The sequence below is a fragment of the Beta vulgaris genome, chromosome 7, assembly GCF_026745355.1.
Source record: "Beta vulgaris subsp. vulgaris cultivar EL10 chromosome 7, EL10.2, whole genome shotgun sequence".
NCBI classification, from domain to species: domain Eukaryota; kingdom Viridiplantae; phylum Streptophyta; class Magnoliopsida; order Caryophyllales; family Amaranthaceae; genus Beta; species Beta vulgaris.
In genome coordinates, this window is record NC_079208.1 from 1656739 (window position 1) to 1728827 (window position 72089).

The following is a 72089-nucleotide window of genomic DNA, read 5'->3' on the forward strand; positions in this document are numbered from 1 at the left end:
ACCAAAAACTGCTCTTGAAGAAATAGTAGTCGCATGAGCATGGAGTTGAGAAGGTCACTAACTTTTGACTTGTAACTAAACACATAAGGAATTTCTTGTCAAAGAAGTGTAAGATGGAGTGCAAGCTTGTTGGCTCTTTGTAGTACTTAATCTCATGCATGAAAAAACAATAGAGCTACATTGGTAGTTGGGTTAATATAATGTTTTCCTTTGCTCGTGACAGGAAATTGCGTGCTGCTTGCGAGCGATGGCGACTAATTTTTTTTGAGAATGATGGCGAGTGGCGACTAATTATGTTGTAGTTTTTGTTAGTTCACACACTCTACAAAGAGATTGAACATTGGTAAAAAAAAAATTTCGCAAAAAAGTGGTTTTTTTAATCACACGCTTTTATAAGGGTCACGAGTCCACCTACAACTTCATAATTAGTATGATGATGTTCACTTTGGGACTAACTCGCACATATTTCTTTTTCTTTCCCAAAAGACTTCATATGAATATAGTTGGTGAACTGTTATAAACTTGATCATGTTGGAAGTTCAAAAGAACGGTTTAGCGAGGATGTTGTGATCTATCCAAATTGCAAGATTAAAGGTGGCTCACATGTGAGGGGGAGTGTTAAGAGTATAACCCACATGTGACTTGAGAATAATTGTCCCACATTAAAGAAATAGAGAGAGAATGACTAACCTATAGATTGGTGGATTACTCCATTATCACCAATTGGTTTTAGGATGGAACCCCGTCAAACTTATATGTACTCAAACTCTCCTCCGGCGTGGGCTTGTGTTAAGAGCAACGAAGTTTAACATGGTATCAGAGCCAGACCCATTATAGTTGGGACGTTGATTTACTCTAGGTTAATTGAAAGTGGAACCTCATTTGTCTTGCGAAATTGACTCTCTCTCCTTGTGATGGATGTACAAAAGAAATCATATGAGTGTACAAATAGATTTTGGATATGCAAAATATAGTATCGAGGAAGCTTACAAAGTAAAAAAATGAGTTTTCTTTCATAATAAAAAAGGACGCTTTTTTACCCGAAGCTTAACGAGGGTTAAGCTTTTTTGTCTTTTACTGAATCTCAAAGCTTTATTCACTAGCCAACCGCTTGCCTAATTCATTTAATTGTACACTAGTTATTAGGCCCGAGCTATGCTCTGGGTAAGAAAAAATTTCATTTATTAATATAATACTTTATGATAATAACAATAAATACAACTTAGTCTAGTGTTTAAGACTTTAGTATATGTACTTGAGGTCTCAGGATCAAACCCCAACACTATGCAATTTCTAAATTTTTTTTATTGTACATGGATTAAAATGAACTAAAACTCTCTAAGGAGAGCGCCACATGGCACAGTTTCTTGTGAATGCACGCCTTTTAATATATTTGTATACATACTTTTTTGGGTGTAGAATTGTACTATTAATTACATGTATCACTTATCTAGAAAAAATAGTAACCAATGATGTCTTGGCCTATTGGTTAACATTGAGGTGTTGTGAACGATAGGTCACAGGTTTGAATCCCCCCTCCCCTTCTTTGTACTTTGTACTTTATACCGCGTTCGTGGCTTATATGGATAAAAATCTAGAAAAAATAGAAACAAAAAACTATTGTGTATAAAAGCGTATCTATTGCAACTAGAATGGATTTCTTTGAATTCGTTGAACTGTATGACATGCAATAACGGTCTGTGCAGGCAAGTAGGGAAGTATAATGTCAGCTCAGCATGGTGGCTTACTTGCTTTAGTTAATGTATCAGCAGCCAACTTATAGCTAACAGCATTTATTTCCATTTTGGTTGCCTCCCTGGAGGAGAAGAACGTTGATAGGAGAGTGGTTTGCCATATTTTAAGTGGGGTCAAAGAAATACTCTCCTTCATTTTGAAAATCTTTTTACGGATTTTTCACCATGTAACTTTGAATACGAAATTTATGAGGTACTCATGTGTTTTCAAAAATTCGTCAGGTATCCCTTAAGTTTGCATATAATGTACCATATATCCTCAAGAATTGATTGGTGTTGATTATGTTAATTTAAATGACATGAAATCATTTGAACCCCAACCTAATTCGCATATTAACTCACATTATGCCAAAAATATCCTTTTGTAGTGATATAAATCCCTCTTTTCATGCGGTTAAAGTAGTTTTAATAATGACCTAAGTACCTATTAGAAAAAATTGTCTACTTTTAAAAGACTTTATTGGACATAATATGAAGTATTAGAGGAATTAGGATAAAGATCAACTGATTTTGGATCATTTAAGTTAATATAATCAACACCAATAAGTTATTGAGGGTGTTATGTATATTATATGCAAACTTAAAGGGTACTCGATGAATTTTTGAAACCGTAGGGGTATCTCATGAATTTTGTAAAACCTCAGGGGTACTTGGTGAAAAATCTGATCTTTTTACTTTATGTTTGATTGTGTTTTTGAGTGCGTCTTGAATGTAACATATTATATCATAACTTATTGTGTAACATATATAATGACACAAACTCTAATAAGAATGATACGAAGTTATGAACTACAAATAATGACATGAATCTCATGTCATTATATCTTTTGTTTTAATATTATATGGGTTCTTTATACAAAAGAAGTGTTGAGTTTTATAAAGACCTTCTATACTTTATTCCTTGTCTGATAAAGTTTTGTTTCCCCTTTTTACACAATTTTACATTACTTGTTAGACCAACATAATTCTACACTTTTTCACGACCACATTCTCTGTTATTTGAATAAGCAAAAAGGATCCACTTTGTATGCTTTCTCTTCCCTACCATGAAACTGTTGCTATAATAAGTTTTTTAAAAGTATATATATATATCGACTTTTTTCTTTCATTTGATAATTTTTGAATTATTTTGATTACTCCTATTACTTATAATGATATGACAAGCTTAAATTATGTTTCACTCTTTATGCTCTTTAAAAGTTATTGCTAGATTTGGTAAATTCTATTAGGTGGAGTGATTTCCATGGATCATAATATATACTAATCTCCGTTTTTTGATAAGTGACACATTTCTTCCTTTTATGTGAGAGTTTTTTAGGAGAAGTGTGTCACTTGTTAAAAAACGAAGGACGTAGGTTACAACTATAGTTTATCCTAAAGATAATAGAAAACCTAACTAGAGTAAAATCGTAATACAAATGATATCCAAATACAAAATCAATGATTTTATGAACTCATTACCCAATATCGAAAAACATATGATAACTCATTTCGTTCTCAATTTTTGTTTGAACATGATGATCAAACCGGAAAAAACTGTGTCTACCCACCGGGTTGACTACCCACCATTAATAAAGACTTGTTGAAGATTGTTGTAATGGAATCCAACTCAACACAATTAATATTTTTTTAATCCTCTATTAGTAGTGGGTTGTCTACCCTGTGGATATGTCTAGCAATGTCCGATCAAACCCTAACCACAATGTAAAATTAATGAGAATTTAATATAAAGTCCTACATACGTTGGTTTATAAGAAATGGTTGGAAGTTAAGAGACGTATAAAACTAAATTAAAGTTTGGCAAAACTCATTATATAATGCCTGATACATTATATTCATGGGTGGGTCTTGCAATGAAGTAGTGCATTTTGAGCCTTGCACTTAGATGTATCATGTATATGGTACTAATTTCTTTCAACTTATGTATATGGGACTAATTTCTTTCAACTTGACTTGGATTGCGCTTGAGCTAATCGCCACTTCAAGGCTTCAAGCTCAAGTGAAACTTAAGTTTCGGAGCTTATAGAACAAGCCAAACTAGCACGTAAAAAACACATATATGGACCTGGTTCACCTTAAATTTAGTGGACCTAATGTTATTATATGCAATTTATAAAAAAGAGATCACTATGTTTAAAAAAAATAAATAAATAGGAGTAGCTATAGATTGTAAGGATGAGTATATGTATTTTTATATAGGTTTTAGGTACATTTTGGTTGCATTTTAAGAGCATCTAGGTGCATTGTAGTCCATAATTGCATCTAGTACTTAATTTGCGAAATATTACTCCTTTTGTGTGTTTTTGGTATTCTTTGATGAATTTCAGGTATTGAGAACATAATTGGAGTATTGTTGGATAAACTTGACTATTAGGAGCAATTGGAAGCAAGTTACATTGATAAGGATCACATGAACATGTTTGAGTGCAATTTGGAGCAAAAATGGAGTAGGAATTCAAATTGTGAAAATCGAGTCATGTTCACTCTTTTATCCGTAACTTTTGACTCGTCAGTGATAATTGGATGATTTCAGCGATATTGGAAAGTAGGCTTGAAGAGATGTGTATTAATTGACGATTTGCTTGCTCATACCCTCTCTATGTAATATATACTTTCCCTGTATATAAAGAGTTGCACCATTTCTATTTTGTGCATTATTCACATTTTACATTTAGATTGTCTTTGGTGATTCATATTTTAGGAAAAACATATTCATGTTGAATCTTGTTAATTTATCTCGATGTATATTTTCTAACAATAAACTTTTTACAATTTTTACTTATTGATGTTTAAAGATATTAATGGTTGAACTCATACATCGACATGTATGAAAGTTAGATATGATTGAACTGTTTCCAAATAGAGGAAGTACTGCTGAATATGCCTCCCCTTAGTCTACATCAAGTTGATTAGCTCTTCCACTTGAACATAACCTGTATGTCTTAATAGTACTTTACACACGAAAGAGAGTATCTAATATATATAATGAGTATGGACCTCTAACTTATGCATGTTTGCCTTTCAATGGGCCTCACAACACAAGTCACAACATCTAAAAGTAGAAAAAAATAATGGTTAAATTTGCCAAATACAAAAAAAAAAGAAAAAGAAGTAGCATGCAAAAATGAACACTCCACAAAAGATTGTGATCAATCAAAGATGAATTATTTGATACTATCATCAATCATTGGAAGTACCAACACCACACCCCCAAGACAACATCACAAGATGTCTGAATAATTACAAGACCAGTGTGTAGAGATATACACATCTATTCACATGTATGCGTGAGTAATCCAATTCAAGGTAAAACGAACACTTGAAATCGAACACTACTACTTCCAAGTTCCAACAATCATATTCGGGTTCCTGATGCGCTCGAATAAGGACCATTATTTTTTAGCTTGCCTTCTGAGCCACCCAAGACATTGAGATCTTCGAAAAGTCGGTAAGATGGAATAAACGGCTTCTGCCCTGAAGAAGGGACACCAGTAGAGCCATTATTCAACTGCGTAGAGTTACCATTCATGGCTATACCGTTTCCAACCTTTGCAGGAAATGAGTTGACATGGTGAAGTGATCGCCCCCCTTGCATGGGTAAAGAGGCTGAATTATTAATTGCTTGTGAAGTTGAGAAATTGTTATTGTTTGTAGATGGTGGATTTTGGAAGGAATTTGATTGCTGCAGTGAACGGATACCTTGGATTTGAGAAGAGTTGCCAGTAGCTTGAGGAGTGGAATACATTGGCTGATTTCCATATTGTGAATAAACATTCGGTGATGACCAGGCTCCTTGCGGTGACACTGAAGATGTGTTCAGAGTTCCTTGAGAAGACGGATATAGGTATGGATTATAGCCAGACATTTGGTTGTTGCTGTAGCCAGAGGTCGCCTCCCATGGAGGTGGTGGATAAGCAGAAGAATATTGAGCATAACCCTGAGGAGATTGTGTTGGCATCTGAGGTTGCATCGGCTGGTATTGTGTTTGTAGCTGAGGCATGGACTGTGTCATTTGCTGGGACTGTGATTGTGGTTGAGCCCATGGCACAACATAACTGTTAAAAGATGCCTATCAAAACAACAAGACGTGTGTGGTCAATGTGAAATCATAAACTTTTCAAAAATAAATGGCACCTTATAAGATGGTATTAAATATAAATTAGCACTTCTTAGAACAGTTTAATCAAGTGCGGTATGACATTTTCTATGGACAACTATACCGAAGTGTAAAGTACCTCAAATGCATTATGTGCGGGAGCTGAAATTGGAGTTTCTGGGGTTTCAGCTGTAGTTGGACTTGTTGTCAGAACAATGCTCAAAAGGTCAATAAGGTCCTGCTCTTTTGTATTACTAGTCGATGTTGGTGCAGGTGAAGGAGCATCAAATAGTACTAATGCATTATTGCTCCCGCTGGAAGAGGCAGCATCATCAGTAGAACCTGTCCCGGCACTATGTGAGTTTGCACCTTGTGTCTTCGAGTGCCTGCAATATGACCATGTTATACAAACTGATCTTAATATTAAAAGTAAGAGACTGGATAATGGATATATATAAGATTCTAAGCACAAAACATGTGCTCACATCAGATAAAATCATTGTTCCACAGAGAAAGAAAGCAGATAATTGATATGGAAACAAGAGCTGCGTTACTTGGACCTTGGCACTTGTGTTGGACACAAGCACGTCTAATTGTCCAACTCAGCTATTTTAAATTTTTCCATAATTTGGACCCAGGTACGTCTAAATGTCCAACTCAGCTATTTCACGACATTATCCCATAATTTGGCCCAAAATGAAGTGTGAAAGTATCCATACATCATGTTTGACTGTTGAAAATCTGACACGGGTACTTGAGGTTGAATGAAGAGTCTAGTAACATAATACAAGTATAACTTGCTAAGCTGACTTGTGATTGATAAGTAGTCAGCTAGTCATTGCTTCATAAAAGGGCATATTATATAGCCTGGCCAGCTTGTCAATCGTGTTGGTGTCCTAGACGTTGTACACGAGTGACTTCTTAGATTGCCTCGAAAGTACATAAGCACAAGCATAAAGGAGCTGCACTAACTTGTTGGAACATTACAGGAGATAATCTAAAACTAATGCAGCATGCAACAGAGAGTATATTATATAGAAATATTAACCTTCGGGCAAGCAGGGCAAATTCATCCTCTTCCTCTTCCTCTTCAGGAGTCTTCAGAAGAGGTGCATCAGATGCTGGAGACTTGTTGTTCTCTGCAGAAGTTTTTTCTATTCCCTCAGTAGATTTGGCATTGGAATCTAATAATTCACTTTGTTGGACACTAACGTTCTTCTTATGATTTGGTAGAGGGGAACCAGAGGCTATTCCATCATGCCTTGCAAGCACGCTTTGCAAAGAATCATTCATCTCAAGACCTTGAGCAAGCAGCTCCTCATCCCTGCCAAGCAGCTAGAGTAAGATCAAGAAAAAAGTGGAGGCCACTAACACCTCCAGAACTGACAATTCTTCCGTATTTGTTCACACATGAACTCTTATAAGCAATAGAAAAAGCAAACTGCAACAGAACTAACGTAGTAGTAGTAATCATTTGCATCAGCTTCTTCTGATTGGCACGACAACGGTCAGCAAGATCTACAATTACTTCATCTTTCACAGACTGCACAAAAGAAAGAAGCCATGAGATTTTATTCCCTTCTTAAAATTAAATGCCATGAGATACTTTCACATTAAGACGATGCTTCCATACCATGCGGTCATTAGGATTGACAGCTTCGAGCATGTCATCCAGAAGACCCAGCGCATTTTGCATAGATTCCAATGTGGCAACACTGACCAAAACACAACCAATAGGTAAAGGATAATGTTAAGGAAGAAGTATAGCATAACAAACTTTTCCTTGTCCGTGAAACGTGAATACACTGAAGAGCATGAACATGTCATCAAAACCGAAAAGGTACCTCAAGCCCTCAATTTCAGAGCTCATGGCTTCATCCAGCCTCCGTGAAGAATTTGCAGGCATGCCAAAGCCAACTTGAGGAGCTCTTGATGGACGGGAGACAGGTGGTGTAATTACTGGGGCTGAACGGGGAGAGCGCTGGGGAAAATTGACGCCGGAACGCTGCCATGAACATTATAAATTAGCATAAATAGTGAAACATATCAATTATCAAGATCAGCAGACAGCATTGTTTCACAAGCCACAGGAGTAAATTATACCCCCCCCCCCCCCCCACCCTCCAAAAAAATAAATCTTGTGTGTTAAGATTTGATATATTTATGTTGTGAATTTGTCCCTTGTCCTAGCCAATCCAACCCTGGACAAAGATAAAAAGTGAATTTAAATTGATAACGGTACATGAATAATTCAACATTTTCTAAAATGCATCAAAACAACCCAACTATAGGGAGGTTATGTTATAAAAGCAGTTCCTTTTACGTGGAGACTTCGTATTACTAAGAGAAACCCACATGATAAAAAAGATGAAGAAATATAAAAAGCAGCACTAACACCATGCCTCTGTGTCTGTATCTAACCCACTACACCATCTCCCCCTCTCTGTCTCTATCTCACACTCCAGTCACTCTAAGCGAACTAGCCTCTCCTTTCCTCATATCAATCAGTCTATTGCTGTTTCAGGCAGCAGGATCTTATCCAATGACTAATGGTGGGTTCGGAAGAAAGTAAAACCAATTCTGAACTTTCTACTTGGTTTAGAAATTTGACTACAAGACTGCTACTATTATTATTTTAAGTTTATATGGGCATTTCATCTTTCACATATTTCTTCAAGCTTCACTGTTTCTGGTACAGGCGAAAGAGAGGGAGATGACTCTCGTTTCATCTTTCACATATTTCTTCAAGCCATCCTGACTTTATGATGAAATTAGGAGTACCACACAGTTCCAACAGAAATTCGAAACTTCCTAAACAAGAATTTTTAAAAGCCAACATACCAACAGCAAGCTGAAAATCAATAAAATGATGGCCATCAGATTCTATAACAGTCAAACAACATTTGGATCCATGACATTGAGGAGGTGACATCAAAGTATCCAAATAAGAAGCTTGCAAAATGTGGTCAACACTGGAGCAAAGTCCATGAACCCAAGCACTCACAAAAAAAGTTATGAGCTTACCCTCAGTTCATCACAAGCCCAGAAATATTGAGAATATTTTCCACCAGGACCACCAAATGCTTCTTGCCACGAATCCAGAAGTACCAAAATTTTGTCTCTTACATGCATGTCTGCCTGAAGATTCAAGTAAAAGCACTATATAAGTAATAGAAGGCATTTTCAAAAGTTTATAGGCATTTTCAGATGATAGGAAAGGGAAAGCATCACAATACTAAAAACTATAGACAGACAGATGTTTATGCAGACAATAGAATCTTAAAAGCTCATGTATATGCATGAGTTAGTAATGCAGACATATATCCTTTTGCCAGCCAACTATAGCCAGCTACTCTGTTAACTGCAGATCAGCAAGACACGACACATATGTTCCTTGTTACACACCAATCTAACCTTGCCGCTTTTGACTCTTCTGTAGAAAGTAAAAATTATTTTCCATTAATATATTATCTTTCAAAAATTCACATACCAAACACTCAGATTTATTTTGCCACTCTCTCAATCAGGGCATTCAGTAACTGCTTCTAAAGTTCCAAATCACAGACAATAGTGTTTTCAAGGCAACAAAAGCATAGGAAGGAGTAAGTACACCAAACTCTCCAAATGAATTTTGATGACATGGGTCAATCTAGTGCACTGGGACTTAACCATAATCACCATTGGCTACTGTAAGGTTGATGAACCAACCAAACAAGTCCTGGAATGCATATGCATATAGGCTAGCCAAGCATCACAAGCTCACCTAACTATAATTGATGTTACGAAATCACAGTTGAGTGATACTAAGAGCCAATGCAAACAGTATATGAGGCTTCTTCCAAACAAAAGCAGGAGAAAGCTTTGGTGCGATGGATTTCAAGTTCGTAGAATATCTAGCTTGAGTTACCCATGCAAGCTAGGTAACAGATGTAAAACCAAAAAAGATGTGGGTATATGAAATCAAATTTTTAGAAAGTGTCACTCAGCTATGTAACTGATTGATTCGAAGAAAACTAAAGTGCCACTCAGTTACGTAACTGATTGCTTCGAAGAAAGCTATCTATTTCAATCCTCGAGGTAACTTGATCAACAAGTCATACCTTGAATCACAACACATGGAAATGCAAGCATATCCCAGTTCGCTAATTTACACGGTAGAAGCAATGTATTTAAACAACACATATATCATGGCGACATCTAAAATATGCTTCAGAAAATTGCAAGTATTCCGATAAGTTCACCAATTCATTTTAGCTAATATGGATATGAGAACAGCGTGTTTCCATCTCGAAACACTAGCAGATCAGTATTTGTTCAATGTTGCCAATTTTGCATGATATACAAGACGGTCACCAGATGCATTTACTGTGTGGTCGAATTGAAAGCAAAGGAAACCATGAAAAGTAACTTGTCACTATTGACTAACTTCACTTCAAATCTTCAATTTCCCCAAGATACCAAAAGCCTTCAAGTACAAGAATGAAAGTAGGCCAGAAACACAATGAGGCTAACACGCACAACAATGGCCCAAAACGACACAAGACAACCACTAGTACAATAGTTAAATTTCAATAACAAGTGTTTAGTTAGAGATACACAAAACAATTTCACCAAAATCTTAAAAGCCACACCTTTTTCTTTACAAGTTTGATCATTTCATCCAATACTTTGCGCTCCGCAATGTGGTAGTGGATGTACTCGCCACAATTCTTTACCATCGTCTCCAAAAGCTACAGTACACATAAAAATCAGTTCAATTATAATCAAAAGAACTCAATTCATACCACACAAATTATATAATCAAGTAAAAAGTTACAAATTATACCGTTAAACTAAGCAATTGAACTTTAGGATTCTTTGTTTGCAACCTCCTTTTCACTTCTTTCACCACATCTTTAGCCAACCTAACAACAAATTCAACACAGAAATCATCAATCATTCATATTCAACAAATATCACAATTTCTTACCCTAAATTTTAACGAAACATCCAAAAATGGAAATTAAACCACGAAGAGGATTTTTTTTTCTCATTCATGAGAATCAAAAACTTAAAATGATTAGGTTAAAGTACAACAAATTTCAACTAAACTTAAATTGACCACAATTACTTCCATAAAAATCGAAAAAGTTAACGTAAATTCATATTCAACAAACAAACAAGCTCAAAAACGTTGAGAAAATCACTTTCACGACAAAAACATTTTTTTAAAAAAATCAACAATAAATATTCATTTGGCTCAATTCACAAATAAAAAAAGTTACAATAACCAAAATTACTTCCATAAAAAGAGTAAATTCACATTCAACAAACAAACAAGCTTAAAATCGTCGAGAAAAACACTTTCATGAACAAAAACTCAAATTAAACATCCATAACTCGTAATTTTCACCTAGATAAACAAACAAAAAAGGCGAAAATTCAAAAGTCAACTCAAAAATCAAGAAAAAATCAACAAAAAACAAGAAAAAATTAAAAAAAAAAATTACCAGTGATTAGAATTACAAAAATCACAAATTTCGATGTTCATAGTCCAATCAGGAGCAACAAGAAGCTCGCTAGTAGCTTTATCAACACGAATCGTAGCTGAAGATGAAGATGAAGAAGATGATAAAGATAACGAAGGCAACATCTTCGTTTGTTCGTTCTTCAACTTTTATTTCTTCGAATTTTTTGCAGAAGTGAGAAATTTCGTTTGAGAAGAAGAGATGAATTTAAAGGGTTTTTTTTTTTTTTTAGAGTGGAGGAGAGAGAAAGAAGATGAGAGTTTTGAGGAAGGAAGAAGTGGGTTGAATTAAAACTAACAAACAAAACAAAATATAGTAACTATAATTAAGAAGAAAAAGAAAGAAAGAATACCCTGGAATTTTGTGATCCTTTTTTCTTTCTTCTTATATGGATGAAAAAAGAGGAGAAAGTGTAGGGGAAATGACGAGTTGAACTCGGATATATGTGTATAGTAATATATTAAGCGACATTTTTGTAATAAGCTTATTAATATTTTTTGATACAAGGAAAAACTAACTAACTCATGAATTCTGACAAGTAGCAGCAAGTTATATTATGGGTCGATGCATAAAGCGTAGAACATATTCTCTCTAATTTATCCCGTAATATAGTGCTTCTGTTTCTTTTTATACGGTCTCCAAAATATAAAAAGTATAAAAAGTTGATATTATGAAAAAATACAAAGTGTAAAAATCCGCAAATCACTGCTTCTTTTGTAAGAAAAAACTAAAATGACATGAAATAAATGACAAAATAGCATGAGATTCATGTCACTATTTGTGTAGTCAATGTCATTTTTGTTAAAATTTGTATCGTTATGCATTCAACAATAAAGTTACAATATAACATGCTACACCCAAGATTCACTTTTTCCAAAAAAAAAATTATTTACACGAGCGAGATAACAAAATTAGTTAATATAATAATATATTAATTTAGGTTTATTACAAAAATGTCACTTTATATATTACTAAATACATATATCCGAAATTAAAGGGTCGCTATTAGAAAGACTAGTGCTATTTTAACTAGTGTTTTTATGTGGCTAGTTTTTTTTTTAAAAAAAGAACAATGGAAATTTCGTTTTTTGGTTTTGCTTTTCTTTGATCTTTCACTCTCTTTTTTATTACTTTTTTTATTGTTATGGTTTTGGCTTTTGAGAATGGAAATAAGCTACGTAGGTGGATCAAACTTGGCGTCCCACTCGCTTGACTAGTGTGATTAGTCTCAGTCGACACATGTTACATTCTTGTGAGAGTATCCTAAGTTAGTAAGTTCTACTTCTTCCGTTTCTTTTTACTCGCTACACTTCTCATTTCACGGACTCCTAGGCAATTTTTGGAGAAGAGAGAGGTAGAGAGTAAAAAGAAAAGGGACTCATGTGGGAGGAGAGAGATAGAGAGAGTTTATTTCCCAAAAAAGAAGTGTAGCAAGTAATGTGAAACTTCCCATAATGGAAAGTGTAGCGAGTAAAAAGAAACGGAGGAAGTAGTAATGATCATAACTTTTTTATTTGAGTAATGATCATTTTAACTATAGGATTATTATGAGAGTAAAACATTTTGTGACATAAAGGTTTTTTTTTTTCTAGTGAGTAATTATTAATTTTAGCAAGCATGTAGCACACAAATTTTTATCATTCACTAGAATGCATCCTGAGCATGATATATCCAAAGTTATGTTTTTGCTCATTGCTCATTTGAAATAATCCAAATGAGCAACATGTACTAAAAATGAGAAACTCAATGTACAAATGAGCAAAATTTAATATCGGTGTACCATGTACCTGGTACACTCGAGTGCGTGATGAATGAATTCGCATCATGAAATTTCCCTTTTCTTGTGATTAATGTCTAAAATTTGAAAGGTTTTGACCTCTTTAGTATTGATTTTTTTTTTTCAAATCAATGCAAAGACCATCTGTTCTAATTAATTAACAAATTGAATTAGTTGCTTGTTTTAGTATTGGGTTCACAACTTTTAGTGGTTGAACAATTTATGAAAGCCACTAATAATTAGTGTATAATATCACAATTTAGCATGGATCACTTAATTTCTTCCAAATCATCATGTTAGAATTAATAATTTATTTTGATAGTAAGGCTTCAAAATGTACAACGGCAAATGCAGTCCATATAAAATCTCATAGCTCAAAACTATAAAAGACTTTATGTAGAATTATTTTTTTAAGATATAAAAAAAAAGTTTATAAATTTTTTCTCTCAAGGACAAGACATAAACTACCAAAAAACAAGGTTAGCTAACTTCTTGTCAGCATAAACATCAATATCTTGTCTTAATTATGTGATTAATTATGTGATGGGAGATGAACATGTAGTAGTACTTTAGAAGTACTAGCCGATGAAATAGTTAAATCAAACATGTGTACCTAAATTTATGCTCGATAATTAGTTAAAGTTATTTTTTTTTACTCCCTCCGTCGTGTAATATAGTGCTTGTTTCTTTTTTACACGGTATCCAAGACGTAACTTTGACATTTAATATATTCACTTTTGTATTAATAAAAAAAAAAAAAGTTGATATTATGAAAGTACACATTGAGACGAATTTAACAAAATCCCACATGAATATGTTTTTTTATATATACAAATGAGAATATTCGATCAAAGATTTTAAAGTTTGACCCACCAAAAATGAAGTAGGCAGGTGCGTTCTATTCAACTTATTGGACCTGAACTTATTGGAACTTATCTGAACTGAACTTATTGAACCTGAACTGAATTTATTGGAACTTATTAAACCTGATTGGACCTGATTCAACTTATTGGACCTGATTGAACCTGATTGGAACTTATTGGACCTGATTGAACCTGATTGACCTTATTGGACCTTATTGAAACTTATTGACCCTGATTGAAACTTATTAGACCTTATTGGACCTGATTGAAACTTATTAGACCTTATTGAACCTGATTGAAACTTATTTGACCTTATTAGACAAAAACATTGACCATGAATAACATAAATATTACCACTAACGTAAATACTACCCCTCAAAATTTTTTATGGAATAATAATTATTATAATTCGTCCTTTAAAAATAATGATTATTAATTATCTCTTATGATAATTAATTTAACAAAAAAATTACTGTTTATATATTTGCCTATACATAACTTTCATCACTAATATATCTAATAGTGTTGTTTTAATTTTATAAAACACTAGTAGAAAATCAAAAAATTAATAATCATTATTATTATTGTTAACCTTAATTATTATTATGTAATTATTATTATTATTATTATTATTATTATTATTGTTAACCTTAATTATTTGACCATGATTATAATTATTGTTAACCTTAATTATTATTATTATATGTAATTATTATTATATGTAATTATTATTATTATTATTATTATTATTATTATTATTGTTAACCTTAATTATTTGACCATGATTATAATATTATTCAATAGCAATATGAATAATCAAATAATAGACAATAATACAAGTATAATACTATACATTGTGGTACTTTAATAAAAATTCTAATAATAACATAATCAGCTAATAGTAATATGAATAATAAAATAATAGACATAATACAAATAAATAATAAAATAATAGACATAATACAAATAAATAATAAAATAATAGACACTAATACAAGTATAATACTATATAATCATTGTGGTAGTTTAATTAAAATTCTAATAATAACATAATCCACTAATAGTGATATGAAATTATGAATAACAAAATAGTGGACAATAATACAAATCTTTATTAAACATTGACTATTTGGATCTTATTGGACCTTATTAGACCTGATTGGAACTTATTGGACCTTATTAGACCTGATTGGAACTTATTGCACCTGATTGGAACTTATTGCACCTGATTGGAACTTATTGGACCTTATTAGACCTTATTGGAACTTATTGCACTTATTAGACCTTATTGCAACTTATCTGAACTTATCTGAACTTATCTGAACTTATCTGAACTTATTGGACCTGAAACTTAATTTTTTAAGTTGAACAGAACGCACCCTATATTATGGGACAAATAGGGTATTAGGAAAGATAATTGATTCGAAAATTAACCTTTCGATAAATTACTAGCTAACCTGTAAGATACACCAGTTTAAAAACTATGTACAAAATTAAACACCGCAACATATTATTAAGATGAGGATTAGTTATATTTCCAACACAAACTACCACAAAAATAACTTAAAAGTCAAACCAATTTGTCATTGAATAATCAATATGAAAGTTTAAGATAATCGTGTCATTCTCTATTTATAGCTAGAGCGGTAGAGCCTAAAGCTTAGGCGAGTGTGCGATATATGGTAGTCTAGACTCTAGCGGGAGAAAGCCTTGGTAACCAACTGTTTGAGTCCAAAAAAGACTCAAACACTCACATTGGTACCATTATAACCTGGTATTGGTATCACATTGTTATCAGGATTGGTACCAAGCAACTTTACTTTGGTATCAAAATTTTCGGACAATGTACCAATCTAACCTAGCATTGGTACCAAACACGCGAGTGAATTTTCCAAAGCTTAAAATGACCAAATTGCCCCTGTTTGAGTCTCCTAAAAGACTCAAACGGTTGGTTGCCTAGACAAACTCCTCTAGCGGCGCCTTGAGTTTTGCGAGATTTTATTGTATTCCAAAATACAATAAAAATAATTATATCAGCTTTTTTTATTTTCCATATCCTCAAAGTCATATGTTTTTTTTTATGGTTGAAAAAAAATACTTCCTCTGTTCTATTTTAAATGAAACGTTTGTTCCCCTCAAAAAAAAAATGAAACGTTTGTTTTTTATGCAACTCGTGCGCTTCTTTAATCACCAATATTTTTAGTTGTGCACACGTAAAAAAAATATACAAATTTTTTCTTTGATAGTATGCATCGAGACGAATCTAACAAGAGCCTACTTGACTATGTTTTTCTTTATATGACGATAAATTGATATCAAAAATTAATCAATGAATGATATCATTTCACCAAATGTTTTATTTAAAACAGAATGGAGGAAATATCGGTAAAAATTATAAAAGCTTGATATTTTAAATACATATTTAAGTTATTTATTCTTTTAATTAATAATTAGTATTTAAGTTCGAACGTTAGTACGGGTAGTATTTTTGTACGAACTTAATATGCAATTTTCTCCATTTGCATTAAAATATAATAAATAAAAATCAACATTTAAAAGGTACAAATATAATACTGTGTACATTTAAAGCATGATCAAGAGTTGGTTGAGATGGTAATCGTACTATGTTTAATAGCAAGAAGTCATAAGTTCAAATCTTATTGCAAGTTTATTTGATTTATTTAGTACCCCATTCATTCTCTAAAAAGTTTACTATTAGCTTTGGTACAAAAAGTAGATAAAAAGATCGATAGAATTAAAAAATATATACATGTAAATATGAGAGAAATGTCATGAGTAATTTAAGTTGATAAAAATTATTTTTGTGTCATTATATACGTGTTTAAATAAAAACATCCATAACAATAACCCTTTTATTGAATAAATATATAGAAGTCCCTTGTACGGAAGGGGGAAAATTGGGGATTCTTCCTTGTAAGGGGTGAGACTCGATCTCTTTCTCTGAAATCGAAGATAATACCAATACCACTAAACTATCACCTACTGCTCGTGTAGACCCATATATAGAGACACGGAAAATCCATATGAAAGGAATTTTTCTCTTAAAATAACAGTTATGAATATTCTGTCTGAAGAAGTTTTAAAAAATACAGAAGTCTAATACTCCTGTGTCTCTTTCAGCGGCCGGCTTTGTCATATTATGTGTCAAAGTAGCTTACTTTATTATACTCTTCAGTCATTTCACGTTTTGACCAAAATTAGTAACACGATTAAAGATGAAAATAGGATTTAGCATTTAGAGCTACTTTATTACTTATTAGTGAAAGAGGCACGTCATTTGGCCAAACATGCCATATGCGTCATTACTCAGTGTTTTTTTTACTTGCTACATTTGATAATGTACAACAATTACAGCAACGTCATTTTCATATTTTTGGAAGGGTATTTTTGAGCCATTTAATGTAAAATAATGTGAAAAAGGTAAAAAATAGTACTTTTGGGTAAAAAAAGAGAAAAAAAAATATAATAGTAATACTTTATAGTAGGTCAAATACCCCAAATAAGGAAATGTAGCAAGTAAAAAGAAACACCCATATACAAAATATGTAGCAAGTAAAAAAAACGGAGGGAATACTAGGTAATCAGAAGAGCACAACCTTAGGGATGATAAAACACTACTCCCTCCGTTTCCTAAAGATCTTCCCACTTACTGTTGATACAGATACCAAGGAAAATCAAGTTGTGTGGGGCATGGTGTGAGTAAAGTAGGAGAGAGAAAGGGGTTAAGATAAATAAACAAATAAAAAGGGGTTTGAGTAGGAGAGAGAAAGGGAGTAAAATTGAATTAATAATGTAATGGTGGACCATATGATAGTGACATGAGAGGGTAAATAGGGAAATTTGTTTTGCCAAATAAGGTATAAAGCAAAAGTGGGAAGATCTTTTGAAAACACCCTTAAACAGAAAGAGGGAAGATTTTTAGGAAACGGAGGGAGTATTAGCTAGAGGGTATCTTGTCTACTATTACTCTATTAGGGATAATGTTGTAATTTATAAACCTATGTTTGTGTTCAAACACACTTGTTATTGATAAATCAACCCATGTTTATGTGTTTAAGACACTTGTTACTTACAAAACAACCCTTTGTTGAAGTGAATCAAATGTAACTTTGTCAAAAAGTAAGATTGTGATTTCTAACAACAAGTAAAAGATGCATCTATTTGCGCATTTTCGCCAGTTTTTCCCTGAAAAAGTGCAACTTGATATTTATAGAAATCCATGTTTATGTGTTTAAAATACTGGTTAATTATTTTAAATCAACACATGTTTGTGTGTCTTAGACACTTGTTATTTACAATTTAATCTGATCTGCTTGTGTTTATTAATATGCTAAAATTACAATAATGTCCTTGATAGTGGGCAAAGTGCCCTCTAGCTGATAGTGTATTATCATTTCTCTAGCCTTGGTATTGTTATATACTTCCTACATCCTGAGATAGTGAAGAATAGTAGTTGATTAGAGCTTTCCTTCGAATCCAGGAGATTTTGGGATTAATTCTCATCACCTTGCCCAAAAACAAAATAGTATATACTTTTTCCGTTCTGTTTTAATTGAAAATTAGAGTGTTGGTATGAGGATTTAGGAGAACATAGAGATAGAAAGAGAAAGAGGAACTCCATATGATGAAGAGGTAGAGAAAAATAAGTACCAAATATAGTAACGTTTCATCGATTTTAAAATATGTCTAAAATGGTAAGTGTTTCATTTAGAGTGGAGAAAATATATAATTCGGATGGATTGATATATTAGGTCCATGTTTGGGGATGTCATTAATTGCCTCATTTTCTTTTTGTGTAATTTATTTGGCCCGATGATACGCCCAAACCAATTGGTATAAAAAGTTATTAATATGGCACCATTGACTTGGGGGAAGCTCATCAACCTCAATTAGCAAATCAACTGCCAATTATGCACGAAATTATCATTTTTTGCAATTAATAAAGATTAAGTAGCATGGATATAGATGAAGAATTAGTTATTAGGCTCGGGCTATGTCGCGGGTAAGAAAAGTTCATTTATTAATATAATATTTTATGATAATAACACTAAATACTACTTAATCTAGTGGTTAAGACTTTAGTATATGTATCCAAGGTTTCGGGATCAAACCTTACATTGCATGAACTAAAACTACCTAAGGAGAACGCCACGTGGCACAGTTTCTTGTTTATGCACACCTTTTAATATATTTGTATAGATGTCAATTAGATTAATTAACAAAATATGTAATACTTTCTAATTTCTATTGACCCAATATACAATATTGCTTCTTTTTTTTTTGTTGAACCAATATTGCCTTTGTAGCCCCCTTTATGATTACACCAAAAAAAAGAAATCAAGCAGATACAAGTAATGCGGGCATGGTGCACCATGCCATATATATGTAATACTAGTTTTTCACCCGTGCAAAAATGCACGGGAAGTTTATTTTTTTGATTTAATTTTTTATATCAAATAAGAATGTGTATATATTATGTTATACATGGTAAAACACTGCAAGTTTGCATGTAGCATTTATTGAAGAGGAAACACGAAAAAACCCTTTTATCTCAACGAAGTGAATGAACATCACAAATGAATTATTAAATGACAATAATAATAAGAGTTTTTAAAAACATTTTGAACCACGTCTTTGTACTATACATTTGTGGTAAATTTGAGTTTTCACGTTCTTTATCAGCTATTAATGTTTTTCAAACCCTTTTTGCTAATAACTCTTGATATGACAATATATATTTAAAATTATATAATACGTCCCTTGAAATCATGGTGTATCTATATTTATATAAATATGTAATGAAATAGTATAAACATAAAAAGTAGAGCAGGCAACCAGCAAGTTGGGCTGGCAATCAGTTCAAGTTTGGTTGGATTTGCTTTCGGGTTTACTACACATTTAATAAACAGGTTGAAATACTCAACTATGACCCGACCTATTTGATAAGCGAATTACCCGTTGAACCCATTTAATCATAATTAGTATTATACAAAATATTAATTATTTTCTTAAAAGTATATATGAGAGAGTTCACTGTTGAAAGTATCCATGTTTAATATTTCTTATAATAATTGTGACCAATTTTAGCAATATTTACTTTTTTAACCAAATTTTAGATTTATCAATATATTTTTCGAGAATTTTCTACATATATGTAAGTTAATAAAGTCAAAGCATGTCAATTTCGAGTCGAAAATGTCAACCTCAACCTACCTGTTTAATCAATGGGTTATAAAATCGGTCAAAGTTCCAATCCTAACCTGCTTATTTTGGGTTAGGTTCGGGTCGTATTTCGTATTGAGTTAGCTTTTGCAAACCCTACATAAAGTAATGACATTATAATTTACACTGTATAGTAAATGTAAATTAATAAAGAAATTAAAGAGAAAATACATTTTTCAATTTAGTTTATTAAAAAAAAACATGTAACTCATGTTATCAAATAGACAATAAATTTCATGTATATTGTAATATATTTGTAATGTATAAATTTTCTTCTAATATATACCTAAGAAATGAATATAGAAATATCAGTTATTAATGTTCATCAAACCCTTTTTGCTAATAATCTTGATATGACAATATATATTTAAAATTATATAATACGTCCCTTGAAATCATGTATATATATATATATAATATATATATATATAATATATATATATATATATATATATATATATAATATGTAATGAAATAGTATAAACATAAAGTAGAGTGGCAACCAAGTTGGGCTGGCAATCAGTTCAGGTTTGGTTGGATTTGCATTCGAGTTTACTAAACATTTAATAAACAGGTTGAAATACTCAACCCTGACCCGACCTATTTGATAAACGAATTACCCGTTTAACCCATTTAATCATAATTATTATTATACAAAAATTTCATGTATATTGTAATATATAAATCAAATATATATTGTAATGTATAAATTTTTTTTTCTAATATATACCTAAGAAATGAATATAGAAATATCCTACACGATATTATGATCTTGTAATGAGAATCGTATAAATTAAAATGGGTTTAACCTTAAACAAAATAACTAAATGGGCTTGTTATCTAAAATGATATAATATTGTATTAAGATTTAAGAATAGTCTAAAATTGGCTTACAACCCGTGCGATGCACTATACTGAAATATAAATTATCTATAATAATCAGTATTATTATTATTATTATTATTATTATTATTATTATTATTATTATTATTATTATTATTATCCATATAAATAATTAAGGGTCTGTTCTCTTCGGCATAAAACAGCTGAACTGAACTGAATTGAATTGAACTGAACTGAATTGAACTGAACTGAATTGAACTAAACTGAACTGATCTGAACTGAACTGAACTGAATTGAACTGAACAGAACTGAAATGAATAGTGATATGTGAGAGTAAAAGTATTGTCAAGAGCTGAACTGAACGGAACTGGTCTGAACTGAATTGAACTGAACTGAACTGAACTGAACTGAAAATAAGCTGGGGAGAACAGGCCCTAAATGGTACTAAGTTAATAGCACATACATTGCTTAGGTTAATTTAATTAACTTTGAGTAACATTTAGTGGTCAAACTTGTTCAAACTCGCTTTAAGCTCAATAAATTTTCTTACAATGAATCTAATTGTTTATATCAATATTGTTACATATTAAAAAAATATCTATTCCCCCTAGATAGCATGGTTTTCATTTGCGGTCAGCAAAATATGTGCTGATAATTAATATTAATAACATATAGTATCTAAGAAAAAATATGAAAACCCAAAATATTTCAATTTAGAAATTGAATATTTTGTGATATTTACATTAAAATCATGAAGTGATCATACACAACTAAATATTGAAATAATTTAAGAAAGATATAAATGAGAAATAAAAGATTAGATGGCTTTTAAAATTTGTTACTATTGACTTGCGAAATAATTTACATCTTGACTATTTGAGAAATAATTTATATTAAGATTATCTGGACGTGCATAATGCACATGGATTTTTTTTAGTTCTCAAATAGTTTTTTTAAATTCCAAAATTATTGGAATGACTACATTTAAAATTGAAAGATTATAAATTGTAAATTTATATTTCATGATATAATCTTTTCATTAGGGCTATCAAAATTAAAGTTGATCCAATATGATAACTCGTCTCGAATCTAACTTGAAAATTTCGGATTTGGGTTAAAATTTTCGACCTGAAAAAAAAATGGGTCAGCCCAACCCGACCAGAAAAAAATGGGTTAGGTTCAGGTTGAATTTTTGAACCTCAAAACAATCAGAATAATCTGACTTTGAAGTGGGTCAAATTCAAGGCAGGCCAACCTATGTTTATCTAACTTGTATTAGACCAAACTCGTTTCTTTAATATTCTAAATTTGATTAAGTTGGCATTTGAATTCAAGACTCACTCAATATGTTGAATTATTGCAATGATTAAATTTTAAATCAGGTCATTTTGGGTTGGTTTCGGTCAACCTGAAATCGAAAAGGTCGGGTTCAAATTCTAATTTTCGACCTAAAATCAGAATCAAGTCAAGTTTGGATTAGGGGTAAGTGATCCGAAATAGAAATCAGGTGAACTTGAAATTAATTCAACTCGAACTTATTGCTACCCTACATTATTAATATATAGACAAACGACACGTAAAGATAATTATTGTATACTACAATAATATCTAATAATAATGTACTCTACTGGAGTAATAATTAACAATATAAAAAGTTGTGAAAATTATCAATCCTGCAACTCCAAAATAAATTGTCTACATTATAAATCAAATCTACGACTACGGGTAAGTTAAATAAATGGTAATGTAAAATGGTAAGTTATATCAATATTAACATTGTTTATTATTAGTTAGCAACTTTGCCGGAATTATACACGAACTAATATGATTGTAAAGTACTTACATTTGCTGAGTGAAACTTACCAAATTTATGAGATTGTAATTGATCCATTTTACACGTGGTACTAAAAAAATGAGAATAAGTATAATGATGACATGTGGCGAAATGAGTAATATCTTGACACATAGGCAAAATTTTCTAGCTTTATATATATATATAGATGTTGTGTTGCCTCTAGAGGTGGGCATGGGCCGGGCCTGTTCACGAGCTCGCTCCATGGACTTGAGTAAATGGCGGCCCGAGCCGGGCCCATGAGTGGTGGGTCGTGCCGGGCTTGAAATTTCAAAAAATTGTCTCGGCCCGGCTCGGGCTGCGCTCGTGTTTCTCGCGAGCCTGGCCCATGTTTTATGTTTTTTTTTTGTATTTTTAACATTTTTAGAGTAAAAAACAAAGAAAAGGAGCGTTCGGCCTGCGGGCCGACCCATGCGGGCTCGTGCCGGTGCGGGCCGGAAATAAAATTTCTTGACCGCGACAGGCCCGGGTCCCACGTAACAGACAACGGGACAACGGGCCGGGCCAGGTCCAAATCGTGTCGGGCCGGCCTGGCCCGCGTGCCAGCCCGGCCATGCCCACCTCTAGTTGCCCCTTTCAAACAAATCTTTCAAACACCATGAGTCCATGACTGAGTTTTGAAGCCGCTTACATGCCCATAAATCAATCCTTCACTCAATCAAGACATGTAATTGTATTATTATTGATCCCTGCCAAAACATATTAAATATTAATTGTAAATTGGATCAGACTCCTTTTTGACTCGTGTAAATTGAAAAATATAGAACATAGAGTAATTCTGTTACTTTTCTTCATAAAAATGCTTTCATCTATTAGGTCATGTTTTTTTGGGCTGAATTGAAGTGAACTCAACTGAAACTGTGAGAATAAACTAGTTGAATTGAAGTAAATTGAAAAATATAGAATATATAGTAATTCTGTTACTTTTTTCTTCATAAAAATGCTTTCATCTATCAAGTCATGTTTTTTTGAGCTGAATTGAAATGAACTCAACTGAAACTGTGATAATGAACTAATTGAATTGAAATTAAGCCAAAAAAAAAAATATAGGGCCATAAGCCAGAAATTGTAAATCATGTTATTAATTGATGTCATTAAAGTCAAAATATGTATAATTTTGACTTTTGCCATCCAACAAATTTACTATGTTTGTTGATGTTGTAACTAAATTAAAATACTGTTGCACATAAAATGAAAATAATTCAACCAACTCATACTCATTGTCTCATTGACCAACTTAGCAATTTTTTATAAATCCACAAAAAGCCGCCACATTAATTTTTTCAAACAATACAACCCAAGTCAACGGTCCAATTACTTGTTCTTATAGTCTTCCATTTCTCTGTTATTCTCATCCATTTTTTCATATCTGACCAACAAAAATATCATCCCATCAAAAAGAAAAAAATGTCTCATTTCAAGAATTTATTACACTTGATATTTGCTGCATTTATACTGAATTTATATCCATACATAATAGTTACATCACAATGTAACAGTGATTGCAATTTAGCTTTAGCATCATACTATGTGTTACCAGGTTCAACACTTGATCATATATCTAGTTACTTCACCAATACTTCTCTACGTGAATTTAGTGATGAAATTGTCAGCTACAATCGTCATGTAATCCCCAACAAAGATGATCTTCGACCGAACATCCGAATCAATATACCATTTTCATGTGGGTGTGTTAATGACACATTTCTTGGTCATATGTTTATTTACCAATTTCAAACTGGTGATACATATGATCATGTTGCAAGAAATAATTATACAAATCTTACGACGTCGAATTGGATTGAGCAGTTTAATGGTTATAGTAGGTTTAATGTGCCTAATGGGGTGTTTATTAATGTACCTGTTAATTGTTCATGTGGGATTAGAAGTGTTTCAATGGATTATGGGTTGTTTATTACTTATCCACTTCAACAAGGTGAAAGTTTAAGGTCTATTTCTCAGGAGTTCAATTTGAGTGAGAGTTTATTGCAGGGTTTTAATCCTGGTGTGGATTTTAGTGCTGGAACTGGCTTGGTTTATATTCCAGGAAGAGGTAATTTTTTTCAAAGTTATGGTAAATTTTGTTAAGTAATCTGGGTTTTTTCATCCTGTTTTTGTTTGGTGTAAACTTGTACCTGAAACCCCATTTGTTTACTTGCTAATGAAGCCCGAAAATGGCTAGGACTAGATGTTTTTGAAACCCCTGTTGTTTTCGTGCTACATAAGTATAATGTGGAACTAACCAAGCTTGCTTGGTGGAGGTGGTGGGGAACTCACCTTGTGACTTGGAGGTCATAAGTTCGTACCCCACTACCTACTTATGTTTGGGAGTAGGGATTCCCTTATGTCCCCTACTCTCAAACGTTGACCTGTGTAGCTAGGTTGACTGACTTGAGTGAGGTGCTGGTCCAGTAGGAGAACAAGTTGTTAACTTTGTGGTGCTGAAGATAACAAATTGATTAAAGTGATTATTGGGTTAAGTTGATTCAAGGAGTGACTAATGATGCTAGAGATTGATAAAATCCATAATTTTTGATGAAATTTGTAGGCATGGCTCATTTTCATTTTTTGTTGTCAAAATTCATTTCTGAAAAGGATGAATTTGCCAGGCCAACTTTCATTGTTGTATTACAGACGCTTTCGAATAAACACTCTTGAATTTTTACATTGCAAAATGGGAATTTAATCTGTGAAAGTGTTCAGGCTATGTGGTAACTTTGAATGGATCTGACAAGTGAATATTGTCTTTCTTGTTTCCAACATAAGTCAATGCTTGCTACTAAGTCTTTGTGTGTTCTAACTTAGAAATGGTGTTTGATTTGGGTACATTAATGATAGTGTTTTCAGTACTATATGTGTTTTTTCTTGAATCATCTGTCTTGATTTGTTCTACTTTCTCTGGTTTCATCTTGCAGACCAAAATGGAACCTACCCGCCCATGATTACAAGGTAACTGTTCTCTGTTGATAGTATACTTACCAACCATCTATGTTACTCGGATCTGAACACTTGTGTCGGACTATGGGTATGTATCCAAGTACCTGACTAGGCAATTTACGAGTAATTTTTTAATTATACCACCAAATGAAGTGTCGAAGTATCCATATTCATGTTGGAGTAACATAGTCTTACAACCATTATATTGACTTGGTATTTTCTCATTACTTTTGTTTGGCACATAATTGACACTCTTTCTTTCTCTCTATGTTATTTCTCTTCATGGAAGAAGTGTTTCGGGATCAGGTAATTGGTTTTTCCCCTCTTGACTATGTTCTTTACTTCATTTTAGTGTCTTATACTTTCAATCATAGTGTTGCATACCTGAGAAAATATACTTTTCGTTGTAGTAAGCTCTCTTAGTTGGCCTATGATTTATAGTATCATCTCCTTTTGTGCAAGGTCTTTCTGGTGGAGCCATTGCTGGTGTATGCATAGCGGCAGTTGTGTTGATTGTCCTGTCAGTTGGGCTGTATTTTAGATGCAGGAGAAGTAAGAAGATGAAAGAAACTGAAATCCTCTCGGATAAACCAGCATACGTGTTAACACATTCAAGTAATGCTTATTCTCTCTCGCTCCCTCTCCCTATCTCTGCTTCCTTCTTATGTATGCATCATAACTCTGAATACTCCCTTCATGATCTCCAGTACGCACATTTGATCATTAATATCTTTGATTAGTATTCGTGTGTAAGTAAAAATTACAGAAAGTTAACTTGTTACACAGTGATAACTTACAGTCCAACTCTAAAGTTAAAACTTATATTTATATAGTGTTACAATTACATGAGAACATAGGAGGTATCTTGCATTGAAAAATTCATCCAACATCTTGAGGTGATCATGATTAATGTATACTCTTGAATTTGAATAGCTCTTAATCTTAAAGCTTCCTATCTAAAATGCAGGTTTCATTAGTCGCGGTGGAGATAAAGAGAGTTCAGGAATATATATGGGAAATTCTGTGGAGTTCTCTTACCAAGAGCTTGCAAAAGCTACAAATAATTTCAATGCAAGTTGTAAGATTGGTGCAGGTGGATTTGGAGAAGTCTTCTTTGCAGAGCTAAGAGGCGAGGTAATTAGTACTTGCATCTCTAATTTGCTTAATATTCTGTTAAACGATGCTTCTTTTCTGCGTTTTATGCACTCTTTATGTTACTTCTTGGTACTTGTCTACTTTAATTTGTCAAGTTCAGAAGTTCTAAACAATTGGAGTACTAAATGTATGCTCTTTGAATCATACTTCGACTTCAGAAAGCAGCAATCAAGAAGATGGATATGCAAGCCTCAAGGGAGTTTGTGGCTGAGTTAAACGTCTTAACTCGTGTTCATCACCTGCATCTGGTACCCTTCCTGCTTTGTACTTTTTAACTTACAGATGGATGATGAAAATCGTCTGATTTAAGCCATAAAAATCCATCAATATTTATGCAAGATTTATAAAGAGAATATAGTACATTCCACAATCATGTAGGATATATGTAATCCACTGACTGATAAACATTCAAACATTTTAGCTTTTCTGCTGTCTAAAGAAAACAATCAGCTTTTCTGTTTATATAAACTGATCAAAATATATAGACCATACCAGATTGGCAATATCGAAATTTTGAACTATGACAGAAATCTAGGCCTATAGGTAGTTTCATTGGCTTTAATAGCCCTCCTCTGCTCTATCTGTTCACCATTCGTTCCATAAACAATACTTCCTATATCCGAATTTAGTTGCAAGAATGCACGATCCAACGTTAGAGTAAAAGCAGAGAGAAATTATTAGCAAATAATTAAGGTCTGCTGTTGCTTCTTTTTTTTCTGAAATCCAAACTAGTACTCCATTTCATTATTGTATCTTTGAGCATGAATGAGAAATTCTCTTGTGTGCAGGTCCGCTTACTTGGATATTGCATGGAGGATTCGCTTTTCGTGGTTTATGAGTACATTGATAATGGCAACTTAAGCCAACATCTACACAGCACAGGTGCTTATATGTTCTGAAATTTACATCCTTGGAATTGATAATACTAATTAAGCGGGTGCTGATAATTGTTTCATTCACTGTAATGTTAGGAAGAGATCCATTGCCATGGTCTACTAGAGTGCAAATTGCCCTTGATTCCGCTAAAGGTCTTGAGTATATCCATGAACATACTGATCCTGTTTACGTTCATCGTGATATCAAACCAGCAAACATATTGATAAACAAGAACTTCCAAGCCAAGGTAATTTGCTTACCTCTGACTTAGCTTGCTGGAGATTTACAAGTTTGTTTGCTCACAATTATGTCATGTTTTTAGGTTGCAGATTTTGGACTGACAAAACTAGTGGAAGTTGGTTCGACTTTGCCAACTCGTCTTGTAGGGACATTTGGATACATGTCACCAGAGTAAGTTTGCTTGATCTAGTTGATCATCAGTGGGTTTTAGCAGTTAGACTTTGTTTGGTTGGACTGATAATATATTCCAAGGGAAAATACTATTGTAATTTGCACCTTATAGGCTTCTTTATTTGTTGTGGCTAACGAAAACAAACGATTATGGCTTCATTACAGTAATCTAAAAATGAACAACTGAGTTATAAGTGCTGCTTCATTCAGGTATGCTCAATATGGTGAAGTGAGTCCTAAGCTAGATGTTTATGCATTTGGAGTTGTTCTTTTTGAACTCATATCAGCAAAAGCAGCTATTGTACGGGAAAGTAGATTGGCTGTTGAATCAAAGGGTCTTGTTACTCTGGTACGCTCATTTCATGTATTTGCAACTCAAAATTTTGATTACAATGTAGTTAAGTCTATTATATACTGAACAGTTCTATATGAAAACCATCAAGGGGTGTACTTAACAGTAATCAAGGGTGGTTGATTCTACTTTCTTTGTAGTTATGCGCGGTTTTTGGTTATAAATCATTTACTTGAACACATATTTCTCATTATAATGCAGTTTGAGGAAGTACTAAATCAACCTGATCCGAATGAGATAGGCAAGCTTGTTGATCCTAGGCTGGGTAACACGTACCCCCTAGAGTCGGTCCATCAGGTGAGAAATCGACTGAGTTGGACCATCAAATTAATGGTTAAAATGAGTGTTTTCTGATTCTGAAACAATTGCTCTTGTTTTATGTTTTAGGTAGCTGAGCTTGCAAAAGCATGTACTCAGGAGAACCCTCAACTCCGTCCAAGCATGAGATCGGTTGTGGTTGCTCTAATGACATTATCATCAGCAAGCGAAAATTGGGATGTTGATTCTTTTCACAGGAACAATGAACTTATAAATCGAGTTTCTGGAAGATAGAAACTTCAGTCCTTAATAGATTGAACTGCCTTGAATCTTCTGGTTCATATACTAGGAAGCAAAACACTGAGCAAATGTTAGGATGAAGCAGAAGTGTTAATACTACTAGCTTGTAATTGCTAATGATCATTCAATAAGAGTTGATTAGTTGAGCAGATTACTACATATGTAAATGATGGAATGCTAATGAGTTTATATGTAAATCTGTGTGTAAGTCTCCAGTGAATATCTACTATAATGCATGTCTAGTAGAAATGCATAACTTGGACATGTAAATTAGACATTTCATGTTCTATGAAATGTTTATTAGTCTGCCATTCTTTGCACTTGTACCAAATATGCTATTAGAGCAAGATATAGGTTTTCATTTATGAATACTGTACATAAGATTTAGAATGTGAGAAGAGACCTTTTGTATCTTATTACTTCATACACATTGATGATTGAACATTGAAATTTATGTTTGACATATAAGAATTATGGTTTTTTCACCAAATTAAATACCACTGACAAATTTAAAAATTCACCATATACCCCCAATGTTTCAGAAATGCACCATATACCCATGAATTTCGAAAACTGTGCACCATATACCTTTTTCCTAACTGCCGTTAACTCACCGTTAGCTTTATTTACAATTTTGGCATCATTAAGCCCTAACCCTTATTCTAATCTAACCCTAACCCTTACTCTAATCCTATCCCTAAACCCTTCCCCTAACCCTAACTCCTTGGTAGCCCCACCCCACCCCTCCCCTCCACCCCTCCCCACCCCTACCCCTCCACCCCACGTCCCCACCCCACCCCCTACCCCTCCACCCCACGTCCCCACCCCTCCGTTCACCGCTGGCCTCCCCAACCCCCTTCGCATTCATTCACCGTTGGCCTCCCCCACCTCTTGTGCAAAAATCTGACCCACCCCCTCTTCGTTCACCGTCGATCCCCACCCCCTGTGCGAAAATCTGACTCATCTACTTCGATTATCGATCTTTTTTGGACGAGTGTCAGTTTAGGTCATAGAGTATTGGGTCAAGCTCAGTTATCATATATTATCAGGTATGGTACATGTCAAGTTACAAGTGACCTGTTCTACCAAAACTTCAAGTACAAATCAATTTCAAATCATTACAGGTTTAGGTCGGATTCTCAATCAGGTTATTTTTTGACCCCTCTAACACGGGTGCTATACATCTCCTGTAAAACACGGACAACTCAAAAGGTTGACAATCTTTGTTAAAGAGACAACATTGTCAATGCATTCTTTCGCCTTGTTTCCATCACTGAAGTTCTGTGCTCTCTTCATTCTTTCTCCTGTATTATGTTTATACAGTACTAATGATAAGACCTTCTTCATCTTCCAAAAAAATCCCAAATTTATTTCTAAGAAGAAGGCGAAAATGGGCACATTCTCCTTACAAAACTAGATGGCATTACATTTTCACCCAACAACAAGCTCTTCAAACCCTAAAAAAATCATGTCTTTCCTCAAACCCAGATTCAATTATTCAACAATCTACCCAAAACCCTCCTAAAACCCCTTCTCATCTTCTCAATTGCCTCATCAATTCATTCGCTTCCTACCAATGTGACCCAACATTGTGTGCTTATAATTTTGTTATCAAAACCCTAATTCAAAAATCCCAATTCAATGAGCTTGATCATGTTCTTTCTCATCTCTTAAATGTTGAGAATTTCGATATCCCAGAATGGGTTTTTGTAGATTTGATTAAGGTTTATGGGAAAAATGGAATGTTTGAGGAAGCAATAGATTTGTTCTACAGGATACCTAAGTTCAGGTGTGTTCCTACTGTGCTTTCACTTAATTCTCTGCTTTTTATTCTTTGTAGAAATAAAGAATGTTTGAGAATTGTTCCACAATTGTTGTTAAAGAGTAAATGTATGAATATTCGATTAGAGGAATCGAGTTTTTCGATATTGATTTATGGTCTTTGTAGAATAGGGAGGGTTGATTTTGCTATTAAGTTGTTGAATTACATGATTAATGATGAGTTGCACCCTAATGGGAGAATGTATTCTATGGTTTTGTCGTCGTTGTGTAGACAAAAGAGTGTAAATATGACTAGTATTGAGGTAATGTGTGTTTGGGAAGACATGAAAAGAGCCGGGTTTCGCCCTCGTAAAGAGGATTTTTGCAGTGTGATCAAGTTCTTGGGGAGACAAGGAAAGGGTAAAGATGCATTTGATGTTTTAGTTGAAATGAAAAGGGAGGGTATTAAGCCTGATGTTAAGTCCTACACAATGGCTCTTTATGGTCTTGTTGAAGAAAGCGAGTTTTGTAGAGTAGAAGAGTTGTTTGATGAACTTCTCATTTTTGGTTTGGTTCCGGATGTGCATACTTATAATGTGTACATAAAAGGCCTAGGTAAACAAAAGAAGGCCAATGATGCGTATTTGATGATTGGTAGCATGGAAGAGCTGGGTTGCCCACCCAATTTGATAACTTATAATACAGTTTTGGAAGCTTTTTGTAAGGTTGACGAGTTGAGTAAAGCAAGGGAAGTGTGGAGTGAAATGCGGAAGAAAGGTATTGAATTGAATGATCATTCATATAGGTTGATGCTTGATGCTTTGGTAACTGGGGGTGAAGTTATTGAAGCTTGCAAGATGTTGGAGGAAATGTTGTCCAAGAGTTTCCTTCCTATGTTTTGTACTTTTGATAAGATTGTATGTAGTTTGTGCCATGAAGGACTTATATCAGAGGCGTTACATACTCTTGAAGGAGTTTCAAGTCATGGTGTTCTACCAGGTTCTATGTCATGGGAATCACTTCTTCATGGGCTAAATCTTAACCTTGATCATGTGGGGGTGGTGTTATCGAGTTTGGCAAACTTGCACGAAGATTGAAGAGTAGGTTTTCCAATCCGCTAAATGACTTTTGCAACCATGAAGTTATTGAATTGTAATGCGTGTTTCAAGTCGCATTGTATTCTAAATGACACTCGGGAACATTAAGATTTGTCATTTTGCATATTATCCCAGATGATACGTGGGACCAAGCATTTCTTCAAGTTCGGTTTGACGAAACTAGAAGAAGCCTGGACAACTCTATAGTTGAGCCAACTCTCACACATGCTAGGAAAGAAGAAATTCAAGTGGCGAGGAATAGTTCACCTGAAGGATGGTATGTTCTGAATACTGATGTAGCGGCAAAACCATCCCGTGGTCCAGCAGAGGTGGAGTTGTGATCCGTATTCAAATGGTACTTTAGTCTCCCGCCTTGATCGCCAACTTTGGTCATTGTAATGCATTTAAAGCAAGACCAACTTTGGGCATTGTGATGCATTTGAAGCTGAAATTAAGGCTCACAGCTCGTGGTCTTGAGCTAGCAAGAAACTTACAAATAAACAAGCTGGTAATCCAACTAGATAACTTAGCTCGTGTCCAAGCTCTTAATAATCCCCCAGCAGCAGACGTTGGAGAAAATGAGCACCTCATTGAGTAGTGTCGTTGCAGATTGGCTTGCCAACCATGGGGTGGCTCAACCTCACGAGATCGTGATCTTGAAAGATATTCCTTTGTAGACTGTTAGATGAGGACGGTAGACGCGTGGCTTTCCTACGCTTCACCTCCTTAATATTTGGTTTTCGTTTCTTGTTACTGTTTCTTTGTTTCTTAGCTTGGGTTTCTCCCTCTTTTGCAACAAAATAAATTATTTAAGAGTGTAATTTACACTTTCAATATTTCCAATTCACGTTTGTGATGAGTTACATTGCCTTAATTTCTCGTGATCAAAATATATCATGATTTCACTAGAATAACTTCCATAATAATCGTCTTCTTTTTATCCTCTTAACCGCTGCAATTGGGAACACCATTTTATTTGCGTACTTCCGAGGAGGCATGCTTAGAAACATCAGGATAATATATTCATATTTGAACAAAATTGATTTCTCTATTGCTAAAGAAGATCAATTACTCTCTTAACATGTCCCAAAATAGTAATCTCTCCCTCTTTTAAGTTAAAACATCTGTTTCTCACAATCTAATACACGTTATTGATCAATTATTTATGCAATCAGTAATTACGTACTCTCTTTCCGACTCCTAGTATTGATAGTAACACTGAAAGTTAAGTGGATCTAATAAAGCATCCATCACTTGAAACCGAAGTAGTACAAACAACGGACGACAATGAATGTCCAGCCATTTACACCAGCCAAACTCCTAAGGAGTTAACTTCAAGAATGTCAGTCCAGTCATTTACATCAGCGAAACTCCTGAGTTAACTTCAAGAATGTGAACTGAATTCTCAAAGTGAGAGGCAGTCTCCTAATAGCGGGTTGAAACAGAGGAAAAGCAACATACTAGAGATAGAGATTATATATACAAGATAAAGTGAATCAGGAGTGCACATAATACGTCAAAAATGAGCGAAAATATAAGTACATCAAGAGAATATTTGTAATTGGCCCAACAGATTTAGTGCTGATGAGACCTAATCGCAAAGAATTGCTGCGGCATTTGTTTATTTCCCATCTTCGCAGGTAAGAGGCATTTACAACGGCATAAGCCTTTTGTATCGGAAGAACCATAAAAATGAACCAAATATAACGAGCCCAGTAAATCCTGTAATGAGGAGAGTATATTTGAACGCGTCAGGATAATTAAATAATTCAATCTCGAAATTCATGCCAAAGATTCCTGCTACCACTCCAAATATGGCAACAACAAAAGTTGCAGTTGTTAGCAGTAACTCAAACTGGATCAGTTGGTTACGAACATTATCCTGCACGTAAAAAGTAAATGAAATAAAATTACAAACATTTTATTTACACCAATGCATTGTCTCCGGACTCCAAAATTTCTGCTTTAACAGTTTGAAATAATGACTTAAGTAGTCATTCATCTATCCAATATAAACAAGAATCACACATACCAGCTGAATATTAATAAAATCTTCTGTATCCTCGATGTACTCCTTCAGCTACAATGAACAAAGATATAAAACATGTAAGTAATAGTTCAGGAATGTTTATAAAATAAACAAGACGTGAGTTCAACGTACTGATGTAAGCTTGTTAAGGGTGCTATCAATGACCACAAAGTACGCTTCCAGCAACATTTCCAACTCTTCTATACTCTCAGTAGCAGTTTCTGAACTTCTCATGCTTCCATGCCGGCTTCTTGAGAGGCTGAAGCTTTTATCTAATTTTCGTGAATCGAAGGCAGAGGAAACAGGAGAAACAGGAGCAGATATGGACACTGCACCGTCATTTGATCTCAACCCTAATATTGATTGTTCACCATACATTGTCAACTCCATCCGTGACTTCTTCTCTGTAAGATACATTTCTGCCATATCCCCATCATCATCCATTAGCTGCTCTATTTCATCCCTAACCTAAAAGGGAAGAGAATAAATCCGAGGTTCACAATAACTGTTATGTTTGGAACAAAATCTAAGCCAAGTTCATAGCTTTTCTGAGGAAGAAAACTTGCAGAACCAATGATAAGAAATTAGCTGCTTCTAGTTAGTTCCACCCCGGAACAGCTATATGCGTTCTTTAATGTATACCAAAAGCTTTTAAAACAAAATGGTTTGCCTAATAACTGTACAGTACCTTTTGCACTTTCCGGGTCAAAGCAACAAGTCTGCTTTTCAATCGACGTACTCGTTCCAAGTTTGAGGTACTGATTTTCGATGTTAGTTCATCAAGCAGTGGATATGCTTCAATCTCTAGTTCAGATGCCTGGCCAATTCATAAACAAGGTAGAGGAACCATAAAACCTAAACAGCTTTGAACTTATACAGCAAATGGGAGGCTATCAGTTAGAGCAAATCTAAACACCCGCTATTATAGCAGTTGCAAGATGGGAACTATCCTCAACATTCACACAACACGTAGCCCCACAATCTAGCACTTTCAAACATGCATAATTGTTCACAAATAAAAGCTCTGAGCATTTGAACTTCATTCATCCAAAATTAATTCCTTAAACCGTTATGTGCTGCAACCAATCTAACATATCTGGACAACAATGCTCAAAGTTATTAAAGCAATTCAAACAGCGACCATCCCTGAGCTCCATAATGCAGATCCTAGTGACAAATTAAAAGAAGGCAAAGAGAGCAGTAGATATCTTAATTTTGGCACAACATGTTATAACTAAATTAAGAGGAATTCAGACTTGCAAGAGTCCCGGCAATTATACATAGATTGCCTTACTTCTAACAAGATCTGTCCACCCATGTTAGAATGCAATTAGTATTAGAAGTACAAATATCATATTGGCTATAAATGTATCCCGGTGGCTGTAACAGCAAAAACTGTATGGAAATATATCGAGCTTACATAAACCGCGAACATACAACCCTGCCTAGCCCAATCCTTCAGGTAAACGCATTCAAAACGACACAAAAATAATATAAAATGAGTGCCTGTGCACGATGACAGCCATACAAAAGAATATTTGGCTTAAAAAATGAAAGAGCATCAAGCTTACACAACAGAACATTCTTATTGAACTGCAGATGACAACCAAAAAGGCAAAAAAATAAAGTAACATCAATCAAATATCAAAAGAACACGACATCAACGGCTTCACGTGACCATATAAAAACAATCTTCTTCTCTTGAAATTATAAAACAATCATTACGGCCACATGATCTCAAAAACTCACTCCGGAACAATCTCACAAACAAACAGATGATTTCTTAACTTCTCTCAAACTATTTGGCTCAGCAGGACTACCCCTGGCCTTTTTGATCACCCCCCCCCCCCCCAAACCCACTATGCGCCTGTGGCCCGCTACATCTTACAATTTATGTTAAAAGTTCTTCATACTTCCAGAAAATCCCATGTTTACATACATTTGACTACAAATGCTACAAGCTTGCAATACATTGAACTAAGATAATATTTGAAACTATAACGACACTTTAATTACATATAAATGTATTAGATGATAATAGTCAGATTGTGCGCTTTGGGTTAACTAGAGAAATTTGTAGGAGCTAAAGGAGATGATGCCTGCTAGAGTGAGCTAGTCATCAGGGTAAATTTGTCAAAACAACTGAGGCAAGTAAACTCATATGTCAGTGTTCTTCACTCTCCTTGTTCTCATCAGGAGGATCCCACCTTAGATGAAAGTTTCAGAAGTTTGGACAAACACTTTCCAAGAAGATATAAGTGTTTTGAACATAACATTCTCTGGGTAATGGCATAAAAGCGCGAAAAACGAAATGCATGAAAAAACACTCATGTATTTGAGGCTGTTACCAAACACCATAAAAAGCATGAACCTTATAATCATGACCATTTTGTCGAAGACTTGACTCGCCAGACAGCCACAAGACAGGATGATCTTTGACCAACATTGCTGAAACCAAAATCTCTTCTTTGGCCTTAGAAGTTCAATCCTAACCTCGGCATCATTAATAAGGATCCCTTCACTATTTCCTAACCTACCCAATAAAAACCTATTAAAAGCTTGACGAGTACAAGATACATATGTTACAGAGAAAAGACAACTAAATTTGAAACCCTAAAATAATATACACCTTTAGAGTACCATCATCTTAGGCTCTTATCAACTTATCAACAGCAAAATTCCAAGAGGGCCCTTTGTAGGATTACCACCAGAAAGCCTGAGATAAGTTGTCGCTTCAAATAAAACCCAAAATAAAAAATCAGCACAACTATCAATCTCTATGACGCTAGACTTGAATGACTTAATCTGAAACCCTGACACAGGAGTTAGACTATTCTCAAACATCTCTGAATCAACGAAGAGAAAGAGTAGCAATCCCTATTTAGAACCTCCTCCCTACGAAGACAACAAGAATTATGGCAAGCTCCTCCCCCTCAGAAAGCATTAGCCACTAAAGTAACACATAATATAGAGAGCAAAGGGTTCACCAGCCTCCTCGCCCAAAGATATGCTCAAAGGCACCTCCTAGGATGATCATTATCTAGCATTGGAAAAGGAAGTAGAGAGACAACCCAAAGCCATCATTTCTACAAAAGCCCAAGGCCATTTCTCTCAAAAACCTTATGTAAGAATCTCCAAAAATTCTATCACAGGTTTTCTCAAAATCTGCTTACTGATAATATCAAAAACCCCATCTTTGCATATTATCAAATATCCCTCTTACCAATAAGATACACATCCAACATTTGCCTCCATTCTACCATTAAAGCATAATACTTTAAAGTGAAACACCCAATTAACCACAAGCACTTCAACTGAGATCCTGTAAACATCAGTGATCAACTACTTGCCCCAAATCCCCTCACAAGCTAAATAATCCTTTGTAATTAACATTTCTACATAGACGTATCCCAACATCGGCAACTCTTGACATACCTAAAAGATATACTAAATTACATCCTAACAAAATTCTACAACGAGAAAAATCGATCCCTAATAAATGACACATCCCATCACGGATAACTCCCCGAAACACCTGAAAGAGATCCTAATTGCATCCTAATAAAACTCTACAAGGAGGGGAGAGAAAATAGAAAAAAGGAAAACTCTTTTTAACCCCACCAATCTCAAAAAGTCTTTCAAACAAAATGCTATCCAGAGGGCTCCACACCAAAGTCATCAAACATTCAACAAAAATACTCCTCCTTCAAAAGGTTTTCATAGATAGAGGAATTCTATATTGGAAGAGCATTCTGCTCTCTTAGCCAAACCAACTTTACCTTCAAACTCTGTAATAAAAACTTTACTTGCCTCCTACTCACAAGTCACAACCCATAAAAAGAAAAAGGGATAATATCTCGCATGAATCGACATAATAAGTAAACCTGACCCTCTTGAAATCTAATGTGTCTATTTTTTAAGACAAATTAAACCTCAATAAACACCATGAAATCAAATGAAAATTGGATTTTGACTCGAAAATAGACCCAACACTTAGAATATCTGAGATTGTGAGATGATGTTTTGATCTCAAATGTAAAGAATAAAGAATTGGGTTCACAACCAGAAATGAATTTAACTTAAAATCGACCCAAAAGCAAAAACAAACCTGATATGAACCCAAAATTATCATACCTAACCCAACTCTTTGACAAAACTGTTGTAGATCATATTTACTTCTGCAATCCATGTCAATGTCATCTTCTCATACAAACTACTCTTTTGCAGTCAGGTTCTCCATCACAGCTCGTCTTCCTAATTTCCATCACAACTCATCTTCCTAATTACAGCTCTCTTGCCCTTTATGAACTCTTACTTCACTAGCACAGTAGCACTCACTTCCTTGCCAATCTTAGGAATGACTAGAGCATTGATACCAGGAACGTGGTACGTGGCCACGTTCCAGGGGATGCGTCCCGGAACATGGTACGTGGTCTAGGAGTCCATCTGGTTTACTCTAGAGGCTGCATTCTGCGCTCCCATTTCCGTGCCATGTTTCGGAACGTTCTGCGTTCCATGTAACAATGGACAAGAGCCATTTCATGTTGCTTGACCTGAATTCCCCAAAATGCATTGACAAAAGTCTAGCTTTTCGTAAACCAACTCATCAAAGCGCCTTCCATTGAACACTCTGTTCAATTTACCATTCTTGTCCCAAAGAGTAGAATAACAAACCCACCTGAGATTTAAAACTTTAAACGGTTTCATCTATACACCAAGGGAAGGATGACTCGAAGTGCATAGAGACATGATCAGAAACCACTATATCCCCTATGGCCCATATCCCATATCCCATATCCCATAGTCCCATACTACTTTTGGAGACAACCAATCATTAGTACAGAAAGACACCCATCCTTTAAGCCACATGGTCTCCTCCCCCCGCAAAAGTAAGCTAAGTATGCATAAGGGAGATACACTAAGTCAACATCACAAAAGAATTATCTAACCCTCTCATACAAGTGGTCATCTATAAACAGACTAGCCACCTTTAACTCCCTTAGTTAATCATGCTAAAGTCTCCACTTAGTAGTTACTACTTACAAAACCCATAACCCCCTTGCTTCAACGAAGACCTTAAGAGACAAACTACAAACCCAACCGAACTCCTTGATAAGACTATTCTAGATCACAATTCCCTCTTTAGTGCACCTCGATTGAACACTCAATCTACCGCACTTGTCCTCAATCATAGGGTATAGATTTATAGATTGAGAATGAACCCAGGATATTAGAAAATGAAACCACTCTATCCTGGTAATGCATACACAATACACTGAGGTGAGATCCATTTAATCACCATCTGACCATCATAGTAGAATTACCAAAGCTACTCATAGAAGTGGCAATCCCTTAGTGCACCAATCGCCTCTATCTCACTCCTGTGTATTATCAAGTGATTATCCCCACCTACAGCACAAATAACCCTATAGATTCGAGGAAGAGCCTTGGACACAAACATGAGAAAACCAATAAATCCACGGAGCCGCCTTTCCGACATCATAAAAATAATTCAAGCAAAGAAAGAAAATAAACTAGAAGATTGATTTACCTTGAAAGTGTCCATAGCATCTTAACTGTTTCATTTGGGACAAAACTTTAAAGTGTACAAAATAGCAACAAACATCAATGATTTTGTGGCTTCCCATCAACCCCTTCAGGATTTGTGTAGAACTTTCGACGGAAAATATTGAGATCGTGAATATAGTAGCCTCCCATCAACCCTTACATTTAGGAGGTCAGGAAAGCAATCATCAAAAAAATGAGAAGGCGGCATGAATGGTAATGTGCATGAACCATGACACTGCATAAGTTCTTAAAACACTATAACGAACTCAAAAGATTAGCGACCTCCCTGCCAAAAAAACAAGGTCATAGTTTTAAAAGGCATAAGGCGCACCAAGGAAGGCAAAGGGAGGCGCAAGGCGCGCTCTTTAAACTAAGATGTAGCATGGTAAACATGAGGTAACAAGACAACACCGATGCCACCTTTACCAAGCACGCAAATTTTATTTTATCTCAATGACATTATCATGATTCATGTCATAAGCTTCCTTGGATTAAAGCTTTAAAATGATACCTTTTTGCTAAGCATTAACTATCACAATTGAACAATGATAAATATCCAACCTTTTCTTCCTTGGAAGGAAATCATCATATTCAAAAACACAAACACCCAACCTATCAGAAAGCACCTCAAAACAGAGATCATACAAGCATTTGTAATAAGTATAATAGCCCCAAAGCCTGTAGCCGACTAATCCTTCCTACTTCATTGATAGAAGTAAAGCTCCTACTTTTACCCATGGCCCAGTAGCAAAGAACACCTCAAATCTTTCAATATCACTGTCCTTGAGACTTTGACCACATCTACAAAAGTGAAAAAATTCTACCAAAGGAAAAAAATCATTCTGCAATATCCAAGAATCTCAAACGTCTTCTTAAACCAGGTACAACAGTAGGCTCAAGCCCGAAGTATAAATGTAAAAAAAAAGTCCAAAGTATTCCTCCAAAAAAATATTTAAATAAAAAAAAAAGCTAACCAAATTCCTCTTTTAAGTGCTTGTCAATTTTATCTTCTTAGTTCTTACACATACTACTCTCCTCATTCAGCTTTTCCACCTCTACCTCAAAGTCCTCACCTAAGTTGCACAGAGATGGGTTCGGGTATGGGTTCGAATTCAGGTACATGGAAGGAAAATGACAAGATTAAAAATTATAGAAATGGGTACATGTACCCAACTAAACTTATCGAATCGGGTACGGGTACATGACCTAGAAGAATTACCCATGCTATGGAGGTCCTCACAGTGGCACTCTTGATTCCTCTATCAGAACTCTCTAATTTGTCAATCTCAAGGATAATAAAACCATTTCGCTCCATGACATATACAACCTAAATTCTTCTTTGCTCCACACCTTCAATTTTCGTTTTTTTTGTTGAAATACACCTTCAATCTTCCATCAATAAAATTCTTCTACATAAACCAAATCAACAAAGATAAAGAGGGGCAGAGAGAGTATATTACACAGAAAAAACTGACTCAAAAAACTTGAAGCAAACTCGATATGAACCCAAGACTAGCCGAACTGGCACAACTCTTTGACATGACTATTTTGGCTCATGTTCCCCTCTTTAGTGCACGTCCATTTAATCTTCCAACATTTACTACTCTTCCTCAATCAGGAATTCAGAATCTCTAATAAACTCATATTTTTAGCAGTATAACTCTTACACTTTGATTCGACTATTATTTCACACGCGAAACATCTAATATGTAAATCTATAGACGAATGATGACTCCAAGATAATTATAAAAGTAATCATGTGCATCTCTCCATTTACAGTTGATCTAATGTGTATATCTATATTCGCACTTTCTATGTTTCATTTGCAAATACCTCGTTCATTATAAAAGGAATCCTGTACATCTCTCCACTGAACGCTTAATCTATGACTCTTGTCTTAACCTATTAGGACGCGCAGTCCACATAACTATAAAAATTTTAAGGGCGTAAATCTATAGAGGAATAATTACTCTAAGGTAATAGAGGGAAATGGCCAGACACCGTTCCGTCGCTTGTATCCCACAAAGTAAGCTAGATCTCCACTAAGGAAAGATCCACCAAAACACCATCGTGAGAGAATTATCAAAGCATCTCTTACAACTGGTACAAACTACAATCTACACATACCAGCTTCCTCTTTATCTCACTCCTTCAATTGATTATATAAAAGACCCACCTACTATCCCCCAAGAAAACAATCACCCCACAGGCCACAGCTCAAGTAGGATGCAAAGGATGTAAAGAGCCAGCAACTGAGGAGATCCCCCTCCCCCCCTAGAAGTGCTACGACAAATAGAGGCAAGAGAGCCTGAAAAGAATCATATACCTTAAAAGTGACCCTAACATCTTAATGGTCTGACCTGGGAACTTCTAAAACCTGCCTCAGAACAATGCTGGTTGGAGAAAAGTGAAGGCGATGTAGTAAATGGTATGTTTGTGAAAAGATCCACACAGTTGGCAATGGAGACAATGAGATGAAAGATCTTTATAATAAGAAAGGATGAGATATACTAAAGATTAAAAATAGTCATATGAACTACTCCCTCTGTCCCAATTTATTTGCTACATTTTGCCATTTAGGTGTGTCCCAATTTATTTGCTACATTTGCAACTATTTCCATATATAGTACATAGGTCCCACACATTATTTACAAATTTGCCATCACTCCCTCCTTGGTTTTTGTAAATATTTCCATATATAGTACATAGGTCCCACAATTTACCTATTTGCTTTTTTGTTAATTCTTGTTATGGCAATGGTCCCCACTCCCTCCTTGGTCTTTGTGATAAAGCAAATGTAGCAAATAATTTGGGACGGAGGGAGTAGTTGATAACATGACATTGACAGAAAACGGTGAGTCTGGAAGATTCATATATCACGTAAAGTTTATACTTTTACTTTAAATAGCTAAGCAAAGTGTTAACTACCCCTCTCGCCAGGTTAATATTACGATATGTTCCTTCTATTATGCTCTATCTAGTTATTTTTGCTAGTATATAGGAAGATTTGTTGATCACTTTACGTAGCCCATTCCAATCACTACTTGGCTTTCTTTAAAACAAGCCTATATTTCCAGCATGTGATTCTTAACATCGCAGCCTCTCCAACCTCTACCAGACCTAACTAACTAATTGGAACAATGCGCCATGATGCAATCCTTCTCATTTTCTTTTTGTCTTTCTTGTTTGTGTTTTAGCCGATCAAGCAAATCCATGGCAGATAACAGAGTTCAGATATGTGTTGGCGGAAAGTAAATATGCACCGGAAGTGCATGAGTGACAAGAAGTGTGTCTATACATTTTTGCACTTCTATAGTGAATTAGTTGGTTAGACTATTGTGCATAAACAAGATAGGAATGGGGTGGAGAGACCATCATTTGTATGGTCAAATTTTGCAGTACATACTGACTGTCCTATGAAAAGGGTGAGGGAAAACCTGAGAGTCAAGAAAAGAGCACGCAGCCTCCAATGCAACTTCTAGGGCCTTAAACTCAAAGGGCAAGTAATCAGGTGATGAGGTATCAGAGTTTCTACTGCCTCTTCGGCTCATAGCATCTTCTGACTGCCAAGTCTCAACAGCACCAGCATTCCTCAATCGTCTTTGAAGCTCAACAACATATTGCAATACGTAGCTATCAAGGGAATTCAAAAGAAGAACCTCATCAGCTGTAATAATACAACGAATCTGCTCCAGATTCACAACTATGGCCTTCTCTCGTCCAAGAATAGTGGATGGATACACAAATAACGGATCAAGCAATCGTAAATCACGAGCAGGGAGATCACAACGGCGCATCATTGTGAATTTGTCAACTTCGATTACCCCCGAATTCCCAGAAGTATCAACCCGTATCCACGACCGAATGCTCTGCCCTCGCTTCTTCAATCCCAAAACATCCATCCCTTGAAATGGTGGACGTCCGGAACCTGATGGATGATACGCTATTTCTCTAAGGTTTGCAGCTGAGGCAGGTTTCCTTGAAAGGAGGGGCTCCTTTAGCTCTGCCATCAGCGCAAAGCTTCGTAGCCTGCCATATAAGAGATCAAAAATTATAAATATACATGTGTACCATAACATAAATTGCCATCATACATAGAATTAACAATCTCCATTTGCCAACATAATCAGCACAAAATCAACAACTGCTAACTACTCCAAGCTCAGTAACTCGCGCGTGTTCATAAATTTCGAAACATCAGGAGGCAAAATTCTTACAGGAGCTTGGTCAATCAACTCCACATTCCATCATCAAAGTTATAGTCATAATAATATAATATAACTCATCAAACATATCATCGACGAATTATAACATTTCACTTATAAAACACTCCACAATAAGACTAATTCAATCAATCTTCAAACATAATTAAGTATAATCCAAACATACATAAACTAAACCCAATTTTTGATGCCTAAACAAGTATAATCCATCAATTCAGTAAAAGTTCATTTCAACACTTCATCATTAAGTAGTAGTGTATCAGTCAAAAAAATCGATAAATCAACAAACAAATTCTAAATTCTCACTCAAATATGTGTAAGCTACTTAAATTGAAAATCTAAAAACTGAAATTAAAATCAATCTAAAACAAACCTTCAAATTTTCGGAAGATCCAATTTGTCGAAAATATCCTTTAATTTCTTTTCTGTCACACTTCGAATTTGCTCCTGAAATTCGGAAAAGGTAAAATTGATGCTGGAAATCTGAAATTGTGTGTAGAAATTTATCAAATTTTAAGATAGATAAGCTGAAAATGGATGAATGTGAAGAGAGATGTAATTTGTGATCGAGGGTTAGGGTCGAAGACTACTTTTGCTCGATTTTGTTTCTTTTGACGGGTTTTTCTTGTTTTGTTCTTGTACTTCCTCAAGTTCTTTTTACTCTACACACTTCTTTTGTGGTCTATTTCTTTTTAATTTACATAGGGTCATTTTTTCTAATTTTGATAACATGTCGCACATATTTTGTCCTTTCTTCCACGTAATGTTTTAACTCATTTTTTGGTTTTGCTTTCTTACTTTTCAGTTGTCACGTAATCTCTTCTACTACCAATGATGTCTTGACCTAGTGGTTAAGAGTGAGATGCTATGAACGATAGATTATAGGTTCGAAACTCCCTTTCTCTTCTTTGTACTTTGTACTGCCTTCGTGACTTTTGTACTCCCTTTCTCTTCTCTCAACCTTTTCAGTTTTTCTTTTATACTTTTGTACTTTCTACTTGCTTCTCCTTCTAATTGAAGTGAGTAAATTAAAAGTAAATGAAAGGAGTATGAGTTTTGTCTATTATGTCTGATTGTCTTCGTCTTATTTTTTCTTAACATATATTAACTAAATTTGGGTCATGCTCTTTTGAACTTAATTAATGAAAATTAAGTTCAGTTCAATCTAGTTTTGTTAGTTTTTTCTAGAGTTGATAAAAAAAAAGCCCAACTCGCGAGCCCGACCCGAATATTGGGCAGAATTTTTGGCCCGCGGTCGGGTCCAGTCCGTTTTTTTGGCTTTGGAACGGGCTTTGGACAAGTCAAAAATGACTTTTTAGTCTATTTTTTTGGCCCAGTCCGATTTTGGTCCAAAATAGCGGGATTTGGGCACAAAATTTTGGCCCAGTCTGACCAATGGACAATTCTTTTAAGGCTTGACCCGGCCAGATCCATGATCATCTCTAGTTTTTCATCACAATCTTTGTTCAGTTCCATCTAGTTTTGCTTGTTTTTTTTTTTCACAATCTTAGTTTAATTCAGTTTAGACTAATTAAGTTCAATTTCGTTAAGTTTACTCCAAAATAAGTAAATAACAGGGTCTTATTATTAAGTTCATGTCATTTCTGTTTATTTGATGTTATTTTGTTATCTATGCCATATCATTTCTGATATCATATCATTTCAGTTTTCTTTAATGTTATTTTTTGTCATTTGTGTCATATTATTTATGTTTCATGTCATTTCAATTTTATTTAATTTGATGTTATTTGTGTCATATCATTTTTGATCTGTTCATATCATTTCAATTTTATTTCATATTCTTCATTTTTCTTTTGACATGACATCAACAAACCAATCCATCTACTTTTTTTTTCTAAATTATTCATATGTTTCTTCACTATATATAAACTTAAATTCAAAAAACCACATTAATATTAAAACAACAACAAAATCCCAAAAAAGAAATGAAAAATACTAGATTACTTTTTTTTTTTTTGAATAGTAAAATTAATTCATTAATAAAAAGTCATACGACATCTACATAAGCAATCGAATCAAACAAATACATAAGTTGAATCAAACAAAAATTTCCTTCATAAAAACTACGACCGTCAAACAAATCTTGCAATTTGGAACATCTCCCGCTTATATCGTTGGAAAATACAGCCTTGTTGGAGAGACAATCTAACGATCCCTTGTAGTTGTGAGGATGATTTCCGTCGGATTCATCTGACCGTATTCGAAAAATTGATAACCTTTGTGATCCCGCATAATTCTTCACCAACAAAATAATTTCACGGCAATCCATTAGATCTAGTATCCGGATTGTAACCTGTAGAAATTCCCCCTCTAAAAGAGGAGAAAAACCCTGTCTTTCGAAGGAGGTCGAAAAACCTTGTCTTTCGAAGGAGATCGAAAAACCTTTTCTTACGAAGGAGATCGAAAACACTGTCTTTCGAGGGAGAAATCGTTATTGGAAACCTAAAAACAAAAAAAAAGCAAAGGTGGGGGCTTTCCAACGGTAAAAACCGATGGAAGCCCCTTTAAAAATCAACAATGGAGGCTAGGGTTTTTGAAAGTAGAGAGGAGAGAGGGGAGAGAGAAAAAAAACTTTGTGCTGAAACAATGTATAGTTGGGCTGACTGACCTGCTAGTAGTGATGTGCAAAGACTAGGGTCGGACCGAATCTGGACCTTTGGACTGGATCGAAAATTCCAGTCCAGTCCTCGACCGAGAGAAAATCCCGATTCCGGATTTCCGGTCCATTTCGATCAAACCCGAAAAATTTCGATCTAGACTGGTGGACCGGAATTTCTGATTTTTTAGTGAAAAAATAGTTTATATATTAAAAAAGTCTAAAAGGCAGAAAGTTAAAAACCTACTACTTATTACCTTTAGCAATATTGTTTTAAAATTATTAAACTTTAATGTATTTAATTTATAAATATGTTTAAATCAAATAAAAAAGTTTTTTTACAAATATATAGATCTCCAAAACTGGATCGGACCGGAATTTTTCCGGTCCAATCCCGGTCCAACAATTTTTTAGATTCCAGTCCACCGGTACAACTGGTTTCAGTCCGATCCTAGACCGATGGACATCCCTACCTGCGAAAGGTGTTGGCCCGATAAAGTCATTTTTATTATCAAAGGTTTTCAGTGGAGGGCCAAAGTTTAGTGTTCACTATGATTTACTGTTAAATCAATATGATTTGCTTTAGTATATTTTTGCTTTATTTTTGAAAAAGAAATTGGTTTAACAGAGAAAGATATCCCTTCCCAAATTTTCTTAACATTATAACATGAGTACTTTCTATACACAGTTTAGTGTATTCACTTGTGCTCTCAAAGCATGTTGCAATCTCTATTCACCGTCTATTCTCTTATTCTCTCAAAGCATGAACCAATCTTTTTAAAAGTAAAGCAAAAAAACACTAAAGCAAATTATATTGATTTAACAGTAAATATCCATTTATGCAACTTTCAATACACAGTTATTGTAACTTTTATTGAAGAAAAACATTTATAAAGTAATAGCATTGACTACAAATTTTTCCCCTTTTTTTGAAAGAATAATTGTTTTTGATAAATTTTGGCTAATTTGATTTTAAAAGTAGAGAAAAATTAGTAAAAATAAACGTAGCTGGTCAAAAACTAAAAAAAATGTTTTACTCCGTTTGGTTGGGTATAAAACATTTTCAGTATAAAATAATTTTCGTGGAAAATAATTTACAGTAGAAAACACAATTTCAAAATTAGTTTTCCATTGTTTGGTTCCATGCAAGTAAAATGATAAAACGAAAGGAAAATGAAAGAGGATCGGAGTCTACAAAAGAGATTAGGAAAATGAAGGAAAACAATTGGTTTTCCATCAATGAGAGAGCAATTTTACTCCTACATAAAATGATTTTATTTACACTTCTTTTGCAAACCAAACACAATATAAAATTGAAAATAGAAAAAAAAAATAGATTTTTAGGAAAATGTTTTACACCCTACCAATCGTAACCTAAATGTTAAAAAACTAGATATAATTTGCGAAATTGTAGATTTAATACGCAATTAACGACACGGCAAGGCCATCAAATTTTGATGATATGAAGGCCAAATTGGTTCTTTTTATTTTAGTTTATTCTAGTATCTTGGTCTCACCGTTTCCTAATCCTGCAAACAGATTACTAAAATTATAAGGTACAAGTTCATATCATTCTTTAAAACTACAATGATGATTGATGTCAATCAACAACCAAGTAAAGAAAAAAGAACTACCAACAACCTATCACGAACAAGTCAAATTACTTTTCGTAAAAGAGAGAATATTAATCTCATAGAAACATTCTAGAATCTATATATATACGATGAAGGTCAGTTAATTATGCAATCCTCTTTTAGCAAATTATATATCAGCAAATTAATTAACATAGAAGATTCTTCCTAAAAAACTTGTGCTTAGTATTTAGTGATCTTTTAATTTTGGGGATACATAGGATAATAATAAGGAGAATCTTCTACATCAGTTAAAATGCATGATATATAATTTGCTACAAGAAGAGGTAATATACCGCTTATCCTTTGTACTAGATGCATAGGTGACGTAGGGAGATTAGCTGCACGATTTGGCAAAAAAAAAATCCATCGTTGAAAAAGCCTGAAATAATTTCTACTAATCCGACTTCCGGTGTCAGGATGCTTAATAAAATACCTTTTCGGAAACGAAAATAGGCCAACGACTCCAACTCACTGCCATGCTATGAACTTAACTGGCTTTTTAAGTCATTGATCCGGGTTCGTTTAGGGTCCACCGGTCCAAAAACATCATTTTAATAATTTCCGAATTTTGTTTTTAGCTATTGTTCGTATTAGGGTTTTGTTTAAACTATTTGAATGTTTTTAATGGTAGTCATTAGAAGACAACTTTTTTCCTAATAATATTACGTTGAGTGTTTATCTCTTTTTTGGTGTACTCCGAAACCTTTTAACAAATCTATCGCTTGTGAATCTATTTTTTCGAAATAGGAATTGCATTTGCCTTTTCTCCATTAATTACGTCTGCGTCAATAGGAAAAAAAAAAACCGAATCCACGTATATACACAATGTGCTTCTGTATAAAAAATATATATATAGATATACATGGTGGCAAGAGGTTAACAAATCGTTGTCACTGTTACTTGAAGAAGAGGGAACAACCACATCCGGAAATGATATAGCTGTACATATTACAATGGCATAACACTCCTGCGGTCCTGTCCCCTTAGCTCATGGCAACCATGATAATTGATTACGCGCAAATCATACTTCTACCTACAACAACTCTTCGTTTCTTCATTATATTCTACTCTCAAACGAGAATCAAGATTGGCGTAAAGCGTAGTGGTTGTAAGGTCTTTCTTTTATCTCTGTGACAGGATACAGGAGTTTGATTCTCACCTTTGCAAAAAGGATCCCCAATTTCCCCCTTCTCTACAAGAGAATTCTCCTCATCTTTAAAAAAAAATTGTATTCTACTCCTACGTCTTAAAACCTTTTCCTCCGATTTTTACATTTACCATAGAGCAAAAGTGTGAACAGTAGTGTAATGAAGGCATTAGTTCTTTTTTTTTTGCTTTTTTAAGAAAAAAATGACATTATTTTTGTTACCATAACTCTCATGCATCATCAAAGTCGAGAGCCTAAAGTTGTACTAGGGTTAAAAAGTTACACAGTCGACTAGTACCGATTATTAGACTCCTATTACTCGACTAAAGGGTTGAACAATATCCAAATTAAAGACTAATTGATTTTGATCTGAATAGAAAATGATCCATATTCTAAATTAAATTGGCAAGTAAATTAATATAACAATGTTAATTATTTTTTTATCAAAAAAGGGAAAAAATATTAATTATATTGTTTGTTAATGATAAAATAATAATTGTCGACATGCTTGAATATATTTGACCTAATATATATTCTAGAGCTATAATGATTAATTAATTACTTGAATATGATCAGAGCTAAATTAACTTGAATCTCATTCGATTTGAACGACTCGTCTGCCAACTCTAACACGTATGCGTAAACTTCTTGTGCTAAGTAGATGTGAAATATGTGTAATTGCGTTTTTGAAGCTAGCTAAAGTCATGGAAAAAAAGGGCTAACTTAGTCCATTTTGAGAGCTACTTCTTTGTCATATATATATATCTATGTTGTATGCATGTTGCAAAATCAAATTGTTGAGACAAGTATATTGAAGATGTCTTTTCAACAAGTAAGCCCTATCGTAGATAAGCTCTTGGAGTTTAAGAGTTGTGTTTGAGCATTGCCACTAAATCATACTTCATGATTCACACATCAAAATCAGCGTTTTCTGCAACATAGAAAATTCAATACGTATATCTTAAGAAAATTGTCATCTATATGTTCAACTAATCAAACCAATATCGACTGAAAGAGAGATTTTGGCAGCCCTTTGTATGTAATATTTAATGTGAAAGGAAACAATTGGATCTGAGTGTCTAATAATAAGTTAGAATTGACATGCATACGTGTAATACATATATATGTTGATGTCTTAAAATTAAACTACGATTCTTCTATTATATTATTGGTCTAGTCTTCAAGCACTTAATAAGATGGTTGATCTTTACTTTTGCAAATTTGCACTAAGCTAAGGTTTACAATTATATTATCGGTCTAATCTTCAAGCACTTAATTAATAAGATTCAACCATACACTAAGTACTTATCATAATCGCATTTCGGTAATTACACTAAGGTATTCTAAAATAATTCCTTTACGGGTTTGTATGCATGTTTTTTTTTTATCCATATGAGCCACGAAGGCGGTACAAAGTACAAAGAAAGGGATGGGGGATTCGAACCTGTGACCTATCGTCACATCACCTCAATCTTAACCACTAGGCCAAGACTTCCTTGGTGGTTTGTATGCATGTGATAGGCGTTAATAAAAGATGAGATTAATAATGCAATAATATGTAATTTGTATTTCCCAAGTTATTTAAAAAGGAAAAAATAATGTATAATTTAGGGTTAATATTTACCAGTTGAAGCTATGATGTATAACGTATAACAAATGTGAGTGTTAAACATTGACAAAAGAAGAACAAAGATGAGTTAAAGTTAGAAACAAAGGTACTTCCTTTATTGTCATATGATTTTAGGATGGAACTTCATTTGTCCTGTAAAGTGGACTCTCGATCTCTTTATGGTGGGTGCGGCCCATATCGATATTTTATTGTCATATGATTATAAGGTGGAACCTCATTTGTCTTATAAAGTGAACTGTCTCTCTTTGTAATAGATGCGCCCAGGCCTATAGGTCATATTTAACATTATTATAATTAAAAGTCTCCAACTTGATTCCTAAAAAAATTCGTAACTTAATGGTCTGATAATGACTTGCTAAGTGATAAGCCAAAAGTCTAAGACCTCCTACAAATATTTTCTCGATTTCATTAGTAATTGATGAGTTTTCAAAGAAATAACATATTATCTTATGGCATGACGCCATGTGAGCATTTAAGAGAAAGGCGGCAATATATAGCCGGGTATAATTCTTGCCTACACGATTTAATAATAATAATAATAATAATAATAATAATAATAATAATAATAAAAGATAGATTTCTTTGACCAATTAGTATAGAAAAAAGTATATAAAAAGAAAAAACTAAAGCACGAGGTTTGGTATCACATAACACATTCACATAACACATTGCAAGATTTGTTTGACGATCGTAGTTTTTATGAAGGAAATTTTTGTTTGATTCAACTTATGTATTTGTTTAATTCGATTGCTTATGTAGATGTCGTATGACTTTTTATTAATGAATTAATTTTACTATTCAAAAAAAAATAAAATGAAAGCATCCTAAATATGGTATCAAATACATTATATTCATGAAATTTCTATAAATTTAATATTAGGAAATCAATTCAACTATAAAAAAGTTGGAATATGTCATTAATTACATCTAGCTCTAATCCCAACTACTTGACTGAAAATTTTCTAATTTTGAGATCCATAATATTTTGTTTATTATCTTCCTCACTCTCTAGTTATGTATTCTCTTCATTTTATTATGTTTCCGTTAATTACAATTCTTTTAAGAGATTTAAAAAAGTCAAATTAGGACGAACAAAAGAAAATAAGACAGTAAACATTAAAAAAAAAGAGGTGGCAATAAAAAGTTATATATACTATATACTTGTTTTTCTTTTTTACAAAATAAATATATTTTGTGTTTTATTAATTGTCAAAATATAGTATAAAGTCAAGATACTGCAGCTCTTAAAGCTGTCGTTCTAGAAAAATAGAAAGAGCTTAATTACCCCTTACGACTTACCAACCAGAAAGGAAAAAGAAGATACACAAGCTTGATTTTAGTTTAATTACCAACTTTCTAGTTTATGAACAATTTATGATAATAGTCCGAACTAACGCTGATTATCTTATACTTTCTCTGTTATTTTCTTACTTGCATCATTGATATGATGTATAAGTTTTAAGAAAAGGATAAAAATAGAGAGTAAAGATGGATCCATGTGATAGAAGAGAAGTAGATAGTAATTACTATCCAAAAAGGAAATGATGCAAGTAATTTGCAACTTTCAGAAATGGGAAAGATGAAAGTAAAAATATACGGAGGAAGTAATAACAATCTCAACTATGGATTATTTCATAATAATCCTAACTAGTGAGATGTCTTCTTAGAATAATCCACTTACCTAAAACATAATTTCAAAAGGTCACAAAAACTAAGGATGTGGCAAACTCTAGTTGGCTAGAGTCTGGAAAAGAAACAAGAGAGGAACGAGAAAACTGAAAAGACGAACAAGACAACAACTAAGTAAATAGGTTAGTGAACACTTGAAAATGCTTTTGAGAAGGTACCCCTCATAGTTAAAATTATTTTAGAATAATCTATAGTTGGAATTATATGAGAAGATCACTCATAATTTGGATCATTCTTATGAACTTCTCCTTCGGAAATAATAATGGATATGGATATTCCATTTGCATTATTAGTTGCTTACTCAAATTAAAGCTGATAAGCTTCTATGAGTGCTCCCAAGAGCTTCTATAACCAGGCACTTTCTCTTACATGTTTTGCACATTTTATTTTTGCATATTTTTATTTTGCTCATTTTTGTTAAATATGTGACAAAAAAGTGCTTAGGAGCATCTAAATTTTTTAATGGTATAGGTCATACATGTCAAATGATACACAATTTGTGCGCAGAAGATTTCTTTCTTTACATAAAATATATATTTTAAGAATAAAAAATAAAAAAATACATGCTAATATATACCAAAAAGAAACCACTTAGCTCATGATAATGTGCATGCTCAGGCAAAAAATAATTATTTACCTTAAATATGAATATTAACATAGACAATAGTATTTACATATACTCTTACTTAAAAAAACAATCATTCTTGAGTATACTCCTTCTAATCTCCTTCAGTTTAATTTCTTTTCGACCGAGTTTTTATATCAAACTAGTCATTAGGTCCAGATTATGTCCCGAGTGAGGAAATTTTTCATTTATTAATATTATACTTTAAAATAATAATACTAATAATTAGAAATAGTGGTTAGAACTTTAGTATATAAAAAGTCACGAGATCTAACCCTCCATACATACATAATAACCATTTAGTAAAATTAATAATCACTAGTATGATTTGTTACAAAAGCAATGTTCTCCCTTTCTCTTTCACAATAGAGTAATTATTTATTGTGATTCATACATACATTTTTCACTTGAAAAACAAATACACTTTTATCTTCATCATAACTATTCAATGTTTGATGATGGAGTAGATGACAATGTATAAAATCAATCAAATCCCAGCTTAATATTAGATACAAGAAACAATTACATTGACAAAGAGGGTAATGAAAGAGGCAAAATTGCAGAACAATAACTATACATGTAAGTACTGAATTGCTTTATTTTCTGAAAATTGAAATGTATGGCAATGTATAAAGGCATACAGAAATAATAGAAGAAGAAAAAGGAATCTTCAGTTAAAAGATTAATTATCTTCTTGCAGCAGAAAGTGACCCAACAGTTGCTTTTCAAAAATTCACATGCTCTATAATTATCTACTCACCAAAGCTTCACACCCATCATGCTGTAATAATTAATATATAGATTTTTGAAATATATTGAAAATGTCATCTCTAAGTTTGTCAACCAAAGAAAAAGCTTCATAAATATGAAAATTATAAACTTAACATATAAGCATGAATGTGTTTCCTTCTGGATGCTACATATACATAATGACTTGAATGTAATTTCAATCTAATAAGCATATTTGAATATTTTGTTAGAAATGTATGTGTAACCGATAGAGTACTAAACTATTCCTGGGACTCCAACCATGTCGAAAGACCAACTCAACCAAAAACTTAAGCTAATGTTTGGAGTCCCAGGAATAGTTTAATACTCTATCAGTACCACAATAGTATATATATTCCTCCTCCAAATATAGTAAAAGTTAGCAAAAAGAAAATGGCAAAGAGATAAGATTAAGGGTAGTAAAGTAGATAGATAAACCAACCTGAAAGAAGAATAAATGAAGCTTGAGAAGATGAGTAATTACTCTTGCATTTTTCTCCAATTTGAGAAAGGATAATTAATCAAGGAAACATGATTAGTTTACTAGGTCAAGGTGGGCATGATGGGGAAGACAGGCACATGAAAGTACTAACTCAAAGCAACTAAAAATAGTCGATAGATCATTTATCTAAAGAGAAATTTCCGCTCTTTATGATTTAACATCGGAGTCTGAATCCGTGTACATATATATATATGTGCGTTCATATCGACATAAAAACATATATGCTTGCATATATGTATCAAATTGCATGAGTTAGTAATGCACGTGCCCTGCTTCTCCATCTTGCTCAACACCTTGACCATTCTTTATCTTCCATAGGCTTCTTTAATAAAATCTAGAGAGTGTGTGGGAGAGAAAAGAAAAGGTAGAGAATTTCAAAGGTAGAGAAAGAAGGAAATTGAAAATTGATGCACTAATTTTGTTGTTTTACGGTGTTTGGTGACCCATTTTATAGCAAAATTAGGGGAAAAAAAGTGGAGTTTGTGCATTTGAGGGTGAGTTGTAAAAGGTAGTAGAGGGGGAGGCAAAGAAAAAGGTGATAGAAGTGCTTAGATTGGATGGAGTATATATTTTTCATATATTAGAAAAAACCATTCCCCACATTTTTGGGTTTTTGTTAGAAAACAAATTATTCCACCTCACCAAACATCTGGTCACAACTCAATTCACACAACTAGCAAGGTCCCATCTAAGTAGTACTAGATCAATAACTAGTAAGTAGTGACTAACAATTAACATAGAAGTCTCTAAAATACATGTTTGATGTTTCTATGATTTAATGTTGGTTGTAAGGATCCCCCACTGAAATAGTATGGACGTAGTTACCTAACAAATATATGTAGGGTAGATTTGATAGCTTGTCAAGGTAATGTGAAACTTCAAAGTTACGGCAGAATGAACATAAATAAGAGGAGAAAAGAAAAAGAAAAAGAAAGAAAGAATGGGATCGAGATATATATATTGTTGGATTTAAAATCTCGAAGTTAGTTATATTCATAATGGAGTATTTCGTTATTTGCTTTTGTTCATGATCAAATACCCAGGTTCCACATGGAAAGAATATAAAGTTATTACCTTGTTTATATACTACTCCCTTCATCTCATAATATAGTGTTCGGGTGCACCCAACACCACCAACTACGACTAGTAGCCTAAACACCACCAAATATGGGGTGAGGGTGCATTCCGTACCATAAATGAGGCCGAAAACCTAATAAGTTGCCGAAGACGGTGGGTTTTTATGGTACAGACTGCACCTCACCCCGTAGTTGGTGGTGTTTAGGCTACTAGTCATAGTTGGTGGTGGACAGCAACAGGGAGGGGGATGACCACCGCAGAGATCCAAAGAAACTCAACATAATGGGGACGAGAACCATGGACAGCTAGCGACGGAGACACTGACCATCATGAAAACCAGAAAAAACGAAAACAACCATAAAGCGATGGGGAGGGGGACTGACCACGGCGAACCAAAGGGACTGATCACAATAGGGAAGGGGGAGGGGAGACTAACTACGGGAGGTGGGTAACAGGGCATTGGAAGGGAAAACGGAGGGGAGGGTATACACGACGACGGGGGGAAGAAAAAGAGGGGACACGACAACAGGGGAGGGGGAGGGGCGGGGAAGGAGAGGGACGCGATAGAAAGTAAAAGGGAGGGGGGATCCGACGCAGGTTCGCCGGCGACCTTGCGGCCATCAGCGAGCCTGCGGGGACGGGGGCGCCGAAGGCTTCCTAGAGTTTTGAGTTTTTGGGGTGGGCGGCTTGTAGAGAGAGGGGTTTGTATTTAAATGCCAACTCTCCCAACAATTTAAATGCGTAGATAATAAAGAAAAATAATATGAGAGGTGGAAATATTCCTTTTCAGAAAGGGTTTGGTGTTCACCCTCTTTTACAATCATACAAATTTTGGGTTTTTTCACTTCACTGGAAATTAATATGGTGAACTAAAGAGTTACAAGACAATTTCGTTTTCACTATACTGGTTTGTAGAAACAAAATATTAAGCGTTATATTTGCTTTCGCACGAATTGCATGCATATAAGACTAGTACTCTAAGGGCCTGTTCTCCTCAGCTTATTTTCAATTCAGTTCAGTTCAGTTCAGTTCAGTTTCAGTTCAGCTCCAATAAGTTCAGTTCAGTTCAGCTCCAATAAGTTCAGTTCAGCTCCATTCTTTTATAACCATTTTGTTAAATATTATTATTATGTTGGTATAATTTATTTTACTAATTACTCTTATTATTATTATCATTATTATTATTGTTTATTATTATTTAAATATATATCATTACTATTAAGTATTATTATTATTATTATTATTATTATTATTATTATTATTATTATTATTATTATTATTACTATTATTGTTTCTATATATTATTTTGTTTATCATAGCTTTACTCATTATTATTACTATTATTATTAGGAGGAACATGGTTTAGGTCAAAGCACAAATAAACCCAATTTTTTTAGCCCATAAACCAATCAAATCGCGTCAAGACGTTTTATGATGTAATTTTCGCGGTCCAACCCAATCATTATTTTTATTACTAAATATTTTAATATTATTAAATCTAATTATTAAAATAGTAATATTAATTTACTTCTTAGATATTATTGTTATTATATATCATCATCAAGTATTAATATATTAACACAAATAATATAAAATAATTATTATTAATTATCATTATTATCATTAATTATTATTGTTATTAATTATGATTATTTAAATTATTTATTTATAACTATCATTTAAAAATATCCAAAATACTATTATTATTATTATTCATTATTATTACTTATCATTATAATTATTTAATATTCATATTATTATTGTCTAAAATAATATTATTTATATATTTATTACATTCAATTTAATTCAATTCAATCCAATTCAATTCAGTTCAGTTCAGTTCAGTTCAATTCGGTTCAGTTAGGTTCAGTTCAGTTCAGCTTCAATAAGTTCAGTTCAGTTCAGTTCAGCTGTTTTATGCCGAAGAGAACAGGCCCTAAGGTTACTAAATTAGAATTCTTTATATAAAATTGTAACTCATGGATTTTTTTAGCAAGTAATTCACGGAGGTGCGTGGGTTAGAGATAGTTTTGTTATTTTTTCTAGTTTATGTGGGGTTTATCCACGTTAAATATTTGTTTGTCATAACTCGCTTATTTTCGTTTTTTAGATTAGTTTAATTTAGATGGTATTCTTCTTAATTGATTATGTAATTCTTTACACGAAATTGTGTAGATAAGATTTGATTATGTATGTGTTCACCAATTTGAAGTGACTACAGTTGCAGATCTTTCAACCAAATGTCGCTAACATATATATTTTTTTAAATCGGACGGTAAAGCAATTTGTGTTTCTACATCATCCACTAATCGGTGGGGTAGGAGAACAATTCTAGCTTTCCTTGTAAAAGAGAGAAGAGAAAAGAGAAAAGAGAAAAGAGAAAAGAGAAAAGACTAAATTAAAAAAAAAAAAAAAACTGTTTTTTCTTGGCTGCTGTCAAGGTCACATAATTACTAAATGCCTTTATTAAATTTCAGATGTTCCTCTAAAAAAAAGTTACATATGCATAGCAACTAGATTTGCAATATTAGAATGAAGCCCTATCAGTTGAGTTTAGATCCTCTAGAGTTTTAATAAAACTATATACCCCTCACGATTGCTTTAAAGGGATTTAGCAGGCTATTCATTCCAAGAAGATGTATCTTTTTTTTTACGGAGCTCATTTCCTTAATTATTCCACAATTAAGCATGCTTGGCCGTGAGTAGTCCAGGGATCGGTTGTTGGGTATATGGCGTGATATGAAGCTCATGGAGGTGTATGGGTGTGGAGATGAGGTTGCGTAGAAGGAAAACGTCATTTCACAACAACAATCCGCGTCTTTAGCGTCTGACCTTCGCGTCCGTCTAACAAAACAGACGATATCCGCGGAAATTGCGTCCGAAATCAAGTCAGACGGTAAATAGCGTCCGATATAGCGTCCGATATGTTCGCAGACGCAAAATACCGTCCGCCACGTCCAGTCAGCGTCTGATTTTACGACAGACGCTAAATAGCGTCCGTCTGGCGGACGGTAAAGTCAAAAAGCGGACGCTATTTCGGCGATAAACCAAACACGCAACGACCCCTCCCCAGAAATTTTCGACCGCACTTAGAAATTTTCGAAAACTGCTTTCTCTCTCTCTTTCATTTTCGCCACTGATTTCTCTCCTTCGCCGGCGACTCGACACTTTGCCGGCGACGCGTGACTTTGCCGGCGACGCTTGACTTTGCCGGCGACTCTCTCTCTTCTAGCGACTTTCTCTCTCTCTTCGCGTGGCTCTCTCTTCAAGTGGCGAAGCATCTCTCTTATAGGGCTTATTAGCCGCCGCCGAGCCGCCGCCGAGCTGCCGCCGAACCGCCGCCGAGCCGCCGCCGTGCCGCCGCTTCTTTTCTTCCCTTCTACAGTTGTTTAAGGTATGGATTTATACTTTAATTTTTTTGATTTTTGCTTGAATTTCTTGTTGTTAATTAGGGTTTTGGGTATAGTTGTTGTTCATAGTTGATAGTTGTTGTTGTTGTGTGTGATGATTGTTGTTGTTTTTAATTGTATTGTTGTTGTTGTTTGATGAATTTGATGTTGTTTAGTGAATTTGTTGTTGTTTTTAATTGTATTGTTGTTGTTGTTTTTTAATTGTATTGTTGTTGTTGTTTAGTGAATTTGTTGTTGATAATTGAACATGTTAAGTGTTGTTGTTGTTGATAATTAAATATGTTAAGTGTTGTTGTTGATAATTGAATATGTTAAGTGTTGTTGATAAAAGAACATGTTTAGTATTTTGGTGTTGTTCATCAACTTGTTTAATTTATTCATAATAATTAGTGAATTAATGTTATTAATGTTACATGCTTTAGATAAATTGAGTGATTAGTTTATTACACTTATATTTAGTTGTATGACATTGAATTGATTGTTTAGTATAATAAACTTAGTGATATTTAGTACGTACTTCCATTAACAAGTAGTGAATATAGTGAATTGATACTTGCTAGTTGTATGTAGAGTTTTAAATTATGAAAAGGAAGGAACGTAGCTGGATGTATGAAAGACTTGATGGGCGTGCCCTTAGAACTGAGTATGTGAAAGGAGTTGATAAGTTCATTGAGTTTTGTTTACAACATCCTCATTTAAATGACGGTGATAAGATAAAATGTCCATGCATGAGGTGTAATAACTTGCGTTATTTGGATGTGGACACGGTCAAAGTACATTTGTACAGTAAGGGTTTTAAACCGAATTACTTTGAGTGGTTATGTCATGGTGAACGTGCTACGGGGTCCTCCTCATCTTCTGCTCAGTCAAATCCATATGTGGATATGGTTGTGGATGCTTTAGGGAATACTGAAGATCATGCCATGCTTGCCGGTTCAAACTCAGTTGAAGAAGAACCAAATGGTGAAGCAAAGAAGTTTTTGACCTTCTTAAGGCGGTCGAGAATCCCTTGTATGAAGGGAGCAAGATGTCCGTGCTGGAGATGGCTTCTAGAATCACAAGTTTAAAGTGTGAGTATAACCTACCACCAGGTGTGTTGATGGTTTTCTTAGTTTATTGAATGAGGTGATACCCCAGAACAACAACATGGGAAGAACTTTCTACGACACAAAGAAAGTTCTAAAGGGTTTGGAGCTTCCTCATGAGAGGATACATGCATGTCCTAAAGGTTGTATGTTGTTTTGGAAGGGCGATGCTCACTTAGAGAAATGTAGTGTATGCGGTAGTGATCGGTACAAGAAAACTTCTAAGGGCAAACTTATTCCTGCAAAAGTGTTAATGTACTTTCCAATCACACCGAGGTTGCAGAGGTTGTTTGCAACTAAGAATATCTCTGAGAAAATGACATGGCATGCCGACAATCCTCGAATGCAGGGTACCTTAGCACATCCAAGTGACAGTGAAACTTTCAATATATAAATGATTTTGAGGTGATTCAAAGTGGAGGTGATAGCTTGTTTCAAGAGCTTTCCAATGATAGGTCATATGTCCAATTCCGGTGAGAAACGAGGAAGTTATGACTGTTTTACGAAAAACTGAAGAAACTGACGGCAGAAGACTCAGGTGCGCCCGCACCAAGGGATGGTGCTCCCGCACCTATCGAGGACGCGTTTTTTCCGGTTTTGCTTAGTGGGGGTATAAATAGGTGCCCTAATTGCGTCATTAATGTATTCTTCATCTCTAAACACATATTTAAGAGAGAAAAAACTGTAGAGAGAGTTCTTGAGTGCTTTTTTGTAATCTTTCTTGAATATCCATCGATTCCTAGTGCAGATTCGTGGTTTTTCTCCCAGTTCTTGGGTTTCCACGTAAAAGTTCTGGTGTGTTCTTTCCTGCTTTATTATTTGATATTCTATTATTGTTTGATATTATTCTTAGATTGATAGTCAATAGAACTTACATCGGTGACCTCCTGAGAAGTTTCTCGAGGTGTGCATGAGTGAGGACAAAATGCGCCAGAAGAACTTGTGTTGGTTATTGAGGACAGTTGTTGGCCCTGGATGCGCATTGGTGACGATATACTCGACTTCGGAAGAGTTGGGGTGTTACAAATGGTATCAGAGCAACCTTGCGACCACGTGTTGAAGCGACTAAGGCCGCAAGGCCGAATATTAAGAGTCCTATTCGCCTAGTGGGGGAGGATTGTGGGGCTGCATTGTCATAAGGAGCGACCCAGAAGTCGTCAGACTGAGTATCTGGAGTCTCCGGCGATTAGTCTTCATTCTGGGGTGACCCATAGGCCGTATGCCGGATATGTGGAGTCCTCAGGCGCAACAAGGGCTTTCCTGTTCTCAAGTAGGGGTGTATGTAATACCCCCTCATGATTGCTTTAAAGGGATTTAGGAGGCTACTCATTCCAATAAGATGGGTTTTTCTTTTAGGGAGCTCATTTTCTTAGTTACTCCAATTAAGCGTGCTTGGCTGGGAGTAGTCCAGGGATGAGTGACCTCCTGGGAAGTTTCTCAAGATGCGCATGAGTGAGGATAAAATGCACCGGAAGAACTTGTATTGGTTATTGAGGACAGTTTTTTAGCCTTGCATGTGCAATAGTGACGATATACTCGACTCCGGAAGAGTGAGGGTGTTACAAAAACTCTACAAAGTAGAGTCGTATCTGAACCATATATTTTAAAATTAGGAGTTCATATTGGTGGAAAAGGGAAAAATTAGGGGTGGATTTCGATGAGAAAAATGAGGGGATTTTGGAACGATAATATGCGAGCTATTTATTTTTTCATTCAATGTTGATATTACTCAAACTCTACCTTGTAGAGTTATTTAGTACTCTACAGGATCCAAACACTTGTTAATTTACATCTCCCAAGTCCCAACCATGGATTATGTTAGGAAAAGTATCGCTAGTGCTAATTAACAAACCGAGTACTCAAAGTATAATTTGTAAAATCAATAGACATGAATAAAGAAATCAAGCAATATAAAAAAGACAAGATTTAGTTAACATGGAGAAAACCATAATATTGCACTAGGAATTTTCGTATGAGATGATGATACAAGGAGATAATTCAATCTCTATAGACTCTCTAATCTCTCCAAAATTTTATAGTCTTTCTAGATTTAAGAATATATATCTATTATAAGTATGTCAATAAATAAAACGGCCTAAACATATTTATAATAGGGAAGAATCATGAACCTAGTCAAATTCAGAATCTTGCACAATTGGCTTGGCAAGACTCGTGGACGTAGCTAACATATTTTATTATGGAGTTGTATATAAAATCCTAGTTACATTTTTTCTGAAAACTAATTTGTACTCTTTCCAGTAAAACCTAAAAAAATTATTTCTTCCTTTTTTTATCATTGGACTTAGCTAATGCATTCTCAGTCAGTCAACCACGTAAATCTATGTGACAATTTTTATTGTTTGTTTTGTTATCATTTTGCTTTTATTATAACAATTTTGTACCTTAATAAACACCCGTTTATCAGAGAATTTGACTAAATGTACGTTTTGGATGGAATCATGGCCTTCAATTTCTATTGTGATATATATATATATAATTTTGTGTCATTTGTTATATAATGCCACATTCATGTAGGTGATTCAAAAATGATGTTAGTTGAGGAAATATGTCCAAACTTAAATTAATTTTTTAGAGCTAGGGCAAGAAAGAGTTCAATTGATCTTTTTTTTTTCTTCTTTTGCTAAGAGTTCAATTATTTAGAAAAAAGAGAGGATATTCCTATTAAAATTATAGTTTGTGTTTCGATGTTTATTTTTGGATAAAGTATTATATATCTAGATTTCGAATTAGGCCACATATTGGATATAAATCTCATACAATATCCTAATAGTCTCTACAACTCGAGATTCCCTCCCTCAAGGGTAAAAACCCAACACATATATGCATGACCTAATTCTCAAATGAGGTTCAAGTTTCAAACCTCGCTAATGTTATAAAAATTATCTGTTATATTCAGACTATCTAATCCGCATTCGTTAACGAAGGTTAATTTAGATAGCTTACAAGTCAAAGGAGATCTATCATAAAACTGATTGGCAATAGAAAGATAAACTCCTTAAACTTTTAGAGTTGTTTATTTCTCTATTCATTTGTTTTCAATATGGGACAAAACTTTCATCCATATGTGTGTCGTTTATGAGATCTCAACCATATTCCTCTTCATTGTGTAATTTGTCCAACCACTTTGTAATTGTATTGCAGGACTTTGTAATAATTTGTGTTACACGCTCATTATTTTTGTCCTAGTGCATTAATATAGATCATATACTCCTCGTGGTTTTTGAACTAGCATGTGATTTTTTTTCGTCGGTGTTGGAATAATCGGTTCGCAAAGGCAGAAAAATAAGCTTTCAAATACTGTGCCGTGATAGGAGATCACTGACTTGAAAGCGATTACGGCCCGACACTGGTGGTTATCGAGCTTGGCCGGAATGCTCCCCAAGGTTAACACAGTAGCTCAGAATGCCACCACTAGCAAACTAAGCTTTAGAGAATAGCACGAAAACCCAGGAAGAGAGAAGAGAAGAGAAGAGAGAAGAGTGTTTTTGTTTTGTGTCTCTGACTGAACAGAATGGCTCTGATTTTATAGGGAAGAATCAAGCCAAAAAACGGATAGTAATCAAGACAGAAATCAATGGGCGGATAATTAGGGATTGCCATGAATACTGTAACGGTAAAACGTTACAGAATTCCAACGGCCACATACGCGTAGCTCCCGGGTCCAAAACTTTAGTTAAGTTAAGTTTATTCCCAAAGCCCAAAGCCCAAAGCCCAAAGCCCAAAGCCAAGCCCAAGCCCAAGGCCAAGGCCCAAGGCCCAGGCCAAGGCCCAAGGCCAGGCCATGGCCCATGGCCTGGCCCTGGCCGGTCCGGGCGGGCGGCGCGCGCGGTGTGATAGCAAGCCCAAACCCAACATATCATCCAACCACAAAAGCATCTCTAGTCACAACTCAATAGATGGAAGGAGAGAGGAAGTATATAAACATGAGAAAACTCCCTCCCACAAGCAATGTGGGACAAACAAGAAAATGAGCCAAGGCTTTTCCAAGCCTTAACTCCTACAATCCCCCACAAAGGCTCAGAAAAGCAAAAGAAATTCCTGGGTAAGGAAAGGAAAGTACTTAAGCACCAATATCTTTCGATTTGAATTGATGCATAGTGAAATGAGGCAACAACTTACTATCTAGTGAGTGAATTACTCTTGAACTCACCAGAGTTCCGTTGAGACCCCCACAACACATACCTACCTTAAGATCGTGCAATCTCCGCGATACATCACAAGCGCTTTATAGCCATGCGCATTCCTTGGGTCTAATAAGTGCTCTAGAAAGACAGCCCAGTCTTTCATAGAAGGCGGCTTAACCTCCACACTTACGTAGGTAGTCCATCAAGTGTTTCTCAATAACACCACCCCGAAGGGATATGGAACTATTAAGAGCAAAATGCTCAACCTCTCAATGTATATCCATCAAGTGCGTCTCAGAAGCACCACCAATAGGCTATGGATAAAAGCACTACCATGTGTCATAGGGATGGGAAATGTAGTGCAAGTTAAGATTTCATGGCTTCGTTTGACCACAAACGGGTATCCACCATAAGATCTCAACTAATGGGCTTTAGCCCCATCCCCCTCGACGACTCTAGGACAACTCTCCTAGATAACCCCTTAGTAAAGGGGTCTGCAAGATTTCTTTCGGACCTCACATAGTCCAAAGAAATCACCCCATTTTTCAGGAGTTGTTTGACGACTCCATGTCTGATCCGTATGTGTCTCTTCTTACCATTGTAGACACTGTTCTTAGCAACACCAATGGCTGCTTGAGAATCACAATGAAGAGAGACAGGTGAACCCTGTCCACCCCATAAGGAACATCAGACAACAAGTTTCTCAACCATTCAGCTTCTTGCCCTGCCAACTCGAGGGCAATGAACTCAGACTCCATGGTGGAACGTGCTATACAAGTCTGTTTCGAAGACTTCCACGATATAGCACCACCACCAAGGGTAAACACATAGCCACTAGTTGAACTGATCTCATCATTACCAGATACCCAGTTTGCATCACAAAATCCTTCAAGAACAGCAGGAAATTTAGAATAGTGCAAACAAAAATCAACAGTTCCTTTTAGGTATCTGAGAAGACGATGAAGGCACTCCAGTGTTCATTACTAGGGTTATGTGTATATCTACTAAGTCTACTCACTGCATAAGCTATGTCAGGTCGAGTACAGTTCATGAGGTACATCAAACTACCTATGATTTTCGCATATTCACTTTGAGAGACACTTTCACCTAAGTTCTTGGTCAAATGAATACTAGAATCATAGGGAGAACTCACTGGAACAACATCAAAGGAATTAAACTTTTTAAGCACCTTTTCCACATAATGAGACTGGCTAAGGGAAATGCGACCGGAGACTCTCTTAAGTCTGACTCCTAAAATCACATCAGCTTCCCCCAAATCTTTCATCTCAAATTTTGAAGACAAGAAAAGTTTAGTATCATTAACCACCTTTAAGTTGTTACCAAAAATCAGCATGTCATCCACATAAAGACATATAATCACACAATCTGATCCTATCAATTTTGAATAAACACAAGAATCAGAATTGTTTACAATGAAACCATTTGACACCACGTACTATCAAATTTTTCATACCATTGTTTTGGTGCTTGTTTGAGACCATATAAGGACTTCCTCAATTTGCACACTTTATCTTCTTGACCTAACACACGAAACCCTCAGGTTGAGACATGTAAATCTCCTCCTCTAAGTCACCATTCAGGAAAGCAGTCTTAACATCCATCTGATGTATAACTAAGTCATGAATAGCAGCAAGAGCAAGCAGGGTCCTAATGTGGCTATCTTAGTCACATGAGAATAAGTGTCAAAGTAATCTAGTCCTTTCCTCTGAGTGAAGCCCCTGATGACAAGCCTAGCTTTAAACCTCTCGATAGTTCCATCAGGTCTCACTTTCTTTTTAAAGATCCATTTACTATCTATGGTCTTTGATCCCTTAGGTAAGTCAGTCAACTCCCAAGTAGAGTTAGACACTATGGAATCTAACTCGCTCTTAATGGCCTCTTTCCAAAAACTGGCATCCACAGATCTCATTGCCTCATCAAAGGTCTTTGGGTCCTCTTCTATCATGAAAGCATAAACTAGTTCATCACTCAACAAGTCAACACAAGAACTTTCAGATAGAAAAGCAGTAACAAAATCAGAACCAAAGTCTTTTGCTACTCTAGGTCTCTTACTTCTCCTAGGCTCATCTACGACAGAGAACTACTAGCATGCATGTCAACTGAACTACTACTCAAAGTCAAATCAGCAGGAGTATCACAAGTAGGTAGAACATCATGCGTAGAACAAGTAGATAAATCAACAGCAGGAGAAGAACAAGAAGGCACAGATGCAACATCACCTTTTTTCAAAGGAAAACATGTTCAAAAAATCAGCATCTCTGTACTCACAGATAGACCTATCACTCAAAGACATGAATCTATATGCAGCATGAGCATAACCAATGAATACAGCATCAAAAGTCTTAGGTCCTATGTTTGACTTTTTATAGTCAGGAAGCCCAACTTTGGCTAGACACCCCCACACTCTAGAAAACTCAAGTTTGGAGGATAACCCTTCCATAGCTCATAAGGGGTCTTATCTAATCTTTTGTGAGGAACTCGGTTAAGAACATGACAAGCTGAAAGAAAGCTTCCCCCACATTTCATCAGGCAACCCAGAACTTACAAGCATAGCATTCATCATATTTTTCAAGGACCTATTTTTCCTTTCAGCTATACCATTTTGTTGGGGTACATAAGGAGCACTAAGTTCATGAATGATTCCCAATTTCTCACAATGGTCATTCCAAGAGAAGTTCTCATATTCTCTACCCCTATCAGACCTAACCCTCTTGATTTTCCTATCAAGTTGGTTTTCTACCTCGGCTTTATACTTCAAAAAAGCTTCCCCTGCCTCACTTTTGGTCTTAAGAAGGTATAACTTAGTGAACCTCGAGTAATCATCAACAAAGGAAATATACCAGAATTTTCCTCCTCTACTTCTAGTGTTCTGAAAGTCAGCTAAGTCTGTATGAACCAATTCTAGAAGTTGGGTGGTCCTTTGAGTCACAGTTTTGCAAGGTTTCTTGGTAAATTTTGCTTCAACACAAATAGGACACTTAGAAAACTCGGTTGAGGACAGATTAGGAATCAATTCTAAGGTCTTAGTCTCTTAATAGAAGCAACATTCACATGTCCTAATCTACCGTGCCATAAATTTAAAGACTCAGCAATATAAGCAGAACCACAAACAGTTTTATTAATAGCAGATACAGAAGAAGCAACATTTAAAATAAACAAACCCCCACTCAGATACCCTTTCCCCACAAATTCCCCCCACGAGTCATTACAACCTTGTCAGCCTCAAAAAAATTTTCAAACCAGCTTTGTTTAACAAGGCACCAGACACTAGGTTACGACGCATAGTAGGAACATACAAGACATTTGAAAGGGAGAGGGTTTTTCCAGAGGTAAGTTTTAGAGTGACCTTTCCATGTCCAAGCACTCCAGCAGTTGCTGCGTTCCCCATGTAGACGCACTCACCTTCTGTTGCATCCTGGAAGTCATGGAGCAGCTCCTTGTTCGAACAGAAATGCCTTGAAGCCCCGGTGTCCAGAATCCAGTCAGAACGATTTTCGACCAGATTTGCTTCAACAACCACAGCAGCAATAACTTCATCCGAAACAGCAAGGTTAGCTTGAGGAGTTTCTTTTTGGACAGAACCTTGGCGTTGAGGCATTGGTAAGCCTTATGATCAGGCTTTCCACACACATAGCATACAAAAGTCTTCTTTTGAATCTTACCACTTGGTTTGTTCACTTTTCCTTGCTTCTTACCCTTGTTGAACACCTTCTTACCCTTACCCTTGAACTTGTCAGAACCTGGCGCAGCAGCAGATTCCACCAGATTGGCTTTGGTAACATTGACAAGAACCGAGTCCTGATTATCCTTGATTCGGTTGGCCTCTTCGATCCTCATGTGACTGATTAGATCCTGAAGAGACAGGAACTCTTTCCTATGTTTCAGATTGTTACGGAACTCCCTCCAGGAGGAGGAAACTTTTCCAGCAGAACATTGGCCTGAAAAACCTCACAAATTTTCATGTCCTCATTTAAAACATCAGCACACAGATTCTCATAGACATGAACTTGGTCCATGACAGGTTTGTCATCAACCATTTGGAAAGCCAGCCACTTTCCTACAACGATTTCTGTTTCCCAGCATCATCAGCCCCATATTTTTTCTCAAGGGCCTCCCAAATCAGTTTGATGACTTATGAACCATGAACAAATCAAACAAATTATTAGTCATCAGATTAAGGAGATGGAAACGAACTGTTTTATTATCTTTTTCATATTTCAGAATTTTATCCTCATTCTGTTTAATGACAGCAGCAGAAGGAGAATTGAATCAGCAGTAGCCGTAATGGCAGTGGGACAGTCACTGAACAAGACATAGTCAATATCCAGTTGCTCGAAAAACATAAGAAGTTTTTGAGCCCAGCGTTTGTAGTTATTTCCATCAAGGGACTCAAGTTTGGACAGGTGAGCCATTGATTTTGGTTGAACTTTCTGCCATTGCAAATATTAATAATCGCTTTCAAATTGTTGGAATAATCGGTTCGCAAAGGCAGAAAAATAAGCTTTCAAATACTGTGCCGTGATAGGAGATCACTGACTTGAAAGCGATTACGGCCCGACACTGGTGGTTATCGAGCTTGGCCGGAATGCTCCCCAAGGTTAACACAGTAGCTCAGAATGCCACCACTAGCAAACTAAGCTTTAGAGAATAGCACGAAAACCCAGGAAGAGAGAAGAGAAGAGAAGAGAGAAGAGTGTTTTTTGTTTTGTGTCTCTGACTGAACAGAATGGCTCTGATTTTATAGGGAAGAATCAAGCCAAAAAACGGATAGTAATCAAGACAGAAATCAATGGGCGGATAATTAGGGATTGCCATGAATACTGTAACGGTAAAACGTTACAGAATTCCAACGGCCACATACGCGTAGCTCCCGGGTCCAAAACTTTAGTTAAGTTAAGTTTATTCCCCAAGGCCCAAGGCCCAAGGCCCAAGGCCCAAGGCCCAAGGCCCAAGGCCCAAGGCCCAAGGCCCAAGGCCCATGGCCCATGGCCCATGGCCCATGGCCCTGGCCCGGTCCGGGCGGGCGGCGCGCGCGTGTGTGATAGCAAGCCCAAACCCAACATATCATCCAACCACAAAAGCATCTCTAGTCACAACTCAATAGATGGAAGGAGAGAGGAAGTATATAAACATGAGAAAACTCCCTCCCACAAGCAATGTGGGACAAACAAGAAAATGAGCCAAGGCTTTTCCAAGCCTTAACTCCTACAGTCGGCATAGCTAATAATTTGTATTCGTCAATTTCACAACTGGATCACTTTCTACGTGGTAGAGAATGAAAGAGGCACAGTGGACTCGGCAGTGAATGGATTTTTTAAAATTTTATACTAATTGTTCAATATTTTCTGTTTTTTTTTCGTTAAATAATGGACACTAGGTTGCACATAAACATATACAGATACGGGTACAGATACGTGTACGGGGACATAAAATGGCAAGATTTTGAAATTTTAGTACGCGTACCCATACTGGATACGTATTGTATCGGGTATGAGTGCAAATACGTGACCTAGAAGAAGTACCCATGAATCATATGAAAGGATAATAGGTTTCGGTTCTAAGTATCATACATAAATATGGTTTTACTATAGACATGTGATCAAAATTAAATCATGTAATATGTGCAAGTTTTGAATCTTTGTGCCGTGATTATTGTTTTTGGTTAAAAGAAAAAAGTTGAAAGTGATATCACAGTTAGCTCCCTTCTAACGAGCATTTTGCTCCCGCAACTGGCATGCCACAGAACATGCTTGTATTATGTCATAATCAATCTAGGTATTTTCCTATTGCAATATCCCATTATGCTTTCAATACATAGCAAAAACAAAATTTGATTTCGACAGCTCTTCTAAATCGTTTAATGCTCCATATTTTTCAAACTTTTCTATATATGAAAATCGAGATAGTGTGGTATTGATAGGGGTGAAAGTAATTCGGATAAAATTCGAAATTCAATCCAATCTAATCTGAATTAGTAATTTGGATTGGATTTGAACTGTGTTCAGATTGGATTAGGATTGAAATTTTTCTGAAAAATTAGATTTTCGGATCGGATTGGATTGAGGGTAATTGAATCTAAAAATTCAATATAACCGAATAGTAATATGTATGTCTTGTATTATGTATCTCATTGAGCTTAAGTGCTTAACTAAATTACGTTTTATAGAAAAGTCTAGTCCTAGCCCAGTAGGCGTAGCGTAACACTTCAACCGTTTCCCTTAAACCCTAACAACACTTAATTCCTGATTTCCTAAATCTACTAGGTTGTTGTTGTGTTCAATTTATTTCATCAAAAAACTAGAGTTTTAAAAAATTGGATTTTCGGATCGGATCCAACCTAAAGTATGAAATTCTGATTGAATTGGATCGGATTCAAACTCTAATTGATTTGAATTCGGATTGGAAGATTGAAATCCAAATTTTATTCCAATCGGATTGGATTAGGCCCTAATCTAAACCGTACACCGAACTTTCACCCCTAGCTATTGAGGGGGAGGGTAAGAAGTAGGAATGAGCCTAATGCCTAGGGTTTAGATTTTAGTAAAAGAACATTCTTTTTACAACGAGAGATCGTACAAGAAAAGAAATCATACAAGAAAAAAATGTTTGTAGTAAAAATTATTGGTACCAAGTTTGATTTCGCTTCCAATTCTGGATGATGCTATTTATTTCTGCGCCTTGCTTCCAAATGAAATGCACAAACTCAAAGCAAGATATAATACTCCCTCCGTTTCCTAAAGATCTTCCCACTTACTGTTCCTACAGATACCAAGGAAAATCAAGTTGTGTGGGGCATGGTGTGAGTAAAGTAGGAGAGAGAAAGGGGTTAAGATAAATAAACAAATAAAAAGGGGTTAAAGTAGGAGAGAGAAAGGGAGTAAAATTGAATTAATAATGTAATGGTGGACCATATGATAGTGACATGAGAGGTAAAAAGGGAAATTTGTTTTGCCAAATAAGGAATAAAGCAAAAGTGGGAAGATCTTTTGGAAACACCCTTAAACGGAAAGAGGGAAGATCTTTAGGAAACGGAGGGAGTAGGGTATTAGGGTCTACTTAGAAAACTATTAACAACGGGTCGGGGCATTAGGCTAAATGTGTCACTTAAATTACTTCTTTCACTTCTATTTAACGGCAACCCTTAGTCCCTCAAGTTTTACGCTTATCAATGCACAATTTATTATACTATTAATATCTTTACTTATATTTTGATAAAAATTATGAGAATTAGTTATTAACGAAGTACACATTGAGACGAATCTAACAAAGTAACCCACATGACTATATTTTTTTATACATAAAAAGCTACTTATATGAGTAATTGTGAATAGCATCCATATATAAAAGTGTTGCAATTATATGGAAGTGGAGGAAGTATATATATATATATGATATATGTCACCATCTTGCTAAAGATGTCATTAAAGACATTGTTATGATCCAACATAGATTTAGTATATTTTACTAGCTACCTTCATTACGAGCTGAGGTGAAATGCTAAGATGCAACTTGAATTAATTTGGGGAAAGTTGGGGCCAGCGTAGGCCAGGGGCAAGAGCCATGGGAGATCATTTTATTAATTTAGCTAATCCACAAGATGTCAACAGAATGTAGCAAGTAAAAAAGAGAAGGAGAGTGTAGATTATCTTTTGCCAGTCGCTTAAGCTAATGTAGTTATTGTTATATGCCTTTCAGAATGGAAATCGAACTAGGGCGTTCCTCTTCATCGGCGTGTCGCGCCAAAAAAAGCGAAATTCCTTGCCTTCTTGCCTTTTTTTTTTTTTAATTTACTAACTACATGAGACTTATTTATACAATAATAAATATATATACTTTA

The 72089-nt window shown here is 34.8% G+C and overlaps 4 protein-coding genes and 1 long non-coding RNA gene across 5 annotated transcripts; 2 read left to right on the forward strand and 3 right to left on the reverse strand.

Annotated features, from left to right (window-relative positions):
• Positions 1–4866: 4866 nt before the first annotated feature.
• Positions 4867–11749, reverse strand: LOC104898218 (TOM1-like protein 6). Its single transcript, XM_010685263.4, has 10 exons — positions 11340–11749; positions 10676–10754; positions 10482–10580; positions 8875–8988; positions 7695–7855; positions 7484–7565; positions 7308–7393; positions 6899–7174; positions 5990–6236; positions 4867–5823 (listed from the first exon to the last, which is right to left on the reverse strand). The coding sequence occupies exons 1-10, from the start codon at positions 11480–11482 to the stop codon at positions 5110–5112; spliced, it is 2001 nt and encodes a 666-aa protein (XP_010683565.2). The 5' UTR covers positions 11483–11749; the 3' UTR covers positions 4867–5109.
• Positions 11750–24262: 12513 nt separating this feature from the next.
• LOC104898219 (lysM domain receptor-like kinase 3) lies at positions 24263–29668 on the forward strand. The gene is made up of 12 exons (XM_010685264.4): positions 24263–24988; positions 25851–25884; positions 26165–26178; positions 26335–26487; positions 26840–27006; positions 27186–27275; positions 27816–27909; positions 27999–28150; positions 28226–28314; positions 28525–28663; positions 28868–28963; positions 29054–29668. Exons 1-12 carry the CDS (start codon positions 24343–24345, stop codon positions 29216–29218), a joined length of 1839 nt encoding a protein of 612 aa, XP_010683566.2. The 5' UTR covers positions 24263–24342; the 3' UTR covers positions 29219–29668.
• Positions 29669–30440: 772 nt separating this feature from the next.
• LOC104898220 (pentatricopeptide repeat-containing protein At2g38420, mitochondrial) lies at positions 30441–32918 on the forward strand. The gene is made up of 2 exons (XM_048634132.2): positions 30441–32085; positions 32218–32918. The coding sequence occupies exon 1, from the start codon at positions 30553–30555 to the stop codon at positions 32080–32082; it is 1530 nt and encodes a 509-aa protein (XP_048490089.1). The 5' UTR covers positions 30441–30552; the 3' UTR covers positions 32083–32085; positions 32218–32918.
• Positions 32919–33540: 622 nt separating this feature from the next.
• LOC104898221 (magnesium transporter MRS2-1) lies at positions 33541–44560 on the reverse strand. The gene is made up of 6 exons (XM_010685268.3): positions 44276–44560; positions 43117–43708; positions 34800–34928; positions 34244–34579; positions 34115–34162; positions 33541–33964 (listed from the first exon to the last, which is right to left on the reverse strand). Exons 2-6 carry the CDS (start codon positions 43687–43689, stop codon positions 33734–33736), a joined length of 1317 nt encoding a protein of 438 aa, XP_010683570.2. The 5' UTR covers positions 43690–43708; positions 44276–44560; the 3' UTR covers positions 33541–33733.
• Positions 44561–48984: 4424 nt separating this feature from the next.
• Positions 48985–55428, reverse strand: LOC109135572 (uncharacterized). The gene is made up of 2 exons (XR_002040383.3): positions 54455–55428; positions 48985–50231 (listed from the first exon to the last, which is right to left on the reverse strand). It is a non-coding gene; the product is annotated as an uncharacterized LOC109135572 (long non-coding RNA).
• Between the last annotated feature and the right edge of the window lie 16661 nt (positions 55429–72089).

Bases quoted from the DNA above. Each gene is read 5' to 3' on its own strand.
- LOC104898218 (XM_010685263.4), bottom strand. From the start codon at position 11,482: ATGTTGCCTTCGTTATCTTTATCATCTTCTTCATCTTCATCTTCAGCT. The intron at 7,856-8,874 runs GTAAGCTCATAA...TGTTCATGGCAG, and splicing joins GGGCTTGTGATGAACTGAGG to CGTTCCGGCGTCAATTTTCC. The intron at 7,175-7,307 runs GTTAGTTCTGTT...GCTGCTTGGCAG, and splicing joins CAAATGATTACTACTACTAC to GGATGAGGAGCTGCTTGCTC.
- LOC104898219 (XM_010685264.4), top strand. From the start codon at position 24,343: ATGTCTCATTTCAAGAATTTATTACACTTGATATTTGCTGCATTTATA. The intron at 28,151-28,225 runs GTAATTTGCTTA...TCATGTTTTTAG, and splicing joins ACAAGAACTTCCAAGCCAAG to GTTGCAGATTTTGGACTGAC. The intron at 28,664-28,867 runs GTACGCTCATTT...ATTATAATGCAG, and splicing joins CAAAGGGTCTTGTTACTCTG to TTTGAGGAAGTACTAAATCA.
- LOC104898220 (XM_048634132.2), top strand. From the start codon at position 30,553: ATGATAAGACCTTCTTCATCTTCCAAAAAAATCCCAAATTTATTTCTA.
- LOC104898221 (XM_010685268.3), bottom strand. From the start codon at position 43,689: ATGGCAGAGCTAAAGGAGCCCCTCCTTTCAAGGAAACCTGCCTCAGCT. The intron at 34,163-34,243 runs GTACGTTGAACT...TGTTCATTGTAG, and splicing joins CCCTTAACAAGCTTACATCA to CTGAAGGAGTACATCGAGGA. The intron at 33,965-34,114 runs GTATGTGTGATT...TTTTACGTGCAG, and splicing joins ATTTTATTAATATTCAGCTG to GATAATGTTCGTAACCAACT.